Source organism: Sparus aurata, chromosome 7, assembly GCF_900880675.1.
Source record: "Sparus aurata chromosome 7, fSpaAur1.1, whole genome shotgun sequence".
Lineage (NCBI taxonomy): Eukaryota > Metazoa > Chordata > Actinopteri > Spariformes > Sparidae > Sparus > Sparus aurata.
Genome location: NC_044193.1, coordinates 34,915,456 through 34,985,733, shown reverse-complemented (window position 1 = coordinate 34,985,733; position 70,278 = coordinate 34,915,456). Strand labels below are relative to the sequence as shown.

Below are 70,278 nucleotides of genomic sequence, written 5' to 3'. Positions count from 1 at the left end.
TTCCTCAGGCGGGGGGTGAGGGCCAGCCTCCAATCCTGTACGTTTTTCGTCCTTGGACCCTCGCGGAGGCGAATGCTGTAGCCGGCATTCCTCCACCGGAGGATGATCCAGAGGAATGGATAAAATGTATGAGAGAGCTGATGACTCCTACCGCTTGAATGGACAGGAAGCAGGGGAAGCTATGCAATCATCATTGAAAATTAAATGGGGGAGAGTAAAGGGTAATTACACAGGGAGAAATGGTGTAGGGACAGTGTTTGCATATCCAGCCGATGGACTGCTGGCGGGAGACTATAAAGAGGCTCTCGATGCAATAGCAACTAGAGTGAAGCTACTTTTGCGCGCACCGCGAACTACTCTCGCATAGCTGCCATAAAACAGAAACCAGACGAGGATCCTGAGGATTTTAGGGCCCGAATGGAACCTGTGTTTCGTGCTAATAGTGGTATAGCATTTAATGAAAATAAAACTGATGCATACCAACAACTCAAACATGCTATTATGCATGGTTTACACCCAGATGTTGCAGGCTGGGTCCGCAAACATTTCATTGAATTTGACACCGCGGACGTTCCTACCACTATGCAGTGGGTCCACCATAACCAAACACTTACAAATAAATCTAAAAAATCATTGTGCCTACCACCCTCAAAGTGCAGGTCTGGTAGAAAGAACAAATGGGACTGTCAAATCTCGGTTAAAGAAATGCATGGAAGAAACAAAGAGACCATGGCCTGACTGCTTAGATCTAGTGAAATTGTACATGAGAATCACTCCGACCGATAAAGGGTTAACCCCATTTGAGATAGTTCATGGTTGGGCATTTAGACTCCCTGCTTTCTCAAAAGACCTCGAGGTATCTGAAGAAGAGACAACATTGGCAGAGCACATGAGAAAACTGTTGGACCAAAAAGATGTTTCCAAAACAAATTTACTGCCCTCTGATTCTCTTCCCCCTCCACAGGACAGCCAGAAAGTGAGGCCAGGGGACTACATATTCGTCAAAATCATCAAAAGAAAAATGTTGGTCCAGCCCACGGTGGGAGGGTCCGTACCAGGTCCTGCTAACAACACCAACAGCAGTAAAGATTGCAGAAAGGACAACTTGGATCCACCTCAGCCACTGCAAACTGCAGCCTACCTCTGTCTCAACTGGATAGTGGGGAAGTCTGGGCTACAAAGGGGGCTCTGCTATATAGCGGCAGGGCCATCTCAAACCCCAGTGAAGAAAACAACTGATCCCTGTCCTATTAGGATGACAGAGCAAGGTGATGCAACACTTCAACCAGTGGAGGAAGAAGAGGAGGAAGGAATCCCTCTAGACGAGTGGTTCATCCACACCAATCTGCAACGACGACGACCACCGTCAAATGGAGCTGCCCTCAATGGTGCATAGACCTCTGGGTGTTCCTTGTGGTACTGCAGTTATTGGACAAACCTGCTGTACCTACATCCCTGACGGCATGACGGACGGAGGAGATATCTACCAAGCTCTGCAAAACCTGACCGATCTCCAAAGCTATGTGCTGGAGCAAACCCCGGTGCTGACCCACTCCCGATGACTGGATTCTTTAACGGCACCTGGTGGCAGGTTCTCCTAAAGGCATTGGTACCCGTGTTCGTAGTCATGCTGTTGTTCCTCTGTTTTATCTCTTGTGTGATACCCTGTATACGATCGATGTTTGAGAAAATGGTTCAACAAAGTTTTGTGCAAATGCAATTATTATCCCAAAGGTATGAGTTTGTTAATCCTCAACCTTATGCTGATTCCCGAGTGTAAAAATGTTTTACGCCTCGTCTTTTTCCAATGAAGGTATTATCGAAAATGGCGACAGAGATAATAACCTGACGAATTAAAAGTACGAGCAATAAAACTGATAAACAGGAGGGAAATGTTGGAAAATTATGCTTATATTATCAGTTTCTTGCATTGCATTGATATAACCTGCTTGTCTCCTTTATATGTTTGTGGAAATGTACCGAGCTCCTGGAAAAGTACTGCGAAGAAACACACTCACCCTCCGGCGGGACCACAAGGCCTCGAATGGCATCTTGTGTGAATAACTGATGGTGGACATCATAAGAATGTTTGTGTGAAGGATAGATGCTGAAGGCCATAGGTCCGAAAGTGTGTACGTGTACTTCTCCATCATGCATAACAACTGTATGACTCATATGTACTGTCAAAGAGCCAATCATATACGCTTACGCCCTGTTGTAGGTGAATAAAAGATGCTTGGGGAGAGCAGCTCATTGGAACTCAGGAGCCCAGACTTTGTGTGCTGACTTCTGCTCTTCTTCTTTGCAAAGAAAGACAATCTCCGTGTTCATTTCTTAACAGATTTAAACCCAACACCGTATACCGGACCTGAACAGGCCGTCGGCCGGCCCTCCGCAACTACTCTCCCAGACCTAGTACCCGAGGCACAAAACTTAGATATAGACACACACACTATACAAAAAAAACAACAACAAACAAACAAACAAAAAGAAAGAAAAAAAGAAAGTATGCTGCTTTTGCAAACTCTCTGTGTGACACACTCTCTCAAACTCGTCTCTCTCCTCCGCTTCCGTGTTCTCCGATCGTTTCCCCCACCAAGATGCGCATCTCTCTCCTCCCTCCATTTTTGTGTTGCTGCTTGGTGTACGCGTGAGTTATCCACATGGCTAAAACGTGACTTGAGACGTACGTGACATCACTCCCTGAGACGCAATGAGAAAGCAAAAATATATATTTTTACTAAGGCAAATGACAAAAATAATTGTAACGCACAGTGACTTAAATAAATAACTTTAATCTGATTACTGGTTTGGAAATGTTAACGCGTTAGATTACTTGTTACTGAAAAAAGTGGTCAGATCAGAGTAACGTAATGCTTTGCAGCCTTTAGTGCTTGAATTATACTGTAACAGTGCTGTCATTGTCACACCGTGGTGAGGGATGTCCTGTCTTGGGTTTTTGTCTTGTGAATTTCATTGTTTTATTGAAAAGTAACTCTCCTCTCGTTTCAGGTCACTTGCCCTTCCTCTTGTGTCACCGGTCTGGCGTCTTCCCTGATCCCTGATTGTTTCCACCAGTGCTCCCTCCCCTCATGTGTATATAGTCTTTGTCTTCCCCTGTCTTCGTTGCCAGAGTATTTTGTTCGTTTCGTCGAGTACCTCCAGCCCTTTTTCACAGTCTTGATCACAGCCTTGTTATTTGAGAAGATAAGTATTGCCAAGTTTTGTTTTGCATATAGTTTTCCTCTGTTGTAGAGTGATTTTGATTTTGAATACCTTTTGGGTCAGTGATTTGTTTCGTTGGTTAGTTAAGTTTTATAGCGTTTGCTTTTCCTCCTGCCGGAGTGTTTTCTGTTATTTAAAGTTTTTCAGCCTTAGTCAGAGTAGATAATTTCATAGCCTGTGTGCTTTCCTCCTTTGTGAGCGACTTTTATTTTGAGAAGTTTTCATAGGCATCTAGTTTTCAAAGATCAGTGTAGTCATCTCTTTTCCTCCTGTGGGAGCGTCCTTTGGTTCTTGTTGTGGTTTTGTTTTTGTTAGTTGTCCGTTGGACTCCTAGGGTTTCCCAGCCTGTTCATTTATCACTCTGTCTTCAGAGAAACTATATTAAAAATAAAACCTGTCTTTACTACTGCCTTCCTGCATCTGAGTCCTCATTTCTGCTCAAGCCTGACAGTCATGTGTTATCTATCCATCCATATGGGAATGCTGTACAGGTAAATTAAACTGTGATCACTTGAGAACATTTGCCCATTTCTTGAAATTGTTTTCATGTTTGATTGTCTTTTTAATGTCAGACTCTACCTGGCTGCACTGCATACAATGAGAAGGCTGATAGAGGACAAAGCCACCACATCATCAGGAGATCCTCTTTTCAAACTGAGCGTTCCAAAGTCCAGGAAGGGAGAGTGCAGAGCCAACCCGTGAAGACAGAGGCGACATTCCGTAGTTTTACACATCTTTTATTTGAACCTCACAAATTAAAGTAAACATGGACACACAGGCATCACACAAAAGGTTGAAAACAAACACAAACACTTAAAATTCTGAATTCTTTTAAGATGGTTTTCTAAATAATAATAAGGAGAATGTATAAATAAGAAGTAATAGGAGAAACTTTACAACCCTGCAGCACAAGGCTTTTTGGTTCTACTGCAATTTTCCTGTAACATACATTTTTGTTTATTCACTGAGACTGTGGTGATGCTCTGTTGGACCCTGATCTTCGAGAATGTTTTCCAGGACCCTGCCCCATATGTGAATGAGGTGCTGAAACTCATAATCCCTGAAGACCTCTCGGACCATGCAGACAGACAGCACAACTCTCACCTCTCCACCCCAGAGAGCCCCAGCACCAGCTTACAAAGCTTCTGTAGGCTATATTGGCTGAACACAATTAAATATAAAGTCAGCACTGAATGTTTACAATCCGTGTACCCTTCGTTCTTTGGTTTTCCAAAAAAAACTTTGTTTTTCTGTTATTTTGTTTCAAAACCAGAACGGAAAAACGGAAGAACAGAATAACACAAAATCACACATTTTGTAGCTGTTATTCTGTTTTAAAAACAAACAGAATAACGTGAAAATATTAAGTTTTTGATTTTTACTGTTTTGTTATTGTGATATTTGGAAAATTCGGATTAGGAGCGGCAGCGCAGTAATTGTAATTCATGTAATTCACACAGAAAGCTGCGCTGCCGCTCCTAAAGAGACGTGACGGTAGACGTCATGATGATGACGTCGGGGGTGTTTCCCCTGCAGGTTATTTATCAAATATACACCTGCACCCGGCGTTTAAAGGGACACTGCGGTTAATTGAAACCCGGCTATTATTTGGTAATAAATGTACATTTACACCTGCTCTGCGATTCATTTACAGCCTGGAGGCAGAGTGGTGTGTGTCTCCTCTCTGCTCTGGACTGGACTGCTGCACGAGGCTACTGAGAGACTGACCGCCTGTGAGGGCTTTGGACGGGGACGGACTCACGGCAGCACCCGCTGCTCGTTGAGCACAGTAACTGCAGAGTAGGGCTGGGCGATATGGACTAATAGTCATATCCCGATATATTCAGGCTGAATATCGATATACGATATATATCCCGAATTTTTATGCACAGTGAGAGCAAATGTTCAGTCAAAGCCAAATATGACATGTTTTTGGGAACTTCGTCATTTTAGGGGCAAGTCCATTTGGCCTTCACTTTTTTTTTTTTGTCAGGGGCACCAAGGCCACTGAGTAAAATTTGTTGATTTACCTTAGACTGATACCATAACATCCTAATTTATAATAAGACATGGATTATGTATTTAAACATTTTTTTAAATACCAATATCAAGTTAATGTTACATTACAAAACAGTTTTTTTTAAGTAGGGTTAGGGTGAGGTGAGTTTTGTGACACTACACTGAATATTAGTGTTACTAAATATTTCTCCCAAATAGAAATTCCTGAAAATTATGGCAAAGCACATTTTTTCCAAACAAAAAAATTGTAGAATAACCAGCAGGAGACCACTGATGTGTGGAATGATTTTGGTGGCACTACACTCTGAATAATAGTGAAGTTATTAAATATTTTTTGTAGTTTCTCTTTTCAGTGTTGCACTTTGTAGACGGTCCCTGCGCTCTCGTCTCACAGACGGCTGACCATACAGACCAGAGTTAATGTCCAGACGCTCGTTTTGATGAAAATACGGTTGTAGCTCGTTGTCCTACCTTACTACGGTAGGAAAGAGCCGTCAGTGTGTTTTAACAAGGTTTCACTTATGAGTTATTGATCCCGGGAAGTTCGAATCTGTGAACATATTTCCAACTTTACCCGGACTAAAATCCTACCACATAAGTCAGTTACGTATCATGTCAACTCGGCTGCGCTCGCTCAGCTGTGCTTTTAGTTTCGCTGTTCTGTTTTGAGACCGCTGCTGCTGTTTGAGAGCCTTTCACGCTGTCCGGTGGCCGTGCAATGATTTTTTCACGGGGTATCAAGGCAAAAGTGCGGGGTAGCGGCGGCCACCAAAGTGTTTGTTGAAGAGTTGCCGGAGTGTCTGTTCCAGCCCCTCCCCTCTCTGTGCATGAAGGAGGAGGGGCGCGGGGAGCAGTGCAGAGAGGCTCCGGGTCAGCGGCTTGCCCGGAGCAAGGATCACAGCGCAAATTTGAACTATATCGATGTATGCGATATGGTCTAATTTCATATCACATTTAAAAAATATATCGATATAAGTTTTATATCCTATGCCTAGCCTATGTTTCAGACGCCGATCTGGAACGGCTGTGATTACTTCTATAAACAGGGTAGGCTATGTGTGTATGTAGCCTATAGGCATATACTGATAAAATATTGATTGACATTCTGCTCCGGAACATTAGCTCGTCCGGTCCGCCCCCGTCTCAGGGGAGAAAGAAGAAGAGACGGAGCAGCTCCAACATTTTAAGTGCGCCCTTACTTTATGGCCATAAAGTCTGTAATATGGGTGCACTTAAAATGTTGGAGCGGCTGGCTTGATTACGCAGAATTTTAAACCAAATTCCACAACCTGTTGTAACCTACACACACGGAGCGGGATCCAGTGGAAATTAGGGGTCACCCTCTCCAGGAGTGAAGTCCATATTAGGAAATGTGCGTCACGCACCGAAGGTGGACGTGATCTCTCTCATAATGAGCTGCCAATGAACACAAGAGGTCTGTCTGAGCCTCTAAAACACCTTTTTATGTGATAGTCAGCATCAGAAGGAATCTAATAATGGACTAATGCAGTGGTTCTCAACAGGTGGGGCGGACACTCTCCCGGGGGGGGCGCAAGTAGGCTACAGGATGGGAGGGAAAAAAAAATCGGAAAAAAGATTAAAAAATAAAATCACGAAATTCCCCCCATGTCGAAATGCAAGTGGTTGGACTATTATAACACACAAACAAATCATCCTTCTGGCGACTTTTTTGCCAAAAGCGACTACCGACAAATAGCGACTTTTACTGGTGTTATTGGAGACTTTTTTGGTGTTTGGAGACTCTGACTTGAAACCACGTATCACTCTGCAGTTACTGTGCTCAACGAGCAGCGGGGTGCTGCTGTGAGTCCCTCCCCCCGTCCAAAAGCACTCACAGGAGGTCAGTCTCTCAGGGCGTTTCACACCTGCCTTGTTTAGTTCGGTTGAATCGAACCCTGGAGCGTTACCCCCTTGGTGCACTTCGTTTGGGAAGGTGTGAACACATTAATCGCATTCGGGTGCGGACCAAACAACCGGACCGAGACCTTGTTGAAGAGGTGGTCTCGGTCCGGTTCCAAACAAACTCTGGTACAGTTCGTTTGTGGTGAGAACATGATCCAAACTCGATCAGACCCAACTGCAGGAAGCATCAGTGCTTAACCCCGATTTCCACTGGATACGTGTCCGCTGCCGTTACGGCCGATCAGGTGTTTTGCTCCGCCGTCCGGTGACCCCCGGTTGTGTTTTGAGTCGGACACGGTGCAGTACGGTAGGCAGCTGGCGTCGCGAGGCCAAGGAGTTCCCGCGATAATCACATGATCACTCGCTACCGCAGTTATAGGTCTGTGTCATAAAAACAACAACACAAAGTGTTCCCGACCGAAGGATCAGAAGAAGAGCTTGTGTTTGTCTCTTTTTTGAGATTTGTGTGCTGGTGTAAACACGGAGTGTTTTATTTTGAAAAATTGTTGTTGTTTCAGTGCTTGACTTCCTGTCTGCTCGGTGCTAAATTCAGCTGAATTGCTGCCTCGTTTTCGAAATTTAGACCAATTAGAGAGCAGTTTCCTCACGCATCACACATTTTGGTCCACCTGTAAATGCTGCTGTGTGAACACAAACCAAACTCGAGGCAATATGCAACATTGTAACAAGTTGGTCCCTGATTCGGACCAGAGAAAACGAACTATAGGTGTGAAAACGCCCTCAGTAGCCTCGTGCAGCAGTCCAGCCTGCAGTCAGAGCAGAGAGGAGACACACACCACTCTGCCTCCAGACTGTAAATGAATCGCGGATGCGCATGGCCGCCGCCGCTCCGGCGTACAGAGCGGGGTGTAAATGTACCATTTATTACCAAATAATAGCCGGGTTTCAATTAACCGCAGGGTCCCTTTAAACGCAGGGTGCAAGTGTATATTTTGATAAATAACTGCAGGGGAAACACCCCGACGTCATCATCATGACGTCTACGTCACGTCTCTTTAGGAGCGGCAGCGCAGCTTTCTGTGTGAATTACATGAATTACAATTACTGCGCTGCCGCTCCTAAATCCGAATTTTCCAAATATCACAATAACAAAACAGTAAAAATCAAAAAACGTAATTTTCACGTTATTCTGTTTTTGTTTTAAAACAGAATAACAGCTACAAAATGTGTGATTTTGTGTTATTCTGTTCTTCCGTTTTTCCTTTCTGGTTTTAAAACAAAATAACAGAAAAACAAAGTTGTCCTCATTTTCATCAGAGAAGAGGATGTTCTTTGATCTGCTTTTTGATCTGAGCTTTATGTTGAAATAAATCATTGTAGCCAGCCTCAAATATACCTTTATCCAGTGGTAACCAACCTAGGGGTGTGCGATATGACGATACTAGATCGTGGAGGATTAGAACGTGTTGACGATCTGCCAAAGCAGAAAGATCGCCTGTAGGGCACATTGTATTCATTGTAGTTCTATGCTGCCGCACAGATGCGTCTGTTCTCGCCCCCAAAACTGGCCAACCAATCACAGCGAACTATGAGCAGTACCGGTGAATTCATCACTAGCCACTTAGCCTCCACGTAGCCATGGCTGAAGGTGCAAATGAAACGGAGCTGGTCCCCAAAAAAAATCCACCTCAGTAATATGGAGTTGGTTTGGCTTTTCCCCTACGGACAAGGCGCAAACAACGGTGATTTGCAAAGTTTGCACGAAAGAGGTTCGCACGTCGGACAGAAACACACCGCAGCCAGAGACAGCTAGCGTCAAACCAAAACAAACAACGTTAACACAGGCGTTTGACAAGGGAACTCCATATGACAAGACTAGCAAGCGGTGGAAAGAGGTAACTGAAGCAGTTACTTTTTTATCACAAAAGATAAGTTTTAAGTCTGTTTACATTGTTGTTAAATGTTCATTGCACTTTGCACATGTTGGAAATGTTGCAAAAAAACGGATTAAAATCTGTTCAGAAATGTTCTTTGGTTTAAATGGTCTGTTATTTTTCTTTTCTCTTAGGGCTGTGTCTTTACAATGGTAAACAGCTTGGTTGGACTGTTCAGAAACGTAAAAATCATGAAAAACAGAATGGTGATAAAATCGAGTTTGTGATTTTACTTTGAAAAAATTGTGATATTTTTGCCATATCGCCCACCCCTAAACCAACCTGTAGATCGCGGTCGACTGGTCGATCTTTTAAGACTTTCCCTGTCGATCCCAAAAATAATTTGAGTGTTTGAATACATGTGTGTTGTGACTGCATCTGTGTGTCTGTGCGTCACCATGGTGCAGCCGTCGCGTCGCAGCCTATTACCGAAGAGACACACCAGAGGCAGATGAACTGCAATTGAAAAACCATGGGTCGTTTCCTTCAATATGTCCCATATAACAAGCTGAGCTAACCTTAGCAGCAGATCAGTTGGAAGTCTCTTCATTACGTTCTTTGTCTGCAGAACAGCATCTGAGAAACATTGAATCATCTGGTCCATTTGTTTTGGAGAGCAGGAGGCCTCTGCTGATAATCTGACTCCCGGTAAGAACATCCTGAATGATGAAGAGTGAAGTAATCTTCACCAGAGAAGCAAGAAGCTGACTATCATGGTGGCGCGGCAGCAGTTGTTATTGTTTTGGTTGAGACCCCTAGCGGTGGAAAACTACATACTGTATGTTTAAATGTAGTGGAGTAGAAAGTACAATATTTCTCTCCGAAATGTAGTAGAGTGGAATGGAAATACTCATGGTGCTGAAACATGAATATGACAGAGCTGTATGTCTGTTAAAGGTTTTCAGTAGCATAATAGGTCATTCTGGCTTCTGGCAAAGACTGAATCATCTTTTAATTGAAGGTTTAGGTAAGTTTAGGTAAGTTCATATTTTTCAAATGCGATCATCAATATTTCTATGATGTCATGTTACATTACTATCACTTGGCTATTTGAGGGGGGATGGCAGGTTAACAAGAGGGATGGCATCAATCCCCTAAGGTCCAAAGTAAGACAACCTGGGCTGTCTTTTTCTCTCAACGCTTCAATAGGTAGATCTTGCCTTTCGCCGAGGTGGAGGTAGGGATCTTGGGCTTAAAACGGTTGGTTACCACTGCCTTAAAAGGTTGGGTCTGGAGTTTTGTGCCCAAAAATAAACATTAGACTTATACAAATGAAATCCGTCTTAATCATCACCTATGGGCTTCTAGTCCTTTGTGGTGGTGGCTGTGTCTGCAGCGCCCCCTCCCCCTGCCTGTGGTTTGGTCTTTTGCTTTGTTTTGTTATGCATGGGGACGTTTCTGGGTGGAGAGTGAGAGAGTCGCGAGAGAGTGTTTTCTCTCCAGCCAATGACGGAGCTCAAGTGAAGCTACGTGCAGCAGAGTAGGAGGGCTCAGAGCTGCTAGCCGCACTCGCTGTCTCTGATGCTGCCGAATGCTAGCAGGTCTCTCTCTCTCAGCAGCAGCAGTCAGGACCGCAAAGAAAAAGAAATACAGTCTGAGCGACTAGCGGTTAGCATCCGCTGCTAACACCCGCTTACAAGCTCACCACAACGGTAGGCTCCCGTTGTTGGTGACAGTCAGCTATCGGCCCACGACTCCAGCGTTTGTCTCAGACTGTATTTCCTTTCCTTTGTGGTCTTGACAACTGCTGCTGTCAGGGGCAGGAGGCTACACAGTTGAGCCCGAGAGGAGGGGCCCAGTTGGAATGTTTTGTTTACAAACTGCAACGAACAAAACTCCAGACTCTACCTTTAATCTAACCATGCCTATGTCGCATCTGGCCCGGATTAAAAATGCCTCAACAACAGAAGTACAATTAAATATCTTATTTTAAGACCAGTATAAACATCACAGACCCCCCCCACAAATGGATACCGGTCCTGTGGTACAACAGACCTGACAAGAGTCTAGAAGATGAACAACAGACCTGACAAGAGTCTAGAAGATGAACAACAGACCTGACAAGAGTCTAGAAGATGAACAACAGACCTGACAAGAGTCTAGAGGATGAACAACAGACCTGACAAGAGTCTAGAAGATGAACAACAGACCTGACAAGAGTGTAGAAGATGAACAACAGACCTGACAAGAGTCTAGAAGATGAACAACAGACCTGACAAGAGTCTAGAAGATGAACAACAGACCTGACAAGAGTCTAGAAGATGAAACAACAGAATTGACAAGAGTCTAGAAGATGAACAACAGACCTGACAAGAGTCTAGAAGATGAACAACAGACTTGACATTATGCACGAGAGCTTGGATCACTTTCCTTTCTTTTCATCCGCTCACTTCTTCCGCCGTTCCTATCAGGTGCACTTTGAAGCCATTTAGTGACCGGGCCTCGACTTCCTGGTCGGTGGCATCAGAAGTTAGACGATTACGTCGCACAGCCACTAATACACACACACACAAACACACACACACACACACACACACACACACACACAGATTAATTATAGCTGACAGGGTCAGGCAGGGAAGGAGGAAGAAGAAGAAGAAGACAACACGGTAAAACAATAGGTGTCTTGCAGGCTTACCTGCCTGGCCCCTAATGAATATCAAAACTACAGTACAATTCAGAAGTTACTGTGTGTTCACACCAAAACTGCGGGAGCGTTGCGGCAGCCGGAATTCATTCATTTTCAATGGAGACTGGCGTCGACGAGCTTGGGAGTGTCGAGAAGCGTCGAGACCGTCAAATTAAAAGTTGAGAGAAGTTCAACTTTATACAAATGAGGAGCGTCGCTGCCGCGGCAGCAGCCAGTTGCAGACCAGGAGTCTCACAGCGAGAGAAATTGAGAGCGCCTGAATGGACACATCTTCCGTGCTGCTTGAAAGTCCCGCCCCTTTGGCCGCCGGCCGCTGGAGCTGGAAGGCAGTGAACGACCGGATAACATTACATGACATACACGATGTTACGGCGTGTGTGTTTGTCTAGTCTTAACAGTCATAAACAAAAGATTACAGGTTATGTAGCGCGTCTGTGCGGTGTGCAGAGACGAGAGCTGGGACACCGGGGCGGGGAAGAAAGTAGCCTACGGTAGTTATGTACATCACATTCTGTCTTGCGTGCAACGTCATACGCCCAGCAGCATAGCAGCTTCTCTGGCAGAGATCTGAGGTAGCGGCAGCAGCAGGTGTTATGAAAAATGAAGGAGGAAGAATTAATTCCGAAGAAAAATAATACAGGATCCATCACCTGGCGGTGGTTTGGGTACCAGAGAGAGGATGTTGACTAAACAACTGTCAGTTGGTTTTAGTCGCGGGCGGGGTTTTCTCACTCTTTCTGGTCTCTCTGCACAGAGAGATAAAACAAGCGCACCTAGTTATGTACATCACATTCTGTCTTGCGTGCAACGTCATACGCCTGACAGCATGTAGCAGCTTCTCTGCTACCTGCACAGGTTCTACTAGCCTGCCTGTTTATTTTTTACTTGCCCCGGGCAATCGGGCAACCGTTAATGTCGAACCCTGCACATGCTTGAGCTTTACACTACTCTTTTGTATACACAGACATGTCTTGCGATTTTCAGCACTGTAGTTTACTTGCTACAAACCTCAACATCCCATAATATGCTCGCACACTCACATTATTACTAGGCAGCGAAGCAGGTTAACTTGCATTGTGCGCTTCACAGAGCCTCCTAAACAGAAATGATTATTGATTTCTGAATGAATCGATATGTCGCTTATTTTTGCCATATTCATTTTTTTTCTTTTTTGGCCTGGCGGGGGCTCTCGTTGGCCTGGCAGCCCGCCAGGCCTGTACAATTGTAGGGGAAACAGCGGCCGCCCCATGTAGAGGCTACAGTCCTCATCGCAGACGGCTCCAATTCAAATCCCGCGTCGGGTAGCCCTTTCCTGCATGTCGTTCCCCCTCTCTCTGCCTCCCCCTTTCCTGTCTACCTCTACTGTCTACTATCAAATAAAAGGCAAAAAGCCAAAAAATATACTTAAAAAAACAAAAAAAAAAAACAAAAAAAACGGCACTTCTCCTTAAATACTAGAAAACATATGAAGATAATGTGTACTTTTGCTGCCAGGCAGCAAAGTATGAAGCTTCATCTAAACTGTAAACAATGAACTGCTATTCACAATAAATGGACAAAACTGTACATTCTTAATTCATACATATACTACATAGTTATAGTGAACACAAAGCAACAAACAAGCATGAGAGGGAGACAGTAGTCTCAAGACAAACGTACCTATCACAGTGTCTTTTATCTGGAGGTTCTGGAAGCCAATCTTCCCATTTATGCCTCGCATGTTTATACTCTTGACCAGAGAGTGTGATAGAGTTGCACCCACCCAGAGTTGCACACTCTTTTATATCTCCTCCCCCTTTAAGAGCCAGCGCATTTCTCTGTAAATTGATATTTCTTTGTTAGTTGATAGTTGTATAATTGCACTACTGTTCATACAGCACACCAAAAATCATTGCTTACGATATTGACTGCCCACAATCTAGAAAACTTGATAATCTAAATGAAAAAAATATTATAGTGCCGCATGCCATTTTGACTTGTGTTATAAATGAAGCGCAAACATTTATTTAACAGGCCCAATACATACTACACTGCCACAAACAACTGGGAAAATGTAATGTATATACAGGGTTTTTTCTGCATTATAAATTTTGAGGCGGCCGCCTCGCTGAAATTGAAAATCAATGTAGTTCTATGGAAGCTCAGTGGCGCCGTTTTCAACTCAGTTTAACTTGACTGCAGCAGAAGGGGTGCGTTTGATTTCAGCTCCAGGCCGCAAAATGACGCTGACACGCTGCTTGTGTGCCCGCGGGGGTCATTGGGGCTCTGCTCTGTTCAAACGTTGTGCTGAGCATGAACGCACCCCACCGGTGCAGAGCTTGAAGAGAGAGAGAGAGAAGGAGACACGAGGGGTGTAGGCTACTGCAAAGCGAGTTTAGTGGGTTAGCGAGGTATGTTGAGTCTAAAGCCAGGCTCTCCTGTACTACAAAGGTGGCTCTCTTTTAACCCGGCAGGATCACCATGGTAACTTATGCTTAGCTCATAACCTGGTCCCGACCAGATATTCTTACCAATTGGATTTTGAGGTTAGGGGTTGTTGTGAGCTGCTCCTCAAGTTTCTCAAGAGACTCGCGATCTGTCAACGGCAGCAGATTTTGTTCGATTCCTATCTCCTCCTCAGTAACGGACTTAAATCCTTGCACAGTTGTGAAAATGATTTTCATTTGGTCCATCATTATCTGTTGATTTGCAAGAAGATTTTGCAGGAGAGCTAGGAAGGAAAAAAAGATTTTGTGGATAAGTAGAGATAGAGAACATATAGAGATTGTGCAGTAGACAGCAGATTACCGTTATGAATGACTAAAATGCTCACATGTGTCAAGACCTGTTTGTGGTCTCCTTATTAATGGCTGTGGCTCGGTCCCTCCCTGGGTGAGTCAGGTGATGAAATACTTCTGTGGTGCAGCTTTGAGGATGCATGGCTTCTTTGGTCAGGGCTAGAGGATGCATGGCTTATGTGGTGCAGCTTTGAGGACGCACAGCTTATTTGGCCAGGACTAGGAGATGCATGGCTTCTTTGGTCAGGGCTCTGGGACAGGTGACTTCTCTGGTCAGGGCTAGGGGACAGATGGCTTCTCTGGTCCACCTCAGGAGTATGGTGAGTATGGACTCTACAATTAGCATAATAAGCATTAGATTTTTTTGTTTTTGTGTTGCAAAGATGCCCCTCCTTGGTTGAGTTTTCTGAATGGTAATGTTCTTGAGTAGGGGAATAAACAAAGTTAAAGAGGCTGGTGCATTAGACAGTCCATCTAGTAAGTAAGGAAATAACAATACCAATTAAAATTAGCAGCAGGTGGACCATACTGTGATTTTCCTGGTGGAAATGGATGAAGAATCTTTGGTGGACTGGGTAATTCAGCTGCTCTGTGGTGTCATAGCAAAACAAAACAAAATTTTACATACTGAGAATTAGGGATGTCCCGATACCGATCCAGCATTTTTAAGGTGGATCGGATCAGCCGATTACACAGGAAGACAGGAAGCAACGATGCGTTAAAGTGTCACAGCACCACCTCGGAGAAATGAGTTGCGTTCACAGACGACTACTCGTTTTATCTGTGTCTGATGTTACAAAAAAATGATATCGGATCAGGAAATATCGGGGATCAGCTGATGTTCAAAACAAAATATCTGAATCGGAACCCAAAAAAATGTAATCGGGACATCCCTACTGAGAAAAGTCGAATGAGCTGCAATCGTAACTTCTTACCTCTTCTTTGGCTTATCTTTGGCAACTTATGTTGAGCCTCATCGTCATCTTCATCAGGAAAGAGGATGTTCTTTTGTCTGATAAAAAAGCACTGGATTTTATTTAAAATTAAAATACATACAAGAGTAGACATGTAGAAATAAATCATAGTGACTTGCATTCTTCTCCTTTTGGGTTTAATTGGAGAATCCTCCCCATCAGTCCCAAGATCAGTGTTATTAACAGCTTCTGGCAGCTTTAGCCTTGCCTCATTGTAATCATCTCCAAAAAAGAAAAAGGAAAAAGAACATACCATTGACTGTCCCTCACAATAAGGTGGGACAATGAAGTCATTAGTTGGTTCATTTTTTAAATTCACATAACAGCCTAAACAAAACTTGTTAATATCAAAGTTACATTTATTTGTGATGATTATACACATTAACTTAAGAAATCAAGTGTCAACATAACCATTCAGTTACTTACTTGATGTATATATAACTTGGACCCCATATGGTGTCCAGTCAGCTCCAGGTTGTTCTTGATTTTTTGTGGCCTTGGTTACATCCACTTTGCTTGGTGGCCACATGCACTCTCCTCCATTGACCCAATTTAATGGTACTACTTCCTCTTCATTTGTTTTCTCAAAAATGACAATGTGATACTTCGCCAATGCCTAGTAATGAAAATTTATTTTATGTTTCTGTAGTTTGGGAAATAATGGAACTTACAACTTGAGAGCAATAAGAAAAGAGACCTGTATCTAGTGACAAGTGTCACTCCAATGACCTCCACTTGAGCTATTTACACGCAACATGGTGAAAAGAAATGTTAACTCATTCTTGCCATGCAAATGGACACTACCGCCTTGTCAAGGATTCAGAGGAACAAGTTCAAAAACCTGTATTAAAGGTTGAATATGGAGAATTTTCTCAACATTGGATGAATTATTCAAAAAAAAAAAAAATATATATATATATATATATATATATATATATATATATATATATATATATACACACATACAAATATATACATATATATATATACACATATACATATATATATACATATAAATATATATATACATATATACATACATACATATATATACATACATACACACATATATATACATATATACATACACACATTTATATATACATATATATACATACATACACATACACATATATACATACATACACATATATATATACATATATATACATATATATACACACATATATACACATATATACATACATACACACATGAAAAAAAAAAAAATCTCCTTCTCACCCTGGTAGGATGGTATCTTTGTCATCCTCAAGCTCGGGTCCTCTACCAGAGGCCTGGGAGTTTGAGGGTTCTGCGCAGTATCTTGGCTGTTCCTGGGACTGCGCTCTTCTGGACTGAGGCTTCAGATGTTGTTCCTGGGATCTGTTGGAGCCACTCTCCCAGTTTGGGGGTTACTGCCCCAAGTGCCCCCACTACCACGGGGACCACGCTAGCCTAGCTAGACAGATATATATATATATACATATATACATACATACACACATATATATACATATATATACATACATACTCATATATACATATATATACATACATACACACACATATATATACATATATACATACATACATACACACATATATACATATATATACATACATACACACACATATATATATATCCATAGTGCTTCTTGAGGGGTGCAGAATAAAAGTATGTAATTTCCCCGAAAAATTATATTTCTAGTCTGAATTAAACAATTTAACAAGTTTTGACGGGTTCGATAATGACTTCATGTTTACATCCTGCCAACCGAAAAATAAGGATTACTCCACGAGTAGATGTGCTTCAAACGGTTTTAATGCACAACGTGGGGCGGAGAACTACCCGACGAGACGAGAAGGAAAGAAGAAGGACTTTCTCTGCCAGAAACAAATAAACACCGATTTGAAAACCTACTACTCGGCAGTCACACTTAATTACATTTTCCCCGAGTTTTATGCCTCGGTTCTATGGATGTATAAAGGGGGTGGGTACAGTGTGGCGAGTGTAGATCTTCTCCTCACGTCCCCTCATGCTATATTTTTATTCTGCGCCCCTCTATCTAAATCTAAATCTAATGAGGTCTCTTATATATTTAGTTGTGGTGTGACTGTCCTGAGTGATCCAGATTGAGCATGCTCTGTAGCCCTGTGCTGAAGAGGTATGTCTGGGTGAACTTTGGGGTTTCAATAAATGGTAGACATATAACTAATATGATAATAATCTCTCCAGGCAAAGATTCAGCTCTCCCCTTTTTAAGACAGAGTAGAGCCTTTCAACTATTGTGTTGCTATTCAACAGAGCTCCATCTTGAACAAGGTAACTGATACCAGTATGGTAATGTAGGAGGGTTATGCCCTCTGAGGTATGTTGTCAGCCGATTAGACTTGTTTTCTTTCTCCTTATTGCAGATTTAAGGCCAGACTGCTGCTTTGCCTGAACCCGTTTGCTGAGGCTGGTCACGACAGACAGTACAGCTGAAATTATTTTGATGGTCGAATATCATCTTTTTATACTGTTGACCGTATTAATACTGAATACCTGTGAAACTGAACCAGCTGAATCTCATTGTATTTTATGTCTCTTTTTGATTAGGCAGTGGGACGACCTGCAGGGAGTAGTTGTGGGATAAGCACTTCTTTGCATGCAGTGTGGTATGTTTAAAGGATAGTGGTCACTTCACTGGTTGTAGGTTTTATTTTATTGCCGTGTAAGTTGTGGTGTTTGCAGTGGTCAGTGTGCGCACGAGGGAGTTCCTATTGGGGTCGGCGATAGAATCTCCCTGCAGTAAGTGCCCTATCCTGCCTATTCCCTGCAACTGTTAATCTTTTTTAATGTATTTAAATGTTAATGTGAAGCAGTGGTTATTCATACTAGTTTTGACTTTTAAGATTGTGGAATAAAATAATTTGGACTAGTCGTATGACTTTTCTCTTTTCTTTTTCAGGTTTTTTGCCAGTATAAATTACCTTTTAAATAAACCTTATTTGAGAGCTGAATGCACGTCTCCCACTCTTCTTGAACACTTTAAGAGTTGTGTCAACGCTCAGATGGTTGGTGTTTAGGGCTGGTGTAAGTCTAGTCTGTGCATCTGTCCCTTTTGTAACCTGGGTGGGGTCACATATATATATTTTTTTTTTTTGTGATTAACAGTTTTTATTGATTTCTTTTAAAACATTACAATGCAATATACTTAACATCACAATTACTTAACCCCCCCTCCCCTAACCCCACAAACCTGTTGTCACTACCCACACAGTCAGCCTTGGTTGTTAACACAAATACATTTTATGCAATAGGCAGAAAAAACAAGGGGAAAGCAAAAAAAAAACAAAAAAACAAAAAGATGAAAATAAAAATAACAAATAAATAAATACATTGGTAGACTCTATCAACCTTCCTCTGCAGCAGGAGTCCAGACATGAACACAGTTCAAATATGCGTATTCCCCCCACATAGATTTATACAGCCATCACCTCGCTCAACACTCCCGCATGGTACATCCCAGGTCATTAGTCCTCGAGAGAGGTCAGGTATTTGCCCCACTTTTCAGCATACACACTCATTCTTCCCGACCGTTTGTATGACATTTTTTCGAAAGCTGCAACTCTTGCCATCTCTGCAGACCATTCTCGGAAAGGCGGAACCCCCTCTGTCTTCCAATTCCTGAGAAGAATCTGTCTGCCTATCATAAGACTAGTTTGAACCCAATTTTTAATGTATTTATCTCCCCCTGGTAGGATCGAGCCCTCACCTAGGACAAACACTCTTGGGCTAAGAGGAATTTGAGTCCCTGAGACCTGACAGATATTCTCACATATCCTTTCCCAAAATTCTTGAACCTTATCACAGGACCATAAGACATGAATTAAATCACCTTGCTCCGACTTGCATCGCCAGCAATTTGGTGTTTGACTTAACCCAAGTCTATACAACCTAGAGGGAGTCCAATAAAAGCGGTGCATAATCTTAAACTGCATTAAACGAATTTTGGCATCCCTCGACATTAATTTAATATTTTTAAAAATATTCTCCCACTCTTCAGCCTCCCATGACAGGTTCAAATCCTTTTCCCATATCGTTTTTAGAGCCGATATAGCTCCATTATCCTGGTTGTTAATCAACATGGAGTAATATTTAGATGCCTCATGACCCCTACCATAGTTCTTTATCACATCGTTTAATAAATCTGGAGCTTTAGGAGCTGACGTGTTATCTCCGAAGATCCCTGACAGCAGATGGCGAAGCTGTAAATATCTAAAAAACTGAGACCTGGGAATCCCAAATTGCCGTACAATGTCCTCAAAAGACTTTAATATACCATTGTGATATATATCGCCCAGCTTGACAATGCCTTTCCCCAGCCAATCCTTCCAGAGAAAAGGAGATTTGTTAATACAAAGTTTTGGGTTCATCCAAATACTCGAACAAGCGTTCAGATATGGATCCAGATTAAACAGTCGGGCAACTTTAATCCACATTGATTTTAAATGACTAATTATTGGGTGTGTTATTACTTTCCTATCCAACTTAATAGACAGACATTCTAGTGGTGATATCGGAGCGAGAGCGGATTGCTCAATACTGTACCAGGGCGGGGCCCTTTCAGGAGGTAGTGTCCAGTGTGCAAGGTGTCTTAAATTGAATGCATAATAGTAAAACACCATCTTGGGTAATCCCAGGCCTCCTTTGTCCATTGGTCTTTGTAGTTTATTGATATGCAATCGGGGTCGTTTACCGTTCCAAATAAATATCTTTGTTATTCTGTCAAACCATTTGAAATACGATAGGGGAATCTCCAGCGGAAGAGAATGTATAAGATAGTTAAGTTTTGGCACACAATTCATTTTTATCACATTGACCTTCCCAACCATTGACAGTTTAAGAACAGCCCATCTGTCAAGGTCGCAAGAAATTTTGTGCAATAAAGGGTCAAAATTAAGTTTTACCAAATCTTTCAGCTGAGGAGGGAATAGAATGCCTAGATACCTGATACCTTGTTTTGGCCACTGAAATGCACCTGGTCGGAAGGCTGCAGAGGGGCAATATGCTGTCAGTGGGAGTGCCTCTGACTTAGACCAGTTTACCCTGTAACCTGAAAATTTTGAGAAAGTGTCAATGATGTTTAAGAGGCTAGGAACTGATCTCGCTGGGTCTGACACCACTAATAGTATATCATCTGCGTAGAGCATAAGTTTATGCACCACCCCACCAGCCAAGACCCCTGGGAAGTCAGGTGCTGCCCTAATGGCTGCGGCCAGAGGCTCTATGGCCAAACAAAATAACAATGGAGAAAGGGGCGAACCCTGCCGTGTCCCCCTCCCCAGAGCAAAATATTCAGAATTGAACCCATTTGTTTGCACTGCTGCTTCTGGGTGCTTATATAATAACCGAATCCATTTTATAAAAGTGTCACCAAACCCGTATACCTCCAAGATCTTGAATAGGTAGCCCCATTCCACCATGTCAAAAGCCTTTTCGGCATCAAGTGAAATGGCGGCTACTGGAGATTGGACTTCGGCCACCGACCACATTATATTAATGAGACGTCTAATATTATCCGAAGAGCTGCGGCCGCAAATAAATCCCACCTGATCAGTATGGATTATAGACGTTATTACCTTATTTAACCGATTTGCTAAGATCTTAGAAATTAGCTTGGCATCTAACTGCATTAAAGAAATTGGACGATAATTTTTGCAGTCACCTGGGTCTTTGCCTTTTTTGGGGACTAAACTAATCAGTGCCTGCCTCAAGGTTGGTGGCAGTATGCCCCTCTCCAGTGCCTCTTTATACATCTCTAACAGGGCTGGAGCAAGCTCTGTCGCAAAACTCTTAAAAAACTCTGCAGTATAGCCATCCGGCCCAGGTGCCTTTCCTGTAGGGAGGTCATTAATTACCGCTCTAAGTTCTTCCATAGTTATATCCGAATCCAGAAATTGTCTTTGTTCCTCTGTCAGCTTGGGAAGCCCCAGTGGCCGTACAAAAGATTCTATGTCTTTGTCAGTAGAAGTAGATGTTGAGCTATACAGGTTGATATAAAATTCTTTAAAAATCTTATTGATTTCCACCGTTGCTGTAACTATGTCACCAGCCTGCGATCTAATCGCAGGAATGGTGGAAGCTGACTCTCTCTGTTTTATGTACCTAGCTAGAAGCTTCCCCGCTTTGTCTCCTGACTCAAAGTAAATTTGTCTTGCCCTAAATAAATTAAATTCAACCTTCTGGGATAAGATATTCTTGTATTGGTATTTCAATCTGGTCAGTTCTCTCAAACCATCACATGTTATTCGTTGCTTCAGCTTAGTTTCAGCATCTTTAATTTTGCTTTCTAAGTCTAACAGTTGTTGAGCATTAGCTTTCTTACGATGTGAGGTGTGTTGGATAATGCGTCCTCTAATCACAGCCTTAAGGGCCTCCCAAACGACACTGGCAGAGTTTACCGAGGTGGAATTAATCTCTAAATAATTTTTTATCTCCGACCTTAACCAATCTACAGTTGCTGGTTCCTGTAAAATAGACGAGTTAAGGCGCCATCTATAAGAACGTCTTCTTTCACTTTGAGGTATCAGATTTAAACACACCCAAGCATGATCAGAAATTATAATACTCCCTATTGAACATCCTGTAACAGAGGAAACTATCGATTTGGATACTAAGAAAAAATCTATTCTAGAAAAAGTCTTATGCATTGATGAAAAAAAAGTGTAATCTCTCCCAGCGGGGTTCAACATTCTCCATATATCTATCAATCCCCATGTTTTACAAATCCTCTGTAGTGTCAGGGAGGCCCTGGGAGTCCTACACACTGCTGACCCACTGTGGTCAAGGACCGGGTCCATCAGTAGATTAAAGTCCCCCCCTAGGACTACCTCATAGTTTCCCGCTGCTTGTAACTTCCCCTCCAGGTCTGTAAAAAATGTCCGATCATCCCCATTGGGTGCATAAATGTTAGCCAAAATTAGTTTTAGCCCCTGTATTTCAGCCAGCACAATAACAATTCTTCCCAATGTATCTTTAATTTGTTTAAGACACTTAAATTGTAAATTTCGGTTAATCAGTATGGTAACCCCCTTACTCTTACTGGAACCTGCACTATAAAACACATGCCCCACCCATCCTACACAGAGCTTATCAGACTCCTGTGGAGACATATGCGTTTCTTGTAAAAACACCACATCATATTTGTTGCTTTTAAAACTATTCATGACCTTTTTCCTCTTTATAGGGTTCCCCAGCCCGTTAACATTCCATGTGGAGATACGCATACAACTTAAATTATCCGACATACTGTAACTGTCCATACAGAGTTAAAGTACAACCAATCCTTAGGCACATTTTAAATAAACGGTAGCGACAACTCAACACCTGAACCCCCTTATACTCACAGAACCCAGCTTGTGCATCTGAACTTGAACTGCGCACAACCCCCCACCCCCTCTTGTCCATCCTACGGAAATCCGTCGGTCCGTGATTCGTCCACGAGGCTCCGCCGGTCTGGCCTCACAGGCTCTGCTACTATAAGTTAGTTCAAACCAATGTCTCTTCATAATGCCTACTCACACCCTAGTCGCCGCACAGGCTCCGCCGCTGTGAGTCATTCCTTATTAGTGTCTTTACATTTCTGATCAAAAACATCCATGGTGAGGTAAAAAAAAAAAAAAAAAAAGTGTAAAATAAAACAAGTACAAAAAAAAAAAAAAAAGTGGGCTTTACCGCCATACACTCACATCGTAGCAGCCTCACAGGCTCAGCCACTGTGAGCTAGTCCACACCAGTATCTTTACATTACTGTTCACAGCCTCCATGGCAAACTAGAGACATAAAAAATAAAGAGGAAAGTAAAGGGCCTCATCGTCATCTACTCACACCATAGCATCTATGAAGGCCATCGCCTTCTTCGGGCATTCAAAAGTCTTAGGTCCGTCTTTGGTCTCAATCTTCAGTTTAGCAGGATACAGCATCCTGAAGCCCATCTCCCGTTCATGCAGCTTTTTCTTACACTCCTTAAACTTGTCGCGCTTCATCTGCGTGGCCTTGGAATAATCTGGAAAAAGCATGATGTTGTTGTTTCCCCAGCTCAGTTTGCCTTTAATCCTCGCCGCTCGCAGCACCAAATCCCTGTCCGATGACCTCAGAAATTTGGCCAGCATGGGCCGGGGTCTGTCACCCGGACGCGGCTGCTGACCGGCTCTGTGTGCCCGTTCAATCTCGTGTTTCCCCTCTATATCCAGCATGTCCGGGAGCAGCTCCTCCAGAAACTTAACCGCATCTCCTCCTTCCTTACCCTCTGGGATCCCAATAAAGCGAACATTATTGCGTCTCGAGCGGTTCTCCATGTCTTCAATTTTTTCCAGGAGCAGGTGGATGTCCGTCTTGGTAGCTAACGGGTTAGCCTCTCTCTCCGTCTCGGCCGCTTCAAGATACTCCACTCGCTTCTCGACTTCATCTATCCTCGTAATTAGCGTGGACAGCTTAGACTCCACTGACGCTGTGGTACGGCGTATCTCCGCCAATCCCTCCAGCTCACTGGAAATCTTCGTTAATGCTGTGTAGATATTCACAATATCCTGACCTATGCCGCGGGCCTGCGGATCACCTATGGCCCCGGTGTCCTCACCGCCATCTTGATCCAGTGTAGCGTCATGTCCTTGCGAGCGTAAATGTCTTTTAATATCTCCACAAGCCGATGACTTCGAGAGTTTCGACATGTTACCGTTCTCACCCTATTTACTAAGCGTACCGAGTGCTATTTTGCTGGTAATATATGGTAAAAAAGAATAAAAGTAGCAGAGCGATGCGGAGCTCACTAACTAGCGGCCATCTCCCGCATTACGTCACGTGACTCTTCTGTCCCATATATATATTTTTAAACAACAATTGTTGTAGTGGCAAGCTAGGAACGGTTGCTACTTTCAAATTAAAAGCCTCCCCGCTAAGAACCCAGTTCTAAACTCCAGTTGGGCGCAATGTAAAGCTCTTATTTTGAAGACAAATTCGTAGTCACTGTTCACAGCCCAACTTCGAGCTTCCCGTCACGTCACATGTTTACACTTACCCCAGAGGCCGCTTTTGGAAAAGGAGGAATATTACGCCTCCATTTAAGAAAGACAGGCCGGCACATTGCCGCCCTTACCTTGGAGCAAATGTGCCGCCTTTTCTATCTAAAAAGGGCTAAAGTCAAATCCCAGCAGAGCAGGAAATGCAGGGGTCTTGGTATCCACCACTAACACAGCCACCAGACAGGTTTTCTCCTGTAGGCACAGTTCCATCTCCACCGCTACAGTAGTTATGCTATAAGGCAGATCATTACAGTGTTGTAAACTGGGGGACAAAACCCAACCATAAGTGAATGTGAAACTTAATGCTACACAGAGACATTTCTGTTGTGTTCCCTCTGTAGTATTTGCTAAATAACATGTTTTTTGTTGGGGAAAAATGCCCTGCAGTGTATTCTTTGTTGAAAATTGAAGATGATTGAATAAAATGTTCAAATATAAATTACAAGTTTCCAATGTTATTTTTGGAAAAAAAATTAGTTATATGAATCGAATAATACATTGTAAAATGTTACCAGAATTTAACAATATTTTACTGTAATATTTCACAATAATTTACTGTATTATCACTTTACAGGCTTTAACTGTAATAATCACAATATAGTACTGTAATTTAGAATTTTCTGTGAAATCAAGTAAATTACTGTGAAAAAAAATTATACCAGGATTTAAGGTGGATACGGGTGGTTAGGATACCGTTCTCTTTTATACATCCATGGTGGATAATGTTGCGACCCGACACATACCGATAAAAGAGCTCAAAGGTAAGGTTAACATCATTACATTTTAGGCAGCTTTATATCAGTTGTGTGAGTTAATGTTAGTAAATGAACGATCTTTGGATCAAGGTAACGTCACTTTATGCTCCACTTTTTTGGCTGTTAAGTAATTTCACAGCCGTTTTTCTCCGCAAAGCTTTGCCTCATAGAGAAGTAACTGATATCTTTGGAAAGTTCAAATTGTGTGTTTTCATCTATTCGTCTCCACATGTCGTTATGAGGCATAGTGTGTGAGTTATTTGACCGAGAACACGTAGTGTTTTCGCCGCAAAGTCAACGTTAAAGTAAGCTAACGTTAGCCTCCAGCTGCAGCAACTAAGTCATTACAAAGCCGTTTTTCTCCGCGAAGCTTTGCCTCACAGAGAAGTAACTTTTATCTTTGGAAAGCTCAAATCATGTGCTTTCATTTGGTGGTCATATCGATGGGAGGGATATGCTTGAGTATTTGATTGACTACTAATCTTTTCCAGCTTAAAGTATATGATCTGTCACTAGTTGCTCTTCATTCTTTTTCAGAGGCAGGACAGTGACCCGTGGAGCAGGCTGTTGAGGTAAAAATAGCACATAAAACTGTGTAAATAATCTGAGAAAATCAAGTGGTTCTCTTTATGATGTTGTACTTTGATCCATCTCCCCTCCCTGTCCTCCCGACTCTTCCTCACATTTCTGCTCACAAAACAGCGTCTGTCACGCTTGTCACAAGAGTGTTTAACTCACCGAGTGTTTGACGAAAATAAATCACCGCGACCGCCAGCCCTCCTGACCGAGACTACAGGGAACTGTCCCCCAGAAAACAGCCTCCGTCCCCGCGAGTGACAGAGTCAGACAGCGTCCTGTTTACTGATGGTGATTATGTATAATTATGTAATTTAGCGCGAAAAACTTCACTCCGTCACTTTCCAGGATGTTTAGTGGGTCAGGATCTCAATCAATACACGTTATAACAGCATCTATATGATTATAAACTGTCCACGGGTTTAGATAGACAAGGGGAACACCTGGGGAGACACCGACGTCATTAACATGACGTGTAGCCCCCGCCGCATGGGCGTGGTTCCAGCGCCTCTAACTGACACGCCCCCAGCGTTTCACAGCAGAAAGAAGTGCTTGTTTTTCCATGATTTAGAGACCTAATTTTATATACTTAACAATTTTTTTAATCTTTCAAATTTGGCTCAGTGGTCAATGATACATGTTTCTTTGGTGTGACAAACTCATAACACAATTTTTTTGCCGCTTTACACGGACTTTAAGCAGGAGTGCACCAGTAGTTGGTGTACAGTAAATGATTTTAGAGATTTCAGATTGCTTTTTCCAGCATTCCAGGGTAGTGCCTTGACTAAAATTTGGTTTGGAACTGTATCACTAAAGAAGCCTCGATAGATCAGCCATCAATCAAAATTGTCCGATCTTCAGTATACAGTAAATATGAGATTGGTGAATTCTATTGGTTTTATAGTTGCCGATTACAAAAATAATTGACATGTGAGTCATTTCTTAGCAGAGCATGCAGCAAACCACTGTTTCCACCCAGCTGACTTTAGCAAACGGACTGTCAACATAACATACATACACACTAACTTGCACATTAATGCTCACATCAATGGAAAGCTGCTTTTTTTTCACAGATCTCTATATAGATTGATTGTATTTGTTAAATGTGTGTATCCAGACATGTCCAGTGTCGTATTTTTAGCAGGGTGTAAATTTAAGTTCACAATCTGGACTGTTTGCTAACATCAGCTGAGCTACTCGTTAACTGCTTATGTAAATTTGAAACGAAATTTGCATTTTGAGTTTTTTAAAGGCTGAAGCTATACAAAAACTGTCAATAAAAAGATTGGATCAGCTGATATGGCTCATTAATGATGGAGATCAGTGATAGATGATAAAAAAAAATGATCAGGGCATCCCTAGTTAAAACAAGGTAGGGCTCAATGTTCTCTGGCGTCAGGTGTGCAAGAGACAGTCAATTAGACCACTAACAATGGTCATTGAGTGGGTCACAGTTTTCAAAAGCATTCAATGTTGCTGAACATTTAAATGAATGAAATATAAGCATTGCTCTCTTGTGCAGCATTCCACTTCTTTAAAATAGTGCAAGATGGGTATGTCTGTTCATTTCAGGCGACTTGGATGCTGTCCACTGAAGGACAGGTGGTGATGGGACCACATGAGCATTCTCTAATTTGTCCTCTGTATTTGGTCAATCTGAATCAAATTCAGCAGCCCAGCACTCCTCAACTTTCTCCTTTTGATAGCATGGCAAAGAGAGCACACAACCTGTGAGCTGTAGACATGTTTGGTAAACTTCATCAACTTTAGTGAATTATTGTCTCAGGAATTTCCATTACTATTTTCATTACAAGTGTTTGTTTTTCAATGTTTGCGTATCTCAATTTCTACACGACTGATTTGCTTGCTTGTATAAATCTTGCTTGGCTTTCAATACTAATTTCTTTGGTGTAGGTCGGATTTAGTTAAAGAGGAAGGGGCACCACTGCATGTGCCTTGGATAAACAATGCAATATTGAATCTGTAAAACTGAAAGTTGTCTTTGCTTTATTGTTTACAGGTGCTTCTTGGGCATTAACCCTGAGATGGGCTCAATTTCAAAGAAGAAGCGTGGAGGCATCAATCAACACGTGAGCACGCTCCAAAGGAAACTTGTTGACTTTGAGTGGTCAATGTAAATATGAAATTGTTACGTAGTTGACGTAAGAATGTTCATATTGTATATGTTCATAAGTTGTAAATTGTTTATACTGTATTGTTTATACTGTATATGTTTAAAGTTGTAAATTGACGTGTGGGTTGAGTATGGTAACCAATTTACTGCTATCGATTAATCACAATTTGATATTGATTCGATTTAATATTGATTGATTGATTCATAGATTCAGTTAGTGATACCAAAGTATGATTTTGAGCTGTAACCTGATTACATAACTACCCCAGCCATGTAACACATCAATACTGGTATCAATATTGACATTAGACAGGGAATGGATATATCAGCACTTAATAGCTGAATCTGCTCTTTAAAAATGAAAATTCATGTTTATGTTCAGAGACAGCTCTAGTAAATTGTTAAATTTGATAGTTTTATAATTATTACAGTTTTTTACGATTGTTTACACACTAAAATAAAAATGTCCACACAATTTACGAAATTCTACTCCAAGGAGCAAAACACCTCCACATATTTGCACAACATTACACACAATGTCTGCTTCACCCTTTTTGCAAAACATTACACACAGTGATTTGTAAAACTCTACACACATTTTCACACCTTAGACACAGATAAGGATTGTGAGGTTACTTCCTTGTCATTACAAAGCCCCGGATTGCCAATGACCACACTAATGAACGAATTGGATAATCACATCCACCAGGTGTGGAAGCACACATGCTAATTTGAAAACGCAGCACTCAGGTGTGCTATGAAAGGCAGCAGGTGAGTTCACCTGTCTTCAACAAAAATGGAAGGAGCTAGAAGAAGAAGAAGAGTGAGAATGAGAGGGGGGCTCAAAGAGGAGATGAAGGAGGTAGAGGAGGAGGCCCAGGTAGAGGAAGAAGAGAAGAAGGAGATAGAGGAAGAGGCCTAGGTAGAGGAAGAGGTAGAGAAGGACTTGAAGAGTTGATAGAACCTGAACAAAGAAGATGAGGACCAAATTTGACTCAAGAAATCCATGCAACACTTATTGACCATGTTATCAACCATGGACTGACACTGATAGAAGCAAAGAGTTCAACCACATCTCAGCAGAACTACTGTTGCATCAGTAATTCGGACATTTCATCGAGAAAACAGGTAAGCTAACCACACAGTACATTGAAACTGAAGTTTGCTGTACTTATCATCAATATTGTTTACTGTGACATTTGACAGTAGGCTGCATGTGTATTTTTTTATATATTTTTTTTTACATAGGATTGAGGGTCGAGGACACCAAGGTGGAATGGGCCCTATGTTCACTCGTGCACAAGAGGCCGCCATTGTGAACATGGTTTTGACCAATAATTGTATCAGGCTGCGAGAAATCCAAGCCAATATCATCAATGATGACCATATTTTCAATAACATCCAACGAATCTCTCTGTCAACATTAGGTCGAATCCTCAAGAAAAATCAAATATACATGAAGCAACTGTATCGGGTACCATTTGACAGAAAATCAGAGAGAGTGAAACATCTGCGCAATGAGTATGTGGAGGTATGTATTGTTCATCTTACTGACTCTAAACTGTACTTATCTCTATCTCCGGATGACCTACATCCCATTCACTCCCCAACTCAGTGTATTAATGATATCAATCTGTGGATGTCACAGAACTTTCTACAACTGAACAAAGATAAAACGGAAATACTCATCCTTGGGGCAAAGGCTCAGAGACAGAGAATTGCAGCTTATCTCAGTTCTCTGTCCCTGGAGAGCAAAAGAGAAGCTAGAAACCTTGGTGTAATCATAGACAGTGATCTAAACTTTAAGAGCCATATCAATCACATCACAAAATCAGCTTTTATCATCTAAAAAATATTTCAAAATTAAGAGGCTTCCTGTCAAAAGCAGACTCTGAAAAATTAATTCACGTATTCATAACAAGTAGACTAGACTACTGTAATGGTCTTTTCACTGGCCTCCCAAAATCTGCTGTACAGCGATTACAGTTAATTCAAAATGCGGCTGCACGCGTTCTTACTGGAACAAAAAAAATTTGAACACATTACACCTGTTCTTAGATCTCGACATTGGCTCCCTGTCAAAACTAGAATTGATTTTAAGATTCTGCTACTTGTCTACAAAGCTCTAAATGGCCTTGCACCTCAGTATATAAAAGACATGCTCATTAGATATGAGCCAGCAAGAACTCTCAGGTCCACCGGCAGTGGTCTTTTATAGTTTTTCTTGATTGCTTTGAAGCAGCAGTCAATTCAAACTCCACATTTTCAAAACAGTTAACACACAGGCTGAAACAGTGGCACTCATGGTCAAAATGACTCATTTTGTTTGCAAAAGGCTCTAACCGTGCCAAAACATTTAAAATATGCAATGAAAGCTAATTTTGCCTTCAAACAACACAACTTGCAAACAAGTGTATGAGCTCTTCCAATCAACCATTACACAGTGGACAACAAAATACAAAATACAGCACTCGGTGTGAATCGGTGCACCATTGCTTGTCATTTTTGACCTATTACTCTACGTAGCTTTCATGCCATTTGTTGTCAAATTTGCCGTCTTGCACAGAATTGAATCCAGAATCAGAAATGCTTTGATGCAATTTTTGATTCCATTGATTCTTTTTTTCGAACTGTGGCTGCAAACTGAAATACTGTAAATATTACACAAAATACATGGAAACCAAAACAAAGTCTATTAGAGTATAAGAAAATAAGAAAGCTGGTAGTCTCATAGTTCACAAAACATTTCTGCAGCTTCACAGCAAACATTTTCCTGAACACCTGACCTGTTTTAAAACATAGAAAAGAAGTTAAAGATATAAAATATTACAGTAAAGTATAACAATCTATTACTGTAGAGTATAAGAAATAGCCACTATTGATACTCAGTCTCTTCTGTCTTTTGACGATGGGGCCACATGGCCTCATCCACATCACATTCATTATCCTCTCTTGCAATGAACCAAGGGAAAAATCTTGCATGCCATCCAACCTTGACATTCCTCTGCACCTATTTCTCACTCTCATCTGCCTTAGACCTCTTCAATCCATGTTGGCAAAGAACAACACAGCCGCTGCACTTTTTAAGACCTGCAGACTGATTGCTCATTGAAGATTTGTGTTTAGGCGTGTCAAACAGGTGCTTTAGTGATTTCATACTGATGTAGGTAGTTTCTAATAGTTAGGAACCGATGGTTTCTGTTTGGTTACCATAGCTAAAACAATGGAGTTTGGACTGCTTGAATGACATCCGTGTTAACTGTTCTGCAAAAGGGTGGGGACAATGTGTCAATCCAATGAGAAAGGGTTACCACATTTGCAAGAGGTGTCTTGTGCTCTGCTGAGACGGTGATGATGAAAACCAAGTGGATCCCAGTTTGTTTAAGCAGGTCAAAGCAATCAATAAAAACTGTAACCATCCCTCGCACTAACTCTAAAGCAGGGGAGGCTGCCTTCTGTATCTATGCCCCAAGTAGATGGAACACCCTGCCTGAGGACTTGAGAGACACTCCTACACTGAGTACTTTTAAAAGCAGGTTAAAAACCTTACTTTTTTCTAAAGTTTATGACTGAGTGTTTGTGTGTGTGTGTGTGTGTGTGCATGGCGGTAAATCGATGTCAATACAATTAAAGAGACACGCAGCAACGCACGCATTATTATTTTGTTATGCGTGCGTGCGTGCGTTGTTACGTGCATATTGTATTTCACGCGTAACAAAAAGCTGCGTACGTATGAAGCAGCGTGCGCACGTCTGTCTGTCACTGTTTGACAAATGTTGTTAGGCGTTCACACGTACGTGCGGTCGCAGACTCTGATGCTTCGCAGCCGGAAGTTGATCTGCAGCGCGCACATCAGTTCGCGTACATGAACGCCTCACGTAGTTGGCCTTTTCATTTTAATCAACCAGGGGAGGCAGCAGTGAGCCATACTTTGCTTGCCGGAAATTCAAACGAAGAAGAAGAAGAAGTTTTTTTTTTTTTTTTTTAATTTAACCCTGTAAAGCCTGACCCATCAAAACATTGCCAGAAAATTCTAATTTTTTGGAACTGAGATGTTTATAAAACCTTTTAACAAAATCAGTTCAAAAATTTTTTCTATATCATTTTGTTTATGAGATATTTTTTGTATCACATTTGATACATTGGGTGTTTTTGGCAACTTTTTGCTCAAAACAGTGTTGATTTAAGATACAAATCTAATTGTGCAAATAACATTTTGAAAATATAGAACATCTTAGGCAGCTTCTCTCATTGTTTTTTTATAGATAAAACTTTTCACAGTCTTTTTTTTTCACTTTGTGGTCGGCACAAGAACAGTTTCGGTCCTTGTTCAGGCAAAAATGCACCTTATACCTTCACAGTTGGCATGTGAGAGATGATTGCTGGTGCAGTGCTTGCAAAATAGTGTGTGATTGTATTGTGGTAGGATTGATGTTGATTCCATTACAAAAATGTGACATGACCATTCAGGGATAAATACCTGCAGTATCAAATTTGATACACCCTTTTTTAACACAGTTTAACTGTAATATAAAGAATGAATCATAAAGTAATTATGCATTGATTCAATACATAACATATTTACTTGAAAAAATGAGTAACAATATAAATGTTATTCCTACTGTAACTTCTTGTAAACTAGCAAAGATTTTCCTGCCAAAAGTGTGAGAATGATTTAATGACAGCGGCCATTTTGAAAAAGCCAAAAAAAGTCCTTCCACTGCCTGCAGTGGAATGATTATCCACTAGTGGGCAGAATACATGTATCAGGTGATATACAACAGGTTTTTAAGGAAAGTATTGATTATGTTGACAAGATAGAGGTCTCAGAAACTTGCGTATCAAATATGATACAAATGGTCATATAGGGTTAAACAAGAAGAAGAAGAATGAGAAAGGTGACTGGGGTAATATTTACGTATAAATACATAGGTCATTTGTGTTGTGTAAGTTTAAAAGTAGAGTCTGGAGTATTGCTTGTTACAGTTTGTAAGCAAAACATTGAAACTGGGCCCCTCCTCTCAGGCTCAACTGGGTAACGTTAGCCTCCTGCCCCTGACAGCAGCAGTTACCAGGACCACAAAGGTAAGGAAATACAGTCCGAGAGAAGCGCTGGTGCCTCCGTCACCAACACCGGGAGCCTCCGGTGTTATGTTGCCGTTGTGGTCAGCTGGGAAGACGTTATTAGCGGCGGATGCTAACCGCTAGCCAAAGTTAGCATCGAGTTAGCGCACCACCACAACAGTCTACAGTCTAGGCTTTAGTTGTCAGTGACGGGAATCGGCCCGCGGCTCCAGCGCTTCACTCAGGCTATATTTCTTTTTCTTTGCCGTCCTGACTGCTGCTGCTGAGAGAGAGAGACGTGCTAGCACCATGGATGTATTGTTATAATAGATCCATGCCTAGCACTCAGCAGCATCAGAAACAGCTAGTGGGGCTAACGGGAGGGCTACACACAGCCCCACCACACAGGACTAGAAGCCAGGTTATGATTAAGACGGGTTTCATTTTTAAAAGTCTAGCGTTTATTTTGGGCAAAAAACTCAAGACTCAACCTTTTTGACAGGGTTCATAAAACTCATTCTGTGCCTTAGACAGTATAATAAAGTATTAAGCACCAGAACTGCGCCCCCTGCTGTCGAAAAGAGCCTCCGCAGAGTGGGTTGATGCAGCAGGTGGAACATTTATATTGTTAGTGCTGCTAATCAGTTAGCTCGTTAATGCTTATTAGTTGCTAATGGTAAGAACTCTCCTACATGTGCTTGTATTATTGTTGTATATTGGCTGTTAATTAAGCTGAATGATTCATTCTTATTTCTATTGGTTGTTTACCATTCCTGGTACTGTATAGTTAACCATGTACCTGCTGTTCTGATAACTGCTTTTTATTCTCTGTTACAGAACCACACAACTTTCATATACCTTCCACACACACATACTCATCTGTCACACTCACACCATCAACCATTCCAAATCAGCAGTTGAGAAACTAAAAGGATAGTTTAACAACAGATCCACTCAGACACATGTCACACTGGTGAAAAGCACCTGTAGAACTGAGTTTTGAGAGCTTAAAAAAATAGTGTTGCCTGTAACGTTGTGTCTGGTTTTCACCATTTTATATACCTACACTAAGCTTGTCCTTTTTCACGTCAGGTGTATTGTTGATACAGGGCTAAACCAGGGTTTGACAAGAGTTGCCAGTGTCTGATTCTACACCCGAACACAGCAGAGTGGGCGGGGCATGCAGACCGACCCAGTTACACCTGCAGCGAGCAGACAGAGGAAGAGGAGTGTGAGATCCACGGGGAAAGGAGCAGGAGAAAGAGAACGACAGCTGTCGCCAGCAGACGGGCATTGACTGTCGGACTAATTGAAATGTGAGTTTATACTCTGCCCTAGGGATGTAATGAGATCAAAATCTACAGTATTTGCCGTCATTTCATACCATACATGTTCACAATAATATTGACACTTTTGTTATCACGATATCGTGGTATTACCAATACGTTACATCCCTACTCTGCCTCCATTGTGCGAGTAGTGATCCCTGGTCGTGGAAAGTTATTGTGAATGTGTGTAAAAGTACAGTGACTGAAGTCCTCCCCCCCTCCCCACATGACAGCGTAAGAGGCCGGCGCCCAAGGACGGTGTGACAGCAGTGGTGCCAATGATGAGAGTGATGTTGGCCCGACGTGACGGTGAACAGCTGATACTCCGCCCCATCATGTGAGCAACGATCTTAGGACGTAAATGAAGTGGTGTGCATGTATTGGGTTTAAAAGTGCAGTGACTGCCATCTCGTTTCCCCCACAGCTCCCGAGTCTGCGCCCGGCAGAGGACAGTGTGCAAGTGGAAGACAGCGGTGGTCGTGGAGAATCAGTGTTACCAAGTCACCACAATAACGGACCCCTTCCCCCCAGACCCCATTCTGTAATTTCTGTGAATAAATATTGTTTTAAATGCCCTTTACCGTCTCCAAGCACTTTCTTGGTTGTCGAAACACACGTCATATACATCAGCGTAGATGAGAGCCAGGTCAGAGACAAGAGAGACAATGAATGAAATCCCGCGAAATGATGTGCGGTCAATATGACCGCTTATGGCCGAAATAGGTAAAACAAATCATATTTTCTTTTCCTTTTCTGTAATTTATATAAAAAATATTCTCAATTAAAATACAGAGACTTTTAGAGAATGGTTAGAAGTCTGTAATGTTTGCATTTTGTTATTAACATCACAGATTGATAACTGATAATGTTCAAAGTTATTATTATTATTTCACATAAACACACACAGTAAGTATAACGGTACTGTGCTAGGTATTTTCGTTAGTTCTTTATTGCTTTAGCAATATTGTTGTGGCATTCATGGCAATAAAGCGAATTTGAAATTTATTGAATTAATAAACCTTTAGATTCTTGATTCTTGCCTGTAGTGAGTGTTGTGTGTACAAATGAGCAATACATCCAGATTTCTTGAGATTTGTATTGTCAATGGGAATTTAAATTTAAATATCAGGCGATGTTTTCTTCATGGAAATTATTTTTCGGGCAAACAATTACAATAGAGAGGGATCCGTTGTGTGACAGCGGAGCGGAGGGTCAGCAGCTGGATTTTGCACGCACGGTCAGTATTATTAGTAGGTGTTTGAGGTTTATTACGTTTGCAGACATTATTATATTCAGTGTAATAATGTAACAGCCTTTGCGTGCGCACAGTTTGCGTGTGTATAGGCAGGGGCCCGTGGTCATGATAATCCCCTCTATGGCTATAAGAGATGGATACACAATCAATTTCATGTAGTTTTTATTGAATCAAAAATACATAGGTAGCCTATTATCTAATAAAATAGTCCCACTGTTAAAAAAAAATAACCAAAAAGGCTGCAGGGCGACTGGGTTGTGGGTCAGCATGTCGTCTTCTCCTCTGCTTTATAAAAACAAACAAACAAACAAAAAACTGAGCAGCAGTGCTCAATCCACTGATACATTGTTAAGCATTTATCCTTTTTTCCTTTGTGGGTTCAAACGGATCATGTGGCGGATTAACCGCAAAACAAGCCTACTTCATATTAATAATGACATAACGCTCATTATGCTTCAGCTGGACAAATGGCTGTGTTGAATTGAAATTACTTTATCATGCTAAATATCCGAAATTGTATGAAAATTGCTCCAATGCGTTACACCGATCTTCGTGCATATTCAGACACAGCCTATATGGGTTCTGAGCAAAGGAATGTCTGTTTTCTCCCCCGGTCTGTTGTCAGCAGGAGCGGGGGCTGCAGGCTCGCGCCTGGGTGAAGTGGGCTCAAGCCAGAGTTCAGCCGGGCTCGAGCCGAGCGGGGAGAGAAAAAATGTGTATTTCTTTTGCTCTGTGGGAGATCTCCCACAACAGAGTGGATGAGAAACCAAGGGGGACAGATCTGCCCAGCAAACATCAGAACGCAGAGTGCAGCTTTGTCTGTGACCTGGTTCAGCACCCTGGACAGCTGCCTGCGTAACTGGATGTGGGAATTTGATGCATTTGAAGCCGCGACATTTGGTCAGAAACGTCATATATAATAACATTGTTTCGAGTCGTAAACAGTTCTGTAAGTGGAAGAAATAACAATCAATTAGGCTATTAGTGTTAGTCCTTCTTCATATAATGTTGTGTTACATTCGCACAGCTGGAGACCGCTAACAAAGTTAGACAAAAGAGAGACAATGAATGAAATCCTGCGAAATGATGTGCGGTCAATATGACCGCTTATGGCTGAAATAGGTAAAACAAATCATATTTTCTTTTCCTTTTGTGTAATTTATATAAAAACTATTCTCAATTAAAATACAGACACTTGTAGAAAAATTGTTAGAAGTCTAATGTTTGCATTTTGTTTACATCGCAGATTGATAACTTAATTGTGATAATGTTCAAAGTTATCATTATTATTATTATTATTATTTACTGTGCTAGGTATTCTTTTCGTGGTTCTTGGTGCTTGGAGCAATATTGTTGTTGTGGCATTCATGCCAATAAAGCGAATTTGAAATGAATTGAATTAATAAACCTTTAGATTCTTGCCTATAGACTGATAAGTGTTGTGTTTACAAATATGCAATACATCCAGATTTCTTGAGATTTGTACTGTCAAGGGGAACTTAAATTTAAATGTCAGGCGATGTTTTCTTCATGGAAATTATTTTTCGGGCAAGAGAGAGGGAGTGCGGACGGGGGATCCGTTGTGTGACAGCGGAGCGGAGGGTCAGCAGCTGGATTTTGCATGCACGGTCGATAGATGATAGTCTATGGCTATAAGAGATGGATACACAATCAATTTCATGTTTATTGAATCAAAAATACATAGGTAGCCTATTGTCTTCTCCTTTGCTTTTTTTTTTCAAAGACAAACTGAGCAGCAGTGCTCAATCCACTCATACATTGTTAACCTTCCACAAAGACAAGTTAGGTTAAAACGGACGAGCAGAGGGGTCATTCCCCGGCAGATCGCACCCATGGGCCACAGTTTATTTCAGAGTTGTGCGAGTGCGGCTGGAAGTGGGGATTCCAGCACCACGGATAGTGCGTGTAAAAAGATAAGACAAACGTTTAAATGTGTTTGCTGCAAGCGAAAATATACTACATAATAAATGAAGATAGTGACAAAGGCCTATTAGCAATAAAAAGCAATGAGTTGTGTGAGTGCGGCCGGTGAGCGGACGGCAGTGTTTGATGTAGGAAGTAATGTAAACTTGAAAATCAATTTCGGAAATGCGGTGTTTTGAGGAGAGGGTCAGAACAGCGGTGTTTCGGAGTGGGGCTGTTTCACAATGGAAGGGTGTGTCGGAATGGAAGGCTGTCCCCTCACTCTGGGGTTAAAATGAATCATGTCATGCAAAAGCCTATATGTCTGTATCTCGCATTGGATCGATTGCACCATCTACTGGATGAAAATAGAACACAGAACAACTACGCGAGGCGTTCATGTACGCGGACTGGTGCGCACGGTGCAGATCAACTTCCGGCTGCGAAGCTTCAGAGTCTGCGACCACACGTACGTGTGAACGCCTAACAACATTTGTCAAACAGTGAAAGACAGACGTGCGCACGCTGCTTCATACGTACGCAGCTTCTTGCTACGCGTGACAGAGTTTGCACACGTCATTTCCGCGTAAGCGCGTGAAGAAAATGTTCAATCATCTTCATGCGAGCGTTAACACGTGCGTTTGCATAAAGACGCATGAATGTTACGCGTAGTCACTACGCGTCGTGTGATTACCGGCGTGAAGCAGTCATCACGCGTGAACGTGCGCGTGAACGGGGGGCCATTATAAGTCAATGAGAAAACTACATTACACGTCAGGCGCGGCTTGCTGCACAGGCGTCAAAGCAGGCGCAAGTGACACGATCAGTTGATAGGTGCGCACGCTTTTTTAAACGATTATACCGCCATAGTGTGTGCGTGTGTGTGCGTGTGAATTTATATATGTGGATGAGGCTGGTTTTAACCTTGTGAAAACAAGAAGAAGAGGGAGAAATGTAATTGGACACAGGGCAATAACCAATGTGCCAGGGCAGCGAGGGGGTTTTTTTCAGCATGGCGGTGGAAGGTATACGACCTGCGGCCCTATTAACCGTTTGCCCCTCATTCAGGCCATGGAGCAGGCCTGTGATCATATCGAAGCAGCTTCTGTGCAGGGGTGGATTCGTCACACGAGGCAATTCTTCCAACGGTGCCTTGCCAATGAAGACATAGCCTGTGATGTGGATGAAATCTTATGGCCTGATCCATCCAGACGGAGAGATGATGAATAGTTACAGTATTCTTGTTGCTTTTACAGTAGTTTTTCGTCAGAGTCAAAGTGTATGTACTTCATGCAGTGATTTTTATTTGTCTACAGATTTTATTTGTTTCATTGATTTCATTGTTGGTTGATTACTGTAACTGATTATGGTAAGAAATACTGTAAGTATTGAAATAAATACTTGAAATATTCAGTCTGCAGCATCAGTGTTGTGCAGTGCTTGGTAAGTTTATAGTAGGCCTATTTGTGTACATTCTCCCTATATCTCAAACTAATCATGAAGAATGTTGTGCGTTTGTCACTATTTTTTTTGACATCTAAATTATCCCTTACATAACAATGTCTGGCCAAAAATCTAGCACATGCTATTTCCTAAAATTAGTTTTTTTACAAATGTGTTTTTTATTTATCACAGCAGTGTGAAACTGGCTGCAATAGTGTCTGATCATTGAGAACTGTGTTGGTTAAATGAAAACTGATAGCTTTTTCACAAATATGTGTATATGTTTTGAATGAAGTGTGTCATTTTGCAAACAATCTAGGAATTATGCAAATTGAGTGTGGTGTTTGGATAATTGTGATTATATTTTGAAAAAAAGAACCCGGTTTTCAAAATTGCGTGTAAACAATTGAAAAAAACTGTAAAAAATTAAAATGAGTATTGTCTTTGTTTTCTTTGTTCTTGTTTTGACTTTTAATTTAGCAAATCCAAAGCATGTTTGTGTGGTAAAATCACAGGTAACAAGTCAAATTTGCAATATGTTAGATTTACAGTAATTTACTGGCTACTGGTTGCATTACTTTTACAGTAAAGATTTAAAAATACAGGCAATTACTGTAATTTACATACAGCAAGATACTGTAATTCCACAGCTAGATAGATAGATAGATAGATAGATAGAATTACTTTAATGATCCCAGACTGGGAAATTATTTTGTTACAGCAGTAGTGGGTCAGCAAATAAAACATTTCATACATAAATAGAATCCAATATATACATAGTGTATATATACAGTGCACAGTGTGCTACAAACAATAAACAATAATATATACAACAAAACAAAATATGCAAAATATACTATAACAATAATAATATATACAACGAAACAGTAGAGAGACCAGAGTTCTCTGTCAGGCAGAGGTGAGAGAGTTATTGTATAAAGTGATGGATTGTGGCAGGAAAGATTTCCTGTATCTGTTGCTACGACAGCGAAGCTGAAGCAGCCTTCCGGAGAAGGTGCTCCGCTGTCTGACCAGTGTGAGTTGGAGAGGGTGGAGAGGATTATCCATGATGGATAACAGTTTTTTCAGTGTCCTCCTCTCCACCACAGCCTCCAGAGTGTCCTGTTTGCAGCCAATCACAGAGCCAGCCTTCCTGATCAGTTTGTTGAGTCTGTTGGTGTCACTGGCTCCAATGCTGCTATCACCATCTCTCTGGTCTTGCTGATGTTCAGCCGCAGGTGATTGTGTCCAGTCCACTCCACAAAGTTGTCTACCAGTGCCTTGTACTCCTCCTCCTGTCCCTCACTTATACACCCAACAACAGCCGAGTCGTCAGAAAACTTTTGCAGGTGACACGACCCGTTGTTGTACTGAAAGTCAGTGGTGTATAAGGTGAACAGGAAAGGAGACAGTACAGTCTCCTGTGGAGCTCCTGTATCACTAACCACCGCATCAGACAGAACACTGCCCATACGGACAAACTGTGGCCTGCCTGTCAGGTAGTCAGTAATCCAGGAGATCATTGTGTCGTCTACACCCATCACCCGCAGCTTCTCCCCCAGTAGCAGTGGCTGAATGGTGTTAAAAGCACTAGAGAAATCAAAGAATGTGATTCTCACAGTGCCTCCTCCACCATCCAGGTGCGAATGGGCTTGTTGCAGCAGGTAGATGACAGCGTCATCAACTCCCAAGTGGGGCTCGTAAGCAAATTGCAGAGGGTCTAGCAGGGCTCTCACCTGTGGCCTCAGGTTGGCCAAAACCAGTCTCTCCAGCACCTTCATGACGTAAGATGTGAGGGCCACTGGTCGATAGTCATTGAGGTCTGATGGTGTCGACTTCTTTGGAACAGGAACTAGGCAGGAAGTCTTCCAAAGCACCGGTATTCTCTCCTGACCCAGGCTCAGGTTGTAGAGGTGTTGTAGGACAGGAGACAGCTGGCTGGCACATGTCTTCAGGATCCTGGGGCTGATACCGTCAGGGCCTGCAGCCTTCTGCTGGTGGAGTCTCTCCAGTATGTTTAATCCCCCCCCTAATTAAACATACATAAATATAAACGTAATATATTTCAAAACTATGGAAGCAAATTTGTACCATAATTCAAATTAAAATGCATTTACAGAAATGCTTTTTCATTTTCAGAATGTAGCTGCATTTTTTGACTCATAAATAAAATTAGTAATAAATCATCCAAATTGCATTTTCATTTTCTTCTTCAGAATGCTCATTTTGTAACTTAATTCAAATGATAAAGAAAAGGACATTTAAGATTTAATATTCAAAAGATGGCCCAGCAAATAGGTACCAAAATTCAATTTGAAATGTCAAATTTGAAAATTAAAATGCATTAGCAGAAATGCTTTTTCATTTCAAAGTCAGAGCTGCATTTTTTGACTCATAAATAAAATTAGTAATAAATCATACAGATTGCATTTTCATTTTCTTCTTCAAAACTGCTCATTTTGTTACACAAAGACAAAGAAAACTGCTTTTTCGTTTTGAAGCCCTCCCCCCGCAAAAAAAGGTTCAATATTCAATTTGAATTCGCAATCCCAAGCGGCGCAGGAGAGTGACGTCAGCGGCCTCTCTTCTTCTTCAGCCCCCAGTCTGACCGACCGTGCTACGCATCTACGTTAGGGGACGGTGGTGTGCTTATTCGACACTGGAGCTAAATTTGTCGCTAGTCGCTTTTTCAAAATAATGTCGCTTAGAGGGTCTGAAAAGTCGCTAAGTCTAGCGAGACAGTCGCCATGTTGGCAACACTTCACAGTTTTGAAGAAGAAAATGAAAATGCAATCTGGATGATTTATTACTAATTTTATTTATGAGTCAAAAAATGCAGCTCTGACTTTGAAATGAAAAAGCATTTCTGCTAATGCATTTTAATTTTCAAATTTGACATTTCAAATTGAATTTTGGTACCAATTTGCTGGGCCATCTTTTGAATATTAAATCTTAAATGACCTTTTCTTTATCATTTGAATTAAGTTACAAAATGAGCAGTCTTGAAGAAGAAAATGAAAATGCAATTTGGATGATTTATTACTAATTTTATTTATGAGTCAAAAAATGCAGCTACATTCTGAAAATGAAAAAGCATTTCTGTAAATGCATTTTAATTTGAATTATGGTACAAATTTGCTTCCATACAAAACCATCACAAACATTATATTGTTTTGTCCAGGGGGGTGTTGTGGACAAACGTATCTGTTAAAGCATTTATTGTGGATACAACATTGTCACAACAGGTCGCACTTTGTATTCCACGTTACAGGCTGACTGTGAGCTGAGAAGATCTGATGACTTCACCATGTCAGACCATTATTTGGAGAATCTTGTCTTTTTCAATATTGTTACAGTTTTTTCCAATTACTAAAACACAATTTTGCAAACTAGGCTGGTTTTATCAAAATACTTGACACAATTCACAAAACCACACACCCAAACTGCAAAATATATCCTGCAAAATGAAGCACTGCAACCAAAACTACATACAGCATTATCAAAATCAAACTTTTGCACAAAATGGCACACACATTATTCGTATTACCAGATTTTTGTCTAACCAACTATACACTGTAATTCTTCAGATTGTTCACATACACAGAAATAGTTGCAGATACACACACATGCTGTTGAAACATTTATTTTTTTATTTTTCTCCAAACAAGTCAGTGCAACATATTCACAGCAGATAAATTTACATTGGAGTGAATAAAAATATGCTCACAAAACAGTAAACTGAAACAGAAAATTGCAGGAAAAAAATGCAATGCGCGAGGCTGCACTCTCTGTCCAGCCTCTCGCATTGTCAGCCCATGGTTGATGAAATTGTCAACTAAGGTTGCTCTGATTTCATTGGAAAGTTGTTGTCTTCTTTGGCCATGACCTCCTCTACCAGCTCACCCCTACCTCTCACTCTTTCTCCCTCTCTTAATCTCACCCTTCCTCTTCCTTTTCGTCTCTCTGCAACGTCTTCAATTGTTGTAAAAAAAAAAAAAAAAAAAAAGGTGTTCACCTGTGTTCTTTTAGTGCTTACTTCCTGATCGAAGTGGTAACAATTAACAATTGTTTGGCCAGGTGGCACATGTAGTGGCTCATGTAGTGTCATTTTGAATAGCACTGTTTTGAAATGGCAAAAATGGGGGTGCTGTTTAGCTCAGTGGGTAGAGCAGGCATCCCATATACAGAGGCTTTGTCCTTACTGCAGGGGACCCGGGTTCGACCCGGGCCTGGATCCCTTTGCTGCGTGTCACTCCCCCTCTCTAATCCTGTTTCCTGCCTGAGTCTTCAGCTGTCCTATGAATAAAGCCAAAAGGCCCCAAAAAATTAATAATTTTTGAAATGGCAAACATGTGACTTTATGTCAGATTGTTGTGTCTTATGCAGAGAACCATGTTCAGTGCATTTAAAAAGTGCCATTTTGAATTTAAAAAAGTGTTTGCAATTGGAAAAAAAACTGTAATGTCTTTTTCAATATTTTTTCCCCTGGTGTGTTGCACTCTCACAACAGCATACTCTGTAGGAAAACTGTGAAGCACCAGCACATGGTGCATCTTAAATGTAAACAAATGGTTGTGTCATACTGTAGTAGTGAATATACTGCTGGATAGGAACATTGACTCAAGAGAAGCCACTGTGACTCAACTGCAGTCTCTCTGCCTTTAGACGCAGTGCAGGGACCTATCACAGCCACCAATGAGAATGTCCATACTGCCCTCTCCTGATACCTCTCCATACAGCACACAGTGAGTGCCATAAAAGCTTACCATTAACACTGCAGTTGTCTTTGGGGTATTGAATGCTTTTTTTGTACAGTAAAAAGCAGTAAAACACCTTGAGTACATTTTTTCAGTATTACATTTGATGACTATCCCCACCTTTTGAAAAAAAAACCTGAGTGACTGCTCTTGTTTTTTATATACAAAATTACAAGAGCTGGTCAATCCGTGTAATCCGTGTACCCTTCGTTCTTTGGTTTTTCCGTTTCAAAACCAAATTAAAAACAACTTTGTTTTTTTGTTATTTTGTTTTAAAACCAGAACGGAAAAACAGAATAACACAAAATCACACATTTTGTAGCTGTTATTCTGTTTTAAAACAAAAAAGGGAAAACAGAAAAACAACAGATTTAAATCGGCATCAATTTTGTTTTTTTTCCCTCAACACAAATAAGGAAGTAGAACTGCCAATATCACCAAGACTTCACTACAAGTAATTGCCGCACTTCAGCCTTATGCAGATCTAATCTGTGAACTTTTTGAGAGTGGGAAGACACATTCTATTCAGAGATAAGAGATGTCCTGCAGCGCGAAGTAATGAGCATTAGGAGGTTTTGCATGGAGCACAACCTTCGCCGTAGAAGTACTGTTTCAGACGCCGATCTGGAAACGGCTGTGATTACTTCTATAAACAGGGTAGGCTATGTGTGTATGTAGCCTATAGGCATATACTGATAAAATATTGATTGACATTCTGCTCTGGAACATTAGCTCGTCCGGTCCGCCCCCGTCTCAGGAGAGAAAGAAGGAGAGACGGAGCAGCTCCAACATTTTAAGTGCGCCCTTATTAAAGACTTTATGGCAAATACAGGGAGACAACTGGGAAAGTCAGTAAAAAAACGGAAGTTCCCACAGGCTCTTGTAAATTAGCCCCGACTTTCCCAGTTGTCGCCGTGTATTTGCCATAAAGTCTGTAATAAGGGCGCACTTAAAATGTTGGAGCGGCTGGCTTGACTACGCGGAATTTTAACCAAATTCCACAACCTGTTGTAACCTACACACATGGAGCAGATCCAGTGGAAATTAGGGGTCACCCTCTCCAGAAGTGAAGTCCATTAGGAAATATGCGTCACGCACCGAAGGTGGACGTGATCTCTCTCATAATGAGCTGCCAATGAACACAAGAGGTCTGTCTGAGCCTCTAAAACACCTTTTTATGTGATAGTCAGCATCAGAAGGAATCTAATAATGGACTAATGCATAGACTAACATAATAAACTGATCAAAAAACAAAACATATCCTCTTTCACAACAAATTCATGGGGAATTACAAGGGGAAAAAAATAGTTTTAATAATAAATTAAATTTTTTAAATCAATTGATGGTTTTCTATGACAGTTTTATTGGGTGCTGCATGGAAAATAACTTTCTCTTAAAGCACCATTTCACTTTTCCTTCAAAATAAACTGCACACAAGTCTTAAACAGGTCTAGTTTAGATATTTACATTCATACTGTAGGCTCGTTGCTGCTGTATGATTGTGTTTGTGGAAATAAATTACCCACAAGTTGGTGATTTCAAAGAGAGACGTTGTCTGTCTCTATGTTCTTGCTACTTAAGGTAAGGATTAGATGTTATGACACAGGGAAAATGACTGTAAATAGTCATGTTACTTTCCTTAAATTACAAATTGAATAAAATGCCTTTGATATACGGTAGCGACCCTAGAAATAGCCAATAGCACTTCAAATCTCACTCCAAGTTTTTTCTGAAAAGTTGACAGCTCTGGTGTGTGTGTGTGTGTGTGTGTGTGTTATAATGTTAATCAATGTGGCACAGAGTAGTCTCTCTATAGGCTTTAATGTGTCTGTCAGATAATGTTAATTGAATGTATTTATAAGACGGGTCCAACCTTCGGCCGGAAATTTATGACAGGGTACCTGTCCTCTACCGGCATAAATGCTGCAGAAAATAGGGTTGGTAGAGTCCTACGGGAGGTTCATCAGCCCTAGCACGAGCTGAGACGACATGTAAGTAGCCTAACATTGACAAATTGATATTCTTTTTTATTATTATTTATTTAAATAGTATGTTTCATTCCATACATACACACAAGGATGGAACAGTGTATAGCCTATACTCACAGTTTATATTCCTCTTCATTTTAAAGGGAACTTGCAATCTTAATCCCATCCCCTACCATGCCGAATATATGGGCCATAAACTACATATGGATCAAAATGAAAAGATCGGCATGTTTGGTGCCACCCACGTGGTTGCTGTTGATGGCTTCAGCAGCAGAATCGTTGCACATGCCACCATGCCCATCAAAAACAATTTGATTATTTATGAGAAGGTGTACAGGTGAGCACTATACAAATCACATTGTTTGTCTTAGATGATTAACAGCTATCACTCAGCCTATTTTTGCTTTCGAGACCATATAAAGCCTCCTTGTGTCTACACTACATCACATGTTTCAATGTCTCAGAGCATCCCACCTACTCCCTTTTCTCCTCTATGTCACTAGTAACTCTGAACTCACATTACTCCTTATCCACAGGGGGTGTCTGTGGACAAGACAATATCTTTCTGCTTGACAATCTTTAGGCATCCCTTTATATTAGGCATCAGCCAGCTACAAGCCAAACATGCTTATCATTGCTCTATATCAAACATGCTTATTATCAGCCCCCCACATCGAGCACTGAACTAGTGACTAGTGTCATTGTGACACTAAATGTTAGTTCAGTATGTCTGTTGCATGCATTGGATATCATTGAGTGTAATGTATTTAACTTTAAGTGTTCCAGATGTGCAGTTGTCAGCAATGGGATGTGGGACCAGGTTAGAGTTGACCATGGGAGGGAGTTTTACCTGTGCCTGTACATGCAGGAAATCCTGTCCAGGCACAGGTATAACCTCACCAGGCAACCCTACCTTCAGACTACATCTTCAAGGGTAAGTTTTTCTATTACTACTCTCTATTACTACTCAAGTGATAACCTGAGACTTTGAAAGAAAAAGAAATCAACGGCTCTACAAATTTGAATACAGTAAGGAAATTTGAAATGACTGTTTCTGCTGTGCCCCAAGCCAGCAATTTGCCAAGACAATAGTCACCTTAGCTGTGAATTTCAATAAGGATGTATTTGTTTTGTTCAAAACAGCAGATAAGGCTTGGCTTAAATGTATACCTGCTAAGTGTTGGCCCTGTATAGTTATCATGTGTCATTTGTCAGGTCGGGGTTTTAGGGAAGACTAAGGAAAGGGGAAGGTGGACCCAAATGCAGTTATACACAAGAGGCAAGGCTAGGGGAAACAAAAGGCGAGCTTTATTTGAAAGCTGAACACAAGAACAGAAGCAGGCAAAACGGGGGGGCGAGAGGCAAAGTAGCAAATTAAAGCAGGGCAAAGTAGAAACCAAAAACAGCAAGACAAAGTTCAAATCAAGAGCAAAGTTCAAATCAAAAGGCAAAATGCAAAACTCAAATCCAAAACACATACCGTGGGGAACAAGGATCAGACAGGAGCAGGCACATGGACGGGAGCATGGACAAAGACAGACGCTGACAAGAACAATGACCAGACAGGGAGTGAAGGGAAACACACAGACAGACCAAGGTCCAAACAAACAGGAGGGTGGAGGCGAGGACTGGGATCCATTGGAGGCCGGGGACGTGGGCTGGGGCCCCCTAGAGGCCGGGGATGTGGACCCACTAGAGGCCGGGGACATGGACTGGGACCCACTAGAGGCCGGGGACGTGGACTGGGACCCACTAGAGGCCGGGGACGTGGACGAAGACGTAGGCGTTCTGGAGGCCGGCGACGAAGGCGAAGGCGTTCTGGAGGCCGCGACGAAGGCGAAGGCGTTCTGGAGGCCGGCGACGAAGGCGAAGGCGTTCTGGAGGCCGGCGACGAAGGCGAAGGCGTTCTGGAGGCCGGCGACGAAGGCGAAGGCGTAGGCGTTCTGGAGGCCGGCGACGAAGACGAAGGCGTAGGCGTTCTGGAGGCCGGCGACGAAGACAAAGGCGTAGGCTGGGACCCACTGGAGGCCGGCGACGAAGGCGAAGGCGTGGGCTGGGACCCACTGGAGGCCAGCGACGAAGGCGAAGGCGTGGGCTGGGACCCACTGGAGGCCGGCGACGAAGGCGAAGGCGTGGGCTGGGACCCACTGGAGGCCGGCGACGAAGGCGAAGGCGTGGGCTGGGACCCACTGGAGGCCGACGGCGAAGGCGTGGGCTGGCACCCACTGGAGGCCGGCGGCGAAGATGTGGGCTGGCACCCACTGGAGGCCGGCGGCGAAGACGTGGGCTGGCACCCACTGGAGGCCGGCGGCGGAGGCGAAGGCTGAAGCCCTCTTGAGGGCTGATCGCTGACTGGGAAACCCTCCTGGGCCTTGGCCGGACCACCAACAGAGGTTCGCAGGGAGCTGGTGGCCTGTGAGCCAATGAAGGGTCGCTGGCGGCAGACGACCTCGGCCTGGCCTCCGACCAAGGAGCTGGCACTGGACTTGGCACGGGACTTGGTACTGGCCTCGGCCGGGCCTCCGACCGAGGAGCAGGCGCTGGACTTAGCGTGGGACTCGGCCGGGCCTCCGACCGATGAGCAGGGACGGGCCTTGGCCGGTCCTCCGACCGAGGACTTGGCACTGGACTCGGAGCAGGAGCAGGCCTCGGCCGGTCCTCCGACCGAGGCGCTGGGACGGGACTTGGCATGGGCCTCGGCCGGTCCTCCGACCGAGGAGCTGGGACGGGACTTGGCATGGGCCTCGGCCGGTCCTCCGACCGAGGAGCTGGGACGGGACTTGGCATGGGCCTTGGCCGGTCCTCCGACCGAGGAGCAGGGACGGGCCTCGGCCGGTCCTCCGACCGAGGCGCTGGGGCAGGACTTGGCATGGGCCTCGGCCGGTCCTCCGACCGAGGAGCAGGGACAGGACTTGACATGGGCCTCGGCCGGTCCTCCGACCGAGGAGCAGGGACGGGCCTCGGCCGGGCCTCCGACCGAGGTGCCGGGACAGGCGGCATCAGGTCCGCCGACTGAAGGCCACAGGCAGGAACAGGCGCCATCGGGTCCGCCGACTGAAGGCCACAGGCAGGAACAGGCGCCATCGGGTCCGCCGACTGAAGGCCGCTGGCAGGTACAGGTGTCGACCGGGCCGCCGACTGAGGGCCACTGGCAGGTGTCGACCGGGCCGCCGACTGAGGGCCCCTGGCAGGTGTCGACCGGGCCGCCGACTGAAGGCCACTGGCAGGTGTCGACCGGGCCGCCGACTGAAGGCCACTGGCAGGTGTCGACCGGGCCGCCGACTGAAGGCCACTGGCAGGTGTCGACCGGGCCGCCGACTGAAGGCCACTGGCAGGTGTCGACCGGGCCGCCGACTGAAGGCCACTGGCAGGTGTGGGTGTCAGCCACACCTTTAGCGGTGCAAACCCGGCAAGCGCTGGCTGTGCAGTTGACAATGGAGTTGGGGCTCCATTGCCAGACTTCAAGGAGCCAGGACGCTGCGGAGAATGTCGCTTTCTTGGTGGAGGCATTTTGTAGGCCAGGCGGGTTCCACAAAAGGGGACATTTCAGCTGAGGCTGGAGCTGAGGCATGAGCTGGTAGCTTGGCTGTGGCTGTGGCTGTGGCTGTGGCGTGGGTTTGGGCTGGTAGCTTGGCTGTGGCTTGAAAAAAAAGGTTGCTAGCAGCGATTTGACGAGCCCTGCTAGCGGGGTTGGTCATAAAGTCCTGGTACCAGCGAATTACTGCTAGGCCATCAACTGCTGGGTCTGTTTTAGGTCTGGTCATTCTGTCAGGTCGGGGTTTTAGGGAAGACTAAGGAAAGGGGAAGGTGGACCCAAATGCAGTTATACACAAGAGGCAACGCTAGGGGAAACAAAAGGCAAGCTTTATTTGAAAGCTGAACACAAGAACAGAAGCAGGCAAAACGGGGGGGCGAGAGGCAAAGTAGCAATTTAAAGCAGGGCAAAGTAGAAACCAAAAACAGCAAGACAAAGTTCAAATCAAGAGCAAAGTTCAAATCAAAAGGCAAAATGCAAAACTCAAATCCAAAACACATACCGTGGGGAACAAGGATCAGACAGGAGCAGGCACATGGACGGGAGCATGGACAAAGACAGACACTGACAAGAACAATGACCAGACAGGGAGTGAAGGGAAACACACAGACTAAGAACACAGACACTGATGACAAGACGAGGAACAGGTGAGGTGGACCAACATGTGAGGTAACGAAGGGGAGGAGCACACGAGAACATGAAGGGAACAGGGCAATAGACAGAGGGAGCCAGAGGGAACATAGGAAAAAACACAGAACTTAAAGGACACATGAGGGCATGGGAAAAACAAGACACAAGACAAGATACAAAGACATGGAAATCAAATACAAGAAACCACAAGACAAAACCACACACAAGAACACAACGAACAAGAATCTATAGTCATGACATCATTTATGAATTGTTAAAGGGAATCAGAAGGTTGTTTAGCAGCAGAATGTCAGGCAATTGTTTTACATCACATTTTAAAAACACTTAGTGTTTGAGAGCTGAGGAAAATTCAGTTAGTACAAGCAGTTTATCCTCCTGACTTCTTTTTGTCTTACATATTTTATACGAGCAACAGAACCTAAGAGTGGAGAGGATTTGGCCTGAAATCAATAGTCGGGTCAATTATCCTTTGAAGGAAGCCTTGGTGCACCTGGCTGACCAAGAGGCCATTGACATGCAAGACAACCTCGTAAAATTCTGTGTGTCAAACCTGACGTGTCAGGTCAGCCAGATTGGAATGAACAGGTTTGTGCAGTCCTGGAATGCACATAGGATCCCAGGTATGCTAAAACATATTGTAAATGAGTCCTGTCACCCAATGAAAAACAAAAACATAAACTTTAGAATTTCCTTTTCTAGGCAGAGGAATACCCAATGACCTTGCTGCAGGAGGATGCCCAGCCAAAGTGTCTGAGGACCTACTACCCTGTGCTTCCATTGCTGCAGATGGATATGATCAGGCGCTGGGATCCTCACTAAGCAGGGATGCAACCTTTGGAGTGGATCCATTTCACAGTGAAGAAGACAGGAGCCAGGCTGAAGACGAGTTTGCAGTGGTATTTCCTGACATGTCAGTCATTTTTGACAGTGTGGTCAACAACAACCACAATGTTTTCTGTGAGGCCCTTTTCTGCCTGCTAACTCTGGCAGAGAGTTATGTGTGAAATGATGTTGTTGTGTGATTGACTGTATGTGCTGAATCTGTGTTATAAAGTTCTTATGATAACACCAAAATTGACTTAACATTGTTTCATAAGATCTTACATGAAATATCAAATATGCTATTACCCAATAGTTTAACTGATGTCCTAAAATGTATTTCACAGCATCCAAATAGAAGTGAATGTGGGATGGGATTCAAAACATAACAACAATTTAAGAATATCAAAACAATGTTATTAATTTAAACATTTAATTAAGTGCACACATTAGTTTCTTCAGATCATACACAATATCAAATGTGCTATTACTCAGTATTTTAAATGACTGAAGTGAAGGTGGGATTCAAAAGACAAAAAACAATGAATTTAAGAACATCGAAACAATTTAATTAACTTTGGGATACAATGGTTTAATATCAGAGTTAACGCATCAAGAAATGTAGAACAACTTTTAAACGTCTGATTGTAACACCTGAACACATTTTACGAAATGATGGGGTTCAGTGCCACCAAAGCCTCATCCAGCCCCACCACTGACTGCGTGTGGCTGCCGAAGTCCACAGCTATGCACTTTGGGCAGTAATTGTGGTCTTCCTTCCACTTCTCCACATATGTAAGGCAACCCAAAAGGCTGCTGCAGCAACAAGAAAAAATGAGCTTCCACATAGGATCTGCAATTTACATAGAGAAGTGTTAACACCTGAATGAATTAATGCTTCACAACTGTTAAAACCGCCTTTATGGATAATGCAGACTGACTATTAAAAACATTCTTATGGTATGAGTATTTCTGTATTAAGTACCACGTAAATAAAATGGTATATAACATACCTCCACAGAGGACACAGGCAAACGCAGACTTTACGGCTGTGGCCTGTGTGTCATCAAGGGACACTGTTGTCCTGTGGTTGGCCTGTGCAAATTCAACAAGACCTTTCAGGGTTCTGGAGACCTCCTGGAGACCCTGGGAAGCCAGGATGACCTCCTCTACTTGGTCAACAACCTCTCGGAGGTCTGTGTCCTCGTGTCGACTGGAAAATATACAAAAAATAGTTAAAAGTGTATATACTTGGGCTTTACAACTTTGCCTACAAGTTAGGGAAGAAGAATAGTTTGTCTACATTTGATAAATCCTCCTGTGAGTGCAGCCGCGCAGACCTCGCTTAGTACCTCGACCCACTTCAACCCCAACCCCAAAGTCTTGAACTCAACAATCTTGGATTTCTTTTTTCTTGTTCTCAGGAGGTGCTCTCAGGTCCAATGCTTCTGGCTGCTACACTATAGGCTCACATCTTTATAGTAAGTTCAGCCTTTCAAAATTCATCAAACAAAACCTTTCAGTATTACTGCTTACACATGAATTTTAATTTATCTTACATAAACATGTACACCACATATTAAATCATATTCACAGTAACAATTAACACAACAAATATGCAAAATAAATAAGACTTAGAGAAATGGCTCTGAGGCAATTTTTCTGCAAAATCTACACCAATCTATACTCTCTTATATTAATCACAGCACATCAGCCATGATCTCTGGGACATAAATTATCACAGACACCTTGTCGACCTGCTCTTAGGCAGCTAAACTACCTTTCTCTCCTTCTCTTACTCCCTCGCAGCCTCTGGAGCTGTTCCTCTGGTACAGCATATATTTTCCTAGCATGCTGCCTCCAGAATGCAGACCCTGTATTGTATGGATGTCACAGAATTAGTGTCTATGAATAATACACATGTTTCCTACACTCTACATCAAGCATCACATTTCCTGCCTTTTCCCTGGCTTTCACTGTAGAAAATGCCGAATTTCCATGACCTTTACTTAAATAGGTCTGCGGAGCAATTGCTTTAAATGTGCAGTATACATGGTGAACAGAACAACTATTACATACTTAAAAGGTAACATGAATAAAAGAGCCAATTCAAAGACACTGTGAATCTTAAGAAAGGACACATTGATAAGTAGTCTACAATGGACTGATACAATTCAGTATGCTCTTGACAACTTGAAATTATTATTTAAAAAAATTTTACATTTGTACCTCTGGTGCCTTCACAGTCCATGATTTCATTTCCATGGCTGTCTATCAGCACAATCTGCTCTTCTGGTCACAGGGCCTCGGCCACGTTTGCTGTTATACAGCCCACAGAACATTCCAGTTCTGAAAACCTGACAGTGACAGATTTCGCGGTCTCAGGCTTCCCCTCCACCATCTCTGCTATTAAGACATTCCTATGGATGTAACAAAAGCATTTAGGGTCATTTGTACTGTCCAATGTGCCATCTTTCAAGTTATACTTGACATTCCAACACAATACATATTATGACAGATTATAAGTATTATAATAAGTAATAGTGACAGAACATCAAGTTTGGCTCAAGCACTCTGGGCATTTACCTTTGCATCAACTTTGTCCAGGTGCTCTGGGAACAGCCAGAGATGTTGAGGCACTGGGTGTACTAGGGGGGCGGTGAAAGGCAAACCTGTTTTGGGTCTGCCAGCTAGGTCTACCTTCATCACCGCTCCCCTCCCCATGCACCTCATAGTGCCCACTGTGCACCAGATCCCTTGGGCTGAAAATGCCATCTGACCCTGGCAGTATGCCTCTGTTGTTGTCATCCGTAAGGTAGACTGAATGACCAGAGACCTGGAAATAAACAGTTTTAAATCAATTAAGAACTCATACAAGAGACAAACAGGACAACCTACAAGTAGCCTACATTAACATTGAAGATGTGTAAATGGTCCGATACAACTTTTATTAATAACAAGTTTGAGCATTAACATATACAGCAGGGATGCAAACTTGCCAGGGGTGAAAAAGGTGACAAGGATGCAAATTTTCTAGAGGGGACCAGAGGCCTGCTCCTCCGGGAAGATTTTTTTTTCAAATATCAGCTTCAAAATGTGGATTTTCAGTTGATTTCAGCATGACGATAAACCACTGCCACTAAAGTAATGTAAGGTGGACATCAGTTCAGGGCAGACATTTGAGCATGTCACCTTGGGCTCTGGGAAACAGTGATCAACATTTTTCACCACTTTCTAACACATTAATTCATGATGAAAATAATCATTAGTTGCAGCCCAGGACACATCAAAAGAAAACACAGCTTATGCTGTGTGTGTGTGTGTGAGAGAGAGAGAGAGACTACTGCAGCTGCTGTTTGGTCAATTAAAAGACAGATCTTAGATATGATTATAAAATTATTTCACAACCACTACAACTAAAAGAAAAACTGAAATGAATCTACCCTGAGGCAAATTTAACTTTCTTCATCTGTCCATCGTTCACATTAAATCTTTCATCGTTTCTCAAACAAACAGAAGCACATGGCTCATTATTATGCAGAATGGCGTCATCTAATTTGTCGGACCTCAGGTCGGATATTTGATCAACAATCTAGCACTGATATTCAGATGGTAGTGAAGGCTTAATCCGAGCTGGATTGGTCATAAACATCAGGTGTTATCACCGTTTGTAGGTCTGTTTAACCAGACCGTTCAAATATAAACTTTTTTGGCTAACAGGAGACTGGGCTAGTTGTGTTGCACCAAGGGTCATACAAGATATCAGTGTACAGTGAAATGCAGAGTACGTTAGCTGTAACGCTCACAATGCTCACACATTTACTCACCTTGTTTTACCGCTGCTTCATTTCTTTACCGGTAAAAAAAAAACAAAACAAAACAAAAAACTATCTTCTGACAGTGTGAGCTCAGCTCTACTAGCTAGCTGTTGGTGTAACGTTAGTAACCCATAGGTCAAAGAACTGACAGTCCTATCAGACATTAGGCTACAGACAGCTCTACGTGAGACCAAAAATGACCCAAATCAATGTGAAAGGTGATCAACATTTTTTCATCATCTTTACCCAGAGTTGAATGCTAGCAATCTAGAATGGAGCTGCTTACATTAGCAATAACATTCACTATAACCACACTATATATATAGTGTGTGGTTATATATATGGTTATATATAGCCTACGTTATAATGTAATAGCATACGACGTAAATAGCATATTACCCGAAAAAGCATTGAAATTTTTTCAGTTGAGAGGTCATCAGCCCTCAAACTTAGCCGCCGATTCCCCCGGAAAAATACGTAGCTTGCCATCTCCACTCTCCCGCTCACTTGACTGCTCCTGCGCCTTGCAAGTCTCCCAGCATTCCCCGAATTTTCCAAATATCACAATAACAAAACAGTAAAAATCAAAAAACTTAATTTTCACGTTATTCTGTTTTTGTTTTAAAACAGAATAACAGCTACAAAATGTGTGATTTTGTGTTATTCTGTTTTTCCGTTTTTCTGTTCTGGTTTTAAAACAAAATAACAGAAAAACAAAGTTATTTTTCTGTTATTAGGGCCCGAGCAGGGAACCTGCAAGGACCCTATTGTTTTTCAAATGATTATTATTATTTTTCTTCTCACAAAATGATCGCATTTTTCACTGCCCGAACATACCCCAAAACTCACCAAACTTGGAATATAAGTCACACCTGGCGAAAAATTTTATAATCTGTTGTCATCCTGAATTTCCACCACTAGGTGGCGCTGTTATTAAGGAAAGCGCGTTTTGGCTAATATCTCCCATATACTTTGTCGCACATTCAAAAACCTTATATCCACGCGTTCACTGAATTGTGCTGAATCTCGTGGTATAGGCCACGCCCATTTCCGCCTACCGTTTTTTTCGCTACGTCGCAAAATGTCGAAAACCTACTTTTTCGAACTCCTCCCAGGGGATTTCACCGATTTGCACGAAACTTCGCACATAGCATCTGTGGACCCTCCTGGCAAAAAGTTATTAAAAGAATTTTGATAGGCCACACAATACTCAAGTTATTAAATAACAACTTTCTGCAGATTTGGTTACAAACAGGAAGTGTTGCATATCTCCACATTGGTGTGGTCTAATGACATGAAACTCAGGATACTACTTCCGCATGAGCCCCTGAGGTCCTGTGCAAAATTTTAGGCGATGACCACAAGGTGGCGCTCTTTAAATTGATGTATTTTATATCTCCACAACGGTTCATCGGAATAAGACGAAACTTGGTACATTTATTGTCAGTGCCCTCCTGAGGACATCTGACGAAGGGTTTACCGATCCGCCACTAGGTGGCGCTCTGGTGTCACTTTAATTGTATAATTGGCCCTGTGCCCACACCATAACACTTATGGAAATGAAATTCATAGAGGTGCTATAGAATGGCCCCTGTGACTCACACACCAAAAATGACCAGCAGGTGGCGCTATTTTCAATGCAAAAGCGTTTTTGACTCATAACTCCCACTTAATATGTTGCATATCATTAAACCTCATCCCTATGTGTTCCCTGCATTCAGCTGAATTGTTTGGTGTAGGCCATGCCCACTTTTGCGCTAACTTTCCATTTGCAAAATCGCGACAAATGAAAAACCTACTTTTTCGAACTCCTCCTAGGCAATTTGAGTGATTTGCACCAAACTTTGCGTGAAGCATCTGTGGACCCTCCTGACAAAAAGTTATCAAAAGAATTTTGATAGTCCATAAACTGCCTGAAATATAAAATGACAAATTCCTGCATATTGTGTTGAAAACTGTCAATCTTGCATATCTTTACGAAATACTCTCCGATTATCACGTATATGTTGATTATTGTGTGGTATCGCCTAATGATGGTCTGTGTAAAATTTGGTGCAAATCGGCCAATAGATGGCGCTCTGGTGGCAGTGTAATTATTGTGAATGGAAAGTAAATGGGGAAATCTTCAAATCCTCTTCAAAACTCATCGACTTGCAACCTCTCCTTGTCCCTCATGCTTCGAGATCACACCATTCTAACTTTTAAAGAGTCAGAAGACCTCAAACTATTGGGCATGTATTCAGTTTTTGAAAATCTTGTACGGTTTTCAAATCATCACAGTTTTAGTTTTAAGGATTTTTAGGCCGTCTTCTGATTTTATAATGGGTGTGTATTGCACAGTGTTTTAAAAAGTAATTAGTAATAGTTACTAGTTACTTCTCCCAAAGAGTAACTGAGTTAGGAACCGAATTAGTTCACTATAAAAGTAATTACTTACCAGGAAATGAACTACTGCATTACTTTTATTTCTTCCCCCTTTTGAGCTCGGCAGTCATTTTAGCTACTTGGCATCTACATATGAATTTAGAAAATGTATTTCTGCATGGCGGACCGGCACCTGTTCTCCCCGATATTTTCCCAATGAGTGCTCTGAAGAAGTCTGAGTCAACTGCTGATAACGGGAGCAAGTTCTCAACAACATACCTGTCTATCATTGCATTCAGTTCAGTCTGTGTCACAAAGCTGTTAGCGGAGCACACGTTAGCCACACCTGGCCTGCTATCATCATCAACAGCGTCAGCAACAGAGTTTTGGCCAGTGTTAGTTTTGTAGAAGCGTGTGCCGTTGAGAGATGCTTCATTAGATCAGAGTTGCTCACAACGGACGTGGACAAAGGAGATTAAAGTAGTGTCTGTACTTCCACTTTGAAAACATTTACTTTATTTATTTATTTATTTATTTATTTATTTATGTTGTTTGTTTCGGGCATGTCAATTCATAAGCATCACATTTCATCATTGTTCAAATAATACAACACACATGGCCGAAAGGGAAAAGCGGGAGAAGCCAAAGCTTATCAAGTCCCGCCCCCATTACCCACAGTATAAAATCTTCATTCTGATCTTTTCTTGTCTTTTGCAAATTGCTTTTTTCTTTTCTTCTCTTTTTTTCTTTTGTTATGACCTTTGACAAAACATATTACAGCAGTAGCATACAGAGCTGAATTCAAGCTCTAGACAGTACATACAGATTACATGTGTGTCTGCACATGTGTCCATATTAGTCCATCATGAGTGAACAACAGTCTCATCTTATGGCCTCATCTTATAGCCAGGCTTGCCACAAAGTCAGAATATCCAATTGAGAGAGAGCAAAAGTCCAGTGTATTTATTATTTGTTGAGATGGTGTTGGGATGGTGTAAGAGCCCTTTAATGCATTTTCATGTTATTCATCAGTCTCCTCTGCAGCTTTTATGGCTGCTAGCTTCGCCATGTCCTCCCGATTGGTGGCTACATCAACTCGCATCTGTATCACGAAGTCGCGGATTGTTGAGATGTCAGAGCGTATCCCGACCACAGCACTCCGAGTATTGGCGTTGTCCGCCCTCGCACTGGTCTGCTCAGTAGCGATCTTTCTCATTTTCCAATATTGCATAAAGATTCCAAATCCCAAAGCGATCGTTCCAATTGTCATGAACGTGAACATGTACACGTCCTCGACATCTTCCACATCCAGTGCAGCAAGGCAGATGACTCTCCAATTTTCCCAACCATCCTTAACGTAGCCGGACATAAAGGTCCCGTCCGGGCATGTCGGTTCACCAGAACCCGCACGCCGTGTTGAGAACACTCTGTCGATGGCATTCATTGACCAGCTCAGCAACTCCATCGTGGATTGATCGATTGATTGATTGGTTAAGAACGTAGTTGGACAATATTAGACGAATCTCAATCGAATGACTCTTGTGTGCCGATTTACAGGGTTGAGTCCTTCACAGCTCAGAAGAACTTGTGATAACTCACAATAGTGGCACAGTGTTCGTACCTAAGTTATCTCACATTGTTGATGCACGTTATAACAACATCCTGCCATGTACAACTGGCATTGGCCTTGGACCATACAATTTTCTCAGGTTCAACTTATTGTTTGGGTACAGAATGGTATTTGTTATGCTCACATGCCGTCTCAACAAAGTGTCTGCCCAGTGTCTGTTGATTCGTGCCTCTGACCTTTATCAACCCTCTAGTATTGATCTGTACTGATCCCTCCGGACTCGCCATTGCCGCAGTTCCCCTCTGCTAGTTTGAGTGTGTGAGGCTGCTGTGTGTGTGTGTGGCTTGTGTGAACACCGAACATTGCGACTGATTGGCTTAAGAACTCTCACTCAACGTTAGAGAGGCAATCACAATCACTTATGCGGTTGTCTCGCCACTCACTCCTCCCTCACCGGAGGAAAAAAATACAGCTCTGCAGCTCTGGTGGCTGAGAGCCGAGTCGGATGACAACTGCTTCAATGATCAGCTTCAGTTTGTCACGCGCCACATTTAATAGTCGGTAACGGTAACGGCATTGTAACGATGGAAATAGTAATTGGCTAGATTACCCATTACTGAAAGAAAGTAACGCTGTTAGTAACGCCATTTATTCTAACACCGTTATTCCCAACACTGGTATTGCGTTAACTAGAATGCGTGACATCATAGCTACAGTGGAGAGCAGCTGGAAGAACTGGAGAAAAAATTCTCTTCAGCTTAATTTGGATGCCACATCTTTCACTTCACACAGACAATGTATACATAGACATGAAGGAAATCTTGTTGGCTTTCAGCTGATGGTCTTATTTCAGATGTAGGACTTACACTTTTGGCTGTTAAACCCCCAGAGGGACAAGCACAACAGCAACTCCCCCATGAGCTGCAATTTCCTCCTCTTCAGATTTCATCATGCAGCAGGTGACATCTCACATCCCATCAGTTAATCACTTCTTCTCTGTCCGGGCTGGATTCTCTGGACTTTTTCCTCTCCCAAGAGAACCACTGTGCTTGACAGAGTTGTGGCACACAGACTCCCAAGAGCAAACAGAGTATAAGATGGAACTTCCATATCTGTGCAGTGAACACTGTTTTAGCACAAACGTGACATCATCTAGTGTTTTGAAACCATTAGGGGAGTCTGAGCCTACCACTGTGCGAGAAGTTGGAAGGTTTGTAAGGCTAATGGAGGATGACTCTTTCAGCTTCTTCCTGAACCTATTTCATTGCATCATGCCTCGTGTGCACATTCTCTTCAGCCAGCTCAAGAGGTGGACCATCGACTCAGTCTTTGTCCGGGGAATTATGCAGCAGTTCAAACAATTTTTCTGACTTCAGCATACGTTATTGCACAGCGACAATAGCAGGCCACCGAATTATAAAGCAACGACTTCCTCGGCGTAAGCAGTTGCTCGAGCATGCCCCGACTGCGGCATGCATCGACAGCAGCATGCCCCGACGCGCATGGACTGCGAGGGCCCGTTCAACGCTACTTGCAGCTTTAATTTTAATTTGGTTCTGAAACGGAAAAACCAACGAACGAAGGGTACACGGTTTACGGATTTTTGTCGCTGTTGAAACGTGAAAATTAAGTTTTTAGATTTTTACTGTTTTGTTATCGTGATATTTGGAAAATCTGGATTTAGGAGCAGCAGCACAGTAATTGTAATTCATGTAATTCACACAGAATTTTCCGTAGCCCGTTATTTCATTTCCTATTTTTGATCCGAGCAATAAATCGAAAGTACAAAAAATTAACCATTACTTCTTTTTTGGTATCAGATTCATAAACGAATAAGGAAATAACAAACCGTTTTTTCATTTTGCGATTTTAGAATCTCAATTGAATATTAAAAGAACGAATGATACACGGATTCACCGTCCAGTAAATGACAACATCCGGTCTCAGAATATGAATAAACAGACCTTTTTTCCGTTTCTGTTTTCTAGTGATTTTATTTTTTGTTATATGAAATAGAAAATGAAAATCAAATCATTTTTATAATTTCGCTCATCCCTTTTTGACCATGAAAAAGAAAAACGCCTTGTATTTCAATTTAAATTTTTATATTCTAAAACGAAAATCAAATAACCACAAGTTTTTTGTTTTTTAATACCCGTGTCTGAAAGGAAAATCGAATGACCAAAAGATACACGGACCGTGATTTTGTGTTATTCTGTTTTTCCATTTTTCCGTTCTGGTTTTAAAACAAAATAACAGAAAAACAAACTCTAACTCCCCTCTCGTTTCAGGTCACTTGCCCTTACTCATGTGTCCCTGGTCTGACGTCATCCCTGATCCCTGATTGTTTCCACCTGTTCCCCTCTCCCTCATGTGTTAAATAGTCTGCGTCTTCCTTTGTCTTGTGCCAGAGTGTTTGTGTTTGTCCGGCATCTCCAGCCCTTGTCCCAAGCCACAACCACGCCAAGATACTGTGTTTGTATTTCTGTTTTCTTGATCCTCTTAAGTGAGTGACTTTTTGTTTGTAGTTTTTTTCAGTAAAGTGAAGTTTAAGCTTATAGCCCTTTTGTTTGCCTCCGGTGGAGTGCCTCTTTTTGTTTTTTAACTTTCATAGATATTGATAGAGTAGTTTTGTTTATAGCCTTTGTCTTCCTCCTCCTTGGAGCGAATTTTGGTTGTAAGTTTTTTTATTGCCTGAGTGCTAGAGTATTTTAGTTTATTGCTATTTTATTTTCCCCTTTGCAGTGAGCGATTTTTGTTAAATTTTTTTCCTTTTCTTTGGAGGTCTTTTGCCTCAGTATGTTTTGTGTTTTATTTCATGTTCCTTGCTTAGGCAGTTTAGAGATTGTGGTTTATAGCCTATTTCTTTAAGTCACGTTGCTTTAAAGAGTTCAAGTAAAGGAAATATATTTCGCAATAAAACTTGATTGAATTGCTTTAATTCTGTGTCTGAGTCCTATCTTCAGCCCAGGCCTGACAAGGATACAATAATTATCTTCAGGTCTTTTTGTGCTTTTGTGCTTTTTTGAGCACAAAGCAAACCTTAAATTTCTCAAAAGTTCCAGCTATAAGCCCAGGCTTCATTTAAGACAGTAGCTCTGGCTGACTTAAAGATGGACATCCCCCATCCATTATTCAGGTCCCTTACTGTCCCGATCAATGAAATTAAGGCTCTCTCTTGCAATGCTCTTCTCTTTAAAGGTGTTGTTTTCAGCAAATTGAATATTTTTTTCTCCGTTTTGCTAGTTTTCTCAGTGACTCTTTGTGTTACACATGGCCTCAAACTAATCATCTTTTTTGGAGAGTTTTATCACAGCTATACCTTGAATCTACCATGACAAGCTACTTGCTCTCTGCTGCCAGCTGTTGGGTTGTGATGTGCAAATTAGCCATGTGCTCTTTGGTGTTAGAAAAATGTGCCCCTGAAGTAAGGCAACTTTGCCATGTACAACCACAATCAATGGGCACCGATCAGTAGCTTTCCTTTTTAAATCTACATTTTTATTGCAGCATCTACATTTTACTCAGGAATCGTACAATATTAAAACATCTATATCTGACAGTAATTATTTTGATTGTCTTTAAATTCCAGTGTTATAGAAAACATTAAAGACACTTAAGTAATCCTTGAAACATCACAGGTAAGTTACACAGGTGAGTATTACAGACATACTCCTCAGGGTTGAGCAGAGAAAAATGAACGAAGAGTGGAAAAAACAACAGCTCTACTGAAGCTGGCTTCAGTAACAAAAACAACTAGGGAAACTCTACATAGACAAACAGCACAGCAGAGTCAACACCAAGCTAGGTGCCGCGTATTCGTAGTTATTTTCATTAGCATTATGCAAGTAGACGTGATTAAAAATTAATAACCATGCAGTCACACTTGCGATGCAAAGATATATTCTGTACCTCCAACCTGTTAAATTAGTTTTCCCCCAAAAGGGGGCGGGGATGTGCACAACCACCATTTTGTTCATGTACTATGAAAGCAGAGGCTCAAAAAAACTCAGATGAAATTGTAATACAAGTCATGGGGAGAGAAATGTTTCACTTCTCTTTGAGGAGAAGCTTGATAGATGACAGGAGGCAGGGTGATTACACGCAGCAAGAGACCACAGATCAGATTGGAACTCGGGCTGAACGATGTATCGTTATCGTATCTATATGTAGATATGAACATTCAAGATATTAATATCGAAAAAGCAATGATATAAACGATATATATCGGTGACAACCGGATCAGCCGTGCAACAGGTGTCTGCAAAAAGTTCGTGTGCCACTTCTCATGCGGCTGGAAAAAGAGAGTGGCGCTTGAGCAAGCCCAGAAGCGCCTCAAACTTCCAGTCCATGGACTCATAACTGAGTGTCAAACTAGATGGGGGTCTAGGCGGCTCATGACTGACAGGATTCTGGAGCAGCAGAAAGCACTCCATGAGGTCCTCTCAGAGGACAGAAGCACCCGGCACCTAATTCTTGGACATCAAGATCTGGATGTGCTGGAGTCAGTCAGCAAGGCACTGGGACCACTGCTTGAATTCATGGATGCTCTGTTAGGGGAGGATTTTGTTAGTGTTTCACACATCAAGCTAGTACTCAGCCTGTTTAACAAAACCATCTTGGCACCAGAGGAGGATGACACTGACATGACCAAGTCCTTAAAAAAGAAAATGTTGGAGTACATGAATAGCAAGTATGAAGAGAGAGTCACACAAGAGCTCCTGGATGTGGCATCCTTCTTAGATCCAAGACACAGTACATTAGTGTTAACGACGTCCCCATCATCAAAGCCAGACTGGTGTCAGAGATGAAGACGATGGAACACAAGGTAAATATAATGGTTAGAATGGTTAGCACCCCTTACCTGCTTACTTGGAGGACTACCAAGTTGGATTCAAGCCATCCGTGCACCCAGCTCCACCTGCTACTGTTTCCCGCTCCAAAAGCCACCACAGCAGCAATCCGAGCAGGACATCCAGCAGCAGTTCATACATCCATAGCAGATCTATTACTCTGTTGGTACATACCCCACTCAGGGTCTCTCAACTGCACAAGCTGCAATCATGGAAGAGAGAATAAAGCAGTTGGAACTGGAAGATATCCGCCGCTCGATTACGTACGAGACTGATTTGGAGTGTAAACTGCTGGATGATCAAGCGGAAGAGGCACTCAAAGCCTGAGAAGCACTCACTAAGCGGCTAGAAAGACAACGGCGCTTGACGAGAGCTGAACAGGACCTTGAGATCGCCAAGCTTCATTCGTCGATGCTTTCTGATAGTAGGACGCCTGCACCTTCACCTTCACCTATGCCCTCTGACAAATCAAACCTTTTCCTGGACTTACCACCGCCAGTACAGGCTGACATGCTGTCATCTACCTACCAGCTGTCACCGTCAACCCAGTTACATCCAACACCCGCACCAGTAGTGCGCCCGCGTATTCCTCTGCCACAAGTGAGGAAACAAGTCATTCCAGTCTCTACAGCACCTCCTACTGGACCACAGCCAATGCTGCAACCTACTGCCACCCCAGCGATACCGGCTCCCCTGGCAAACTCGACGGCACAGCTCCAGGGTCCAGTACCTATGGTACCTAGATCTGTGAGACTACAACCTGCCCCAGTGTCTTCAGCAGCGCACCAACCCGCTTACAGCTACAGCCGACCAGCCATGGAGCCACTCATCTCGATTCACCATGGGCAACAGACTGCTCCAGTTTTCTACGCTCCCTCCCCTGGTTACGCACCACTACCGGGAGCTGAGTTACTCCTTGCGACAGCTCTTGGAATCCCTCGACCTCCACTGCCTGTTTTCGAGAGTGGCCGGGAGAGTGACTTTGCTCTACTCAAGCTTGCGCCAGACAACGTACTCGGAAGCAACGTTCACCTCAGCAAGCAATATAAGTATCAAGTGTTGATTGGACACATCAAGCTCCCAAGTGCACTGCAGCTTGCCAAGGTGTACATGCATGACCCGGCACCATATACAAGTGTACTGCAGGCTCTACAAGATAAGTACGGACAGCCACGACAGCTGGAGCGAGCTAGGTGCCATACTTAATGCTCCTGCTCTCAAGATAGGTGACGCCAACGCCTTCGACTCATTTGCCTTCTCCGTCCAGTCCTTGGTAGGCATGTTAAAGACCCTCGAGGGACAAAATGGATATGAGCTCCACTGCGGCTCCCATGTGGACCGCTTGCTCAGTAAGATGGCTCCCACCTACTGCGATAGCTTCGTTGAGCATTGCCTGCGATATGGTATTCTGCAGACTGGCACCGACAGGACCTACACCCTACAGGACTTGGCTACCTGGCTCCAAACAAAGTCTCAAGCAAAGCGCATCTCAAGTCGAGCAGCAGTACTGTATCAGACCGAGACCCCCCAACCGGCAAGGAAAGATCAGCGAATCACCCAACCCAAAGAGAAGCCGACTGTGTGCTTCAATATCACTGAGAAGGTAAACAGGGAAGAGACAACCGGGACAGAGCCTACACAGGCAAGGGCCAAATCCAAGCCTAAACCTTACTGTCCATATTGTGACAGTCGCGACCACTACCTTAACTCCTGTGAGGAATTCAAGAAGCTGAACACCGACCAGGTCTTAAAATGGCTCAAGGATGGCAAACAGTGTCGGAAATGCGGACGCGATCACACCGAGGACCAGTGCACTCTTAAGCGCCCTTGCCCTGTAAAGAAACGCACCTCACTGTCTTGCACAAGTCAGTCCAGGAAACCAAACAGAAGGTGTACAAGGTCAGTCTACTTCCCACAAAGGTGTATCTGGACCGGCCCAACAGATCTCAAAGGGTAATGCTTAAAGTGGTTAAGGTTCTCCTCCATAATGGCAACCGAAAGATGGAGACTTATGCAGTGCTCGATGATGGCTCAGAGAGGAGCATTGTCCTTGCTCAAGTGGTGCAACAGCTCAACCTTGTCTGGCATCCAGAGACTCTACCCCTGTAGACTGTGCACCAAAGCGTTAAGCAACTCGATGGCGCATCAGTCTCCCTGGAGGTATCATCACCACTACGGCCATACGAGAGGCACAAGATATCCCACGCCTTCACCACAGAGGGACTGGCTGTCGCTGAACACACTTATCCAGTTGCCATGTTGTCAGCAGAAATACAAACACCTCAGAGAGCTTCCCCAACCACCAGTAAACCGTGCCCAACCTCTGCTCCTTATCGGGTCTGACATGCCTCACCTGATTACCCCAGTCCAACCGGTGCATGCAGGCCCACCAGGCAGACCGGTTGCCATCTGCACTAAGCTGGTCACTTCAAGGGCCAGTTGATGCTGTCTGTCTTTTACCTGGGGTCCAGCAATGCCTGCATATCACCACAGCCTCAGCTTCCAGCAAGCTTCTCAGGAACGTGGAGCGCCTCTGGCAGATGGACACCTCGCCCTACAGTGAGAAGGCTGCCACTCGCTCAAAGGAAGACCAACAAGCTCTTACACTGCTCCAGACAGCCACCACTAGAGTAACAGTAGGTGGCATCACTCCAGTGATTGTCAGACTGCAGATGCAGCCACCCACATCTCAGAAGAGAGGCTTCTCCTGGCTCAGGCTCAGCAGGAGTCTTTCTCTAGTGAGTTAAAGGCCCTCAAGGCCAGTCGACCCATCCCAGCCGACAGTCGTCTGGTCACATTTTCACCCGAATATGACGAAGCCACAGGACTACTTCGTGTTAGAGGTAGACTACGGCAAGCAAAGGATCTAGAAGCAGATGCTATCCATCCGATCATTCTGGACCCGGCGCACCAGATCACCAAACTACTGATCCAGGATTTTGATCACAAGCTCCTCCGTCCAGGACCGGAATGGGTGTTAGCGGAGATGTGCCGTCAGTATTGGGTCCTGCGGGGCCAGGAAGCGATGAGGAAGCATCAGTGCAGCTGCAGAGACTGCCAGTTCTGGCATGCAAAGCCAGATGTTCCCAAGATGGTGGATCTCCCACCTTCCAGGCTGTGCATTTACACGCTGCCATTTTACTCTACGGGAGACAACGGTTTTGGCCCGTTCGATTGGCCGCAGGACCGAATAGCAATGGGGTATTGTGTATAAATGCCTAACTACCAGGTGTGTCCACCTTGACCTACTAGAGAGCCTTGACACGGATGCTTTCCTGCTGAATTTGCGCAAGGACAGTGTTGGGCCTTGTGCCCTCATGCACATGTCTCAAACAAAGAGACCAAGAGAGGCCTGTAGTTGAAGCCAGAAGCCTAACTACTAGGGCCTCACACGAGGAGCTACTAAACAAAGAACAGGGAAAAATGCCGACCAGGTGTGAAAAACGTGACCAGATTGACCTGCCCCCAAGGCGTCACCCGGTCCCTATTGGCTGTGAGCCCGGAAGCTCCGCCAGGATCACAATGACGTCACCCCCACGTTAAAAGGTCACGCACCCCTCCTGCTCTTTGTACTCAGGCTGCGTCCGTTGTGAAGAGACTTCGGTTTCACGCAACTGCTGCCATAAGGGTACAACTCAGAGAAACGTTTTTCATTTTTCCCCTTTTTGCTTGAGCTAATTTCAGTTCCCTCCTCGCTGGACGAGACAGAGACTGTTTTTGTTTCACTTTCATTTTTGTTCGGACGTTCGTCATAATTGTTTTGGGTCCCGAGAGGAACGCTGTACAACCCAGCCGTTTCCTCACTGCCTGCAGAAGGGAGAAAAGAATCTTCAGAAGGGACAAAACCGTCCCTTTCATCGAGTCGACATATCGCTGTGGACAGCCTGCCATCAGTTGTTAGGATGCTAAAGCTGATTCCGCGCCCGCGCTCCCGAACGAGTTGGAGCTTCGGGTCAGACGGACCCCACGCTACCGCAACATGCGGCATCCAAAGTAAGAGGCTTTTGTTTGGGCAGAAACAGATAGTATATAACGTGTTTTTCTTTGTTGTGCTTGATTTTGTTGTGAAAGGACCGCCGAGTCCGATTTATGGTTACCCATACTGTGTGAGTTAACTGTGTTTGCTACGCTCGCTAGGAGCTCATTCAGGCTAACCCAGCCTGTACAGTCGTGCCGCCCTGTGTGACCACAATGCATCGTATTCCGGCTCGTTCAGCGGACGACAAACGAACCTCGATTCGCTTGCCGGCCACGGTTCGAGGGAGAGATGACCGCTGTGCACCACATGGCTGTTGTGTTTGTTTCTTTGTCGTCTGCTAAGCCCCGCTTAGCTCCTTCCCTCTTTTACTAACACACACACACACACACACACACACACACACACCGAGATACACGTACTCTTTAGGGCGATCTGTTGTAAACTTGTAGTTAACAACGCTGCTATAACATAAGACGTGTGTCCAGCATATTCCCTCTATTGACTGTAAAGACGACTTCCCCGGTAGCACGGCTACCTTTCTGGGACAGTGGCTATTATCCCTGTAAATTCACCCCTCGTATGATCAAACCGCACACGAGATCAGAGACGGCGCAACCGCTGCCTTTGTTCAAACTTCGCGCGCACGTGTAGTGATCACCTTTGGTCGATACGATCACAGCCGCCATTTTTGAATTCCAGGTATATGAATCAGTGAAACTGAATTCATCATCTCGGAGTCCGCGCTCTCCCGTGACACTAAGTCACGTCCGGTGTTTCCCTGTAGTCTCTCCGACGAGACTTCCCAAGTCACGCCCACCAATTTCTAGTCCAGCGAACGTGATTTTCCAAGCCATGTTCGGCCATCTTTGTAGTCTTTATTGGAGACTTCCTGCCACACACACACACACACACACACACACACACACACACACACTTCCTGCCACACACACACGCCTCCACCCAGGTACCTGTTTGGCTTGCTTATGTTTTTGATGTTGCTAGCTTTGTGAAGTAAATTGTTGTTTGTTAAAGTAGGTGGTTTGTTCTGTGGAGAAAAGCTTTAATAAACACTGTTGACTTTAACTGAGCAGCATCTGTGATTATTTTGCACAATCCCATATTGTAATAACTGCTGGTTGAGATGGCCAGTGCTCGGATTCACGCCTTCCCTCTTGTCTAATTATTGATAATTCCATAATATTGAGTAATATTAAGTTGACTATTTTTCAGGCTATGAGACTCAAAGGTAAATCATTTGATTATTGATCCCTGATTCCAGGGTGGTGCCCCTTGTTCATTAATGACTCATAGTTACATAGGTTTCATTAATCAACTATAATAAATGTGATTAATTAATAACAGCATATTAATTAATAATCAATAATCAATAACGATTCCCAACAACAGTATAAAAAAAAGGCAGCTATAAAAATGTTAAAAAGATGGCTGCCGAGAGCAGGGTTGGTTTGTCAGGCTCCACTCCTCTCTCCTCTTTTCGTTTACAAAACTTTTTTCTTTTTGCATTTTTGGCTCTGCAAACTTCTAACTCTTCAATTCAAGATGCTGGGGTAAAGGGTAAAGGAAAACCAAGTCTGCAGCCAACCAAGGATATATTCCAAGAATAATCTGGAACCTGCTCCAAACAACTGCTATGGAGGATATGGCTGAACATGGTTTCTCTGTCTATGGGTACTTGCACTTTGTCCGGGATTCCTCCAGGTATGCTGCACAAGTACACAATTGCCCAGTACCTCGCAACAGCGGTGTGGAGACAAAAAGTTTGCTTATTCTTGGCTTCTGCTCTGTTCATGGCTTCTCTGTGTCCCCCTTAGTCAGTATTTCACATCAACTGAGCAATCTACAGGCACTTTTCCAGATGATAAGTTACAATATATATTGGACACTTCCAAACGTAACTTTTTTGGACATGGATACTTTATCATCTACGCACTATTTTGACAGAAAGATCACCTTCTTTTTGGAGTAAACAAGATCAAACAACAACACACCAAAGGAGGAAATAAAAGATACATTTTATATTTTGTATTATTCATGCTGTTACTAAGTGGTGACATCTAGCTGAATCCTGGCCCATCAATTAACAACACTGGCCACACAGTAACAACAGGAACTGTCACTTGCCAAGGTGTGGACACTCAGCTGAACACAATGATTGCTGGATCGCTGGAACCCTCACTGACTTCAACAGGTACAAGTGTCTGCTTCAACCTAGTTCCTCAGCTGGACTCAATCACTGAAGGGAGCCTGATTACACCCCAAGAAATCATGCAGAGCAGCAGCTCCTCCCCACAAAAGGGCTCAAACCCAATCCTTTTGCTCAAGACTCGATCACCTTTATCATCACACCTACCTCTGCAGCAGGTCAGATTCAAAGAAAAAATGGCCCACAGCAGAGCAGTTTTCCAGCAAAAAGGTGTGAAATATTTTCAAACAGTTATCCATGCAAAGGTCAAATTCAGCATCTGTTAACAGATTCCAACTTGGACTTCATGGCCTTGACTGAAACCTGGCTGCCGAGTCACACCCCAACAACCATGATTGATGTGCCTGGGTACACCTGCTTTCGCAAAGACAGACTGTCAGGAAAAGGAGGCGGAGTGCTAATTTACATGAAGGACATTTTCAAATGCACTCAGGTTAACTTGGATACTTATGGATTAGAATGTTTAATATTAAATGTGGTTTTGTCAATATAATTGTCTTGTACAATCCACCTAAACACAATCTAACCTTCTACCACAATTTTGATGATTTGCTTAAAGCACTAAATCATAGATCAGAAAACATGGTACTTGGAGATTTTAACATAAACTGGCTGGACAAAAACTGTAAGCAAAAACTTAAAACAGTTATGTCCAAACATAAACTACACCAAATAATTAAAGAGCCGACTAGAATCTCTAAGACAAGCAAAAC

At 42.8% G+C, this 70,278-nt stretch overlaps 2 long non-coding RNA genes across 2 annotated transcripts; both read left to right on the top strand.

The window, feature by feature from the left end:
- Nucleotides 1-32,910: 32,910 nt before the first annotated feature.
- Nucleotides 32,911-34,201, top strand: LOC115585387 (uncharacterized). The gene is made up of 3 exons (XR_003984698.1): nucleotides 32,911-33,479; nucleotides 33,896-34,031; nucleotides 34,151-34,201. It is a non-coding gene; the product is annotated as an uncharacterized LOC115585387 (long non-coding RNA).
- A 33-nt stretch (nucleotides 34,202-34,234) lies between these two features.
- LOC115585462 (uncharacterized) lies at nucleotides 34,235-34,961 on the top strand. The gene is made up of 2 exons (XR_003984711.1): nucleotides 34,235-34,374; nucleotides 34,620-34,961. It is a non-coding gene; the product is annotated as an uncharacterized LOC115585462 (long non-coding RNA).
- The last annotated feature ends 35,317 nt before the right edge of the window (nucleotides 34,962-70,278 follow it).